The 72,089-nt window shown below is 40.4% G+C and overlaps 2 pseudogenes; both read right to left on the bottom strand.

Moving 5' to 3' along the window:
• Positions 1 to 15,433: 15,433 nt before the first annotated feature.
• Positions 15,434 to 46,913, bottom strand: LOC122436379 (annotated as a pseudogene).
• A 382-nt stretch (positions 46,914 to 47,295) lies between these two features.
• LOC122436378 lies at positions 47,296 to 54,418 on the bottom strand (annotated as a pseudogene).
• Between the last annotated feature and the right edge of the window lie 17,671 nt (positions 54,419 to 72,089).

Below are 72,089 nucleotides of genomic sequence, written 5' to 3'. Positions count from 1 at the left end.
TGCTGATTTCCCATCAGAGCTTCTCCCACACTACTATGTCAATCAGTCGTCTTAATGGTCTACTTTCCCATGGTCTTCATTTCAAACACTTGTCAGAAGCTTGGCTTCCCTGTGTTTTTGTAATTTGTAAAATTAATTAAATTATTTCTTTTAATTGGAGGCTAAAATCTTTACAATATTGTGGTGGATTTTGACATACTTTGACATGAATCAAAGCTTTGACATGTGTAACAGCATCCTGAAACCCCCTCCAACCTCCCTCCCCACCACTTACTCCTGGGTTGCCCCAGAACACCAGCTCTGAGTGTCCTGCTTCACTCATCAAAGTTGCATTGGTCATCTACTTTATATGGCAATATACATGTTTCAATGCTATTCTCTCATATGTCCCACCCTTGCCTTCTCCTGCATAGTCCCAAATTCTGTTTTTTACATCTGTGTCTCCTTTGTTTTCTTGCATGCAGGGTTATCATACCATCTTTCTAAATGCCATGTATATGCATTAATAAACTGCATCAGTGCTTCCTTGTTGCCTTACACCACTCTGTATAATAGACTCCATTGGAATGCATGTGTCTCTTTCAATTCTGCTTTCCTCAGTGTGTGTGCCTAACTGTGGGACTGCTGTGTTATATGGCAATCCTATTTCCAGTTCTTTAAGATATCTCTATACTCTTCCTCATAGTGGCCATACTAGTTTGGATTCCCATCAGCAGTGTAGGAGCCTTCCACTTTCCCCACACTCTTTCCAACATTTATTGTCTGTAGACTTTTTGATGGCAGCCATTCTGACCAGCATGAGATGGCACCTCATTGTGGTTTTGATTTGTATTCATCTGATAATGTGTAGGGTTGAGAATCTTTTCATGTGTTCGTTAGCCCTCTGTGTGTCTTGTCTGGAGAAATGGCTGTTGAGCTTTTTGGCCCATTTCTTTATTCAGTTGTTTATTTTCTAGGTATTGGGCTTCTGAGCTGCTTTTATAGTCTAGGGATTAATTATTTGTCAATGGCTTCATTTGCTATTATTTTCTCCCATTCAAAGGGTACATTTTCATGTTAATTATAGTTTCCTTCAGTGTGCAAAAGTTTTTAAGTTTAATTAGGTCCCAAATTTTTATTTTTATTTCCATTTCTCTGGGAGGTGGGTCATAGAACATCTTGCTGTAACTTATGTCAGAGTGTTTTCCTCTAAGAGTTTTATAGTTTGTAGTGTTATATTTAGATATTTAATCCATTTTTAGTCTAGTTTTGCATATGGTGTTAGGAAGGGTTGTGGTTTCATGCTTTTACAGCTGGTTGGCCATTTTTTCCCAGCACCACTTGTTAACGAGATTGTCTTTTCCACATTCTTGCCTCCTTTGTAAAAATTAAGATGTCCATAGGTGTGTGGGTTTATCTCTAGGCCTTCTATTTTGTTCCATTGATCTAGATTTCTCTCTTTGTGCTACTGTCTTGATGACTGTAGTTTTATAGTATAGTCTGAAGTCAGGCAGGTTGATTCCTCCAGTTCAATTCTTCTTTCTCAAGACTGCTTTTTCTTTTAGAGGTATCCTGTGTTTCTATACATATTGTGAATGTATTTGTTCTAGTTCTTTCAAGAAATCACATTGGTAACTTGATAAGCATTGCACTGAACCTATAGATTGCTTTCATTTTTATATTAATTTTCACTATATTGTTTCTTCAAGTCCAAAAACCTGGTGTAATTCTCCATCTGTGTCATCTTTCATTCCCATCATCATTGTTTTATAGTTTTCTATGTATACATATAAGCCTTTCTTTATGTAAATTTCTTTATATAAATTTATCTCTAAGTGTGCTATTCTTTTCTTTGCAATGGTGAATAGGATTGTTTCCTTAATTTCTCTGTCTGGTTTTCTCATTGTTCATGTATAGCAATGTAAGGGACTTCTGTGTAATAACTTATATCCCACAATATTATAGTATTCATTGATTAGCTCTAGCAATATTCTCATGGTATCTCTAGGGCTTTCTATGTAGATGATCATATCATCTGTAAACAGTGAGAGTTTCCATTCTTTTTTTACCAACCTGGATTCCTTCTCATTTATTTTTCTTCTCTGACTGTTGTGGCTAGGACTTCCAAAGAAATGTTGAATAGTTGTGGGGAGAGTGACCACACTTGTCTTGTTCCTGATTTTAGAGGAAAAGCTTTCAATTTTTCACCATTGAATACACTGCCTGCTGTGGGTTTTTCATATATGGCTTTTATTATGTTGAGATATGTTCCTCTTATGTTTGCTTTCTGGAGAGGTATCATAAGTAGGTGTTGAATTTTTTCAAAGATTTTCCCTGCATCTATTGAGATAATCATATGGTTTTTAATCTTTCAGTTTAATATGGTGTGTTATATTGATTGATTTGCAAATATTGAAGAATCCTTGCATCCCTGGGATGAAGTCCACATGCTCATAAGGTAATGATGTATGATCTTTTCAATATGTTGTAGGATTCCGTTTGCTAGAAGCTGCAGGAGGGTTTCAGCATCTATGTTTACCAATATGTTTAGTGATATTGGCCTGTAGTTTTCTTTCTTTGTTGCATCTTTGTCTGGTTTCATTATTAGGGTGATGGTGACCTCATAAAATGAGTTTGGGAGCTTACCATCCCCTGCAATTTTCTGGAAGAGTTTGAGTTGGTTAGGTGTTAGCTCTTCCAATAAGGCTTTTTTTTTTTTTTTTTTTTAATTTAAAAAAATAACGTAGGATTCACCTGTGAAACCATCTGAACCTAGGCTCTTTATTATTGAAAGACTTTAATTAGAGCTTTAATTTCCATGATTGTGATGGGTCTGTTAAGATTTCCTATTTCTTGCTTGTTCAGTTATGGACAGCTATGCTTTTCTAAGAATTTTTCCCATTTCTTCAATATTGTCCATTTTAGTGACATATAATTGCTCACTATGGTCTCTTATGACCTTTTGCATTTTTGTGTCATCTCTTGTGATTTCTCCATTTTTATTTCTTATTTTATTATTTTGATTCTTCTCCACACCAACTTTTTTTTTTTCTTGATCACTCTGGCTAATGCTTTGCCTTTTATTTACCTTCTGAAAGAACCAGATTTTCATTTTATTAAGTTTTGCCATAGCCACCTTTGTTTCTTTTTCACTTATTTCTGCTCTGACTTTTATGATTTCTTTCATTCTACTAACTTTAGGGTTCTTCTTTCTTCCTTTTGTGTTTGCTTTAGATATAAAGGTAGGTTGTTTCTTTGATGTTCCTCTTCTTCTTTGAGGCAGACTTGTATGCCATTGCAGCCATGAGTAAAAAAGACATTTACTGCTTAGAAGGAAATTTATGATGAAACTAGACAGTGTATTAAAAAGCAGAGACATTACTTTGCCAAGAAATGTCCATCTAGTCAAGGCTGTTGTTTTCCAGTTGTCATGTATGGATGTGAGAGTTGGACTATAGAGAAAGCTGAGTACAGAATAATTGATGCTTTTGATGCTTTTGAACTGTGGTTTTGGAGAAGACTCTTGAGAGTCCCTTGAGCTGCAAAGAAATCTAAGCAGTCCATCCTAAAGGAGATCAGTCCTGGGTGTTCATTGGAAAGACTGATGTTGAAGATGAAACTCCAATACTTTTGCCACCTGATGCGAAGAGCTGACACATTTGAAAAGACCCTGATGCTGGGAAAGATTGAGGGCAGGAGGAGAAGGGGACGACAGAGAATGAGATGGCTGGATGACATCACCAACTCAATGGAGATGGGTTTCTGTGGAAGCTGGGAGTTGGTGATGGACAGGTAGGCCTGGCATGCTGCAGTTCATGGGGTTGCAAAGAGTTGGACACGACTGAGTGACTGAAATGAACTGAACTGAACTGAACTGTATGCTGTACAGGTTTTGGGCTGTAATGTTTTTATTTTCAGTTGTTTGTATGTAAATTGTATATCCATTTTGATTTCTTCTGTGATCTGTTGGTTACTCAGATTTGTGTGGCTTAGCCTCCATATGGTTGTTGTTGTTGTTTTCTTTCTTTCTTTTTTCTGTAGTTGACATCTAATCTTACATCACTGTGATTGGAAAAGGCTTGAAATTCTCTTTCTTTCTTTTCCTTTATTTTTTTAAAATTTACCAAGGCTAGGTTTATGGGCCAGAAAGTGATCTATCCTGGAGGATGTTCCCTGTGCACTTGAGAAAAGGTGATTCCATTCCTAATGAGTATAATATATATCTATATACTCATTATATATATCTTTCAATTAGGTGTAACTGGTCCGTTGTATCATTTAGGAGCACCTCAATATGTAAGGCAAATTCAAGGAAGTAGGAAAGAGAAAATTAACAGTAACACAATTATAATGGGGGGCTTTAATACCCCACTCACACCTATGGATACATCTACTGAAAAAAAATTAGCAAAGAATCATAAGCTGTAAATGTGCTTTTTCATGTTATCTGCCTTTACACTTACTGTAGTGCTCTGGTATAGCAGGAAGTGATGCTAAAAAGTTGGCCATATTTAGTGGCAGCAAGTTTTCTAGCACAATTGGTAGAATTGGAAAATTGATAGAAAAGTCCTAGTACAAAGATGTGATTTAAAAGCTAGTACTATCTTCCTTTTTTATAAGTGGAGAAGTATTCACCAAGAAAGTGAAATCCCAGATATGAAGCTATATAGTCTTTTTTTTTTTTTTTAGCTATATAGTCTTGTAATTGGAATATGCCTAACAGAATAGTCTGCATGCATATAAGTGAGTCCTAGCTCAAGCTCTATTAATTATGCGGTGTTAGAACATGTCTGGTGTAGCACATCTCCTGCAAGTCTCACACACCCTCCCCTAAATTAATATCTCCTGAATTTCTTAGCTATGACACTGTACCTGGCATAGTATTATAGGCTGAGGCTTTAAGCTTGTAAAAGCTCATTGAGGAGAGAGACCACATGAATTTATTTCATTTGGAAATATCTCCCCAAGGCCTGCAGCCAGATCTGGAGCAGCTGCTAGCTCTGAAAGGCCAGATGCTAGCTCTGAAATCTGCCCTTCATTCTTCTCTCCAATTTCCTCCATCCTATCACCAACCTGTAGCTTTTTCTGTCCCTTGCCCTGGAAAGATTCTTTGTTCTTGCAGTCTTCATCCCCTTTCACTGGTGCCTAACCATTGCTTATATTTCAAACTGTGTGCTGATTGAATGAACACAATTTAGGAATTGAAATCAGAGGCTGCAGATAGGTCTGCACAAAGCTTGTGAAGTGACACAGAGTGAATCTTCACTGACTTGTGGCTACATTGACTGTTATTAGTGACTTGAATCCTATCAACTGGGTTATCTGGAAGATGAATATTTTCTCTCTGAAACTGGCACTAAAGGCTTTTTTTTATGACTTCACTTTAGGGGTACATCTTCTCTATAGTGTCCTATACTGGGTACTGTTACCTCTAAATATGCCCAGTTGAACATGCCTTGGGCCTGATGTGCACAGAGTCTGTGTTTTAGGCTTGCAAAGATGGGAGGTTCTGAGGTCTTGGCACAATTTCTCAAGTTTGTAGAGGACTTACAATCTACACTCTTTATTAATAACTGGGGCATGTCCCTTGTAGGGCTGCAGGTGTTAACAATGAACTTGCCTGGAGCTGTGATTTTGCTGCTCTAATGGCCCTTCTTGGGGTTGAGGACCATGCAATTCTCCATAGGTTGGAGCCCTTCAGTTTGGAATTGCTTCTCGTCTTCTTCTCCTTTTCCAGATGTATACTTCGCAAGCTAGAAACGTGATCTTTTGGTGTTCTCACAGATCCAGAGGACTGGCAATAAGAGTGGTAGCCATAGATGAGAAATTTTGTCATGGAAAAGGTTACATCATCACACCTGGCAAACTCTGTGGGAAAGGCCCAGGTGGCTCCAACCATTTGTGGGAGACCTTGTGATCCCCTAAGGTCCCCAGTGGCTACTTCAGGCTAGTGTCTTGGTTAGGGGAGGTTTATGGGGGCATGATTACCATGTTGTGCTTGCTTTGCGTCATCACTAAAGCAACAGGCAGCAATGCCTTGGTCACTGCCCTTTGCAATGACCAATTGATCAGGTCTAATCCTCAGGATTTAGAAGGAAATCAGTAGGACAGATTAAAGGAGAGTCCTGTATGTTTTCGACAAGGTCATGCTGCCTTCCTTATGTGCTTACTTTTTTCTACCACTTTCTATAACATCATTTCCTAGGGAATCTTTACCCATATAATAGGAAGAATGTTCATCCCAGCTGAATCTCCAAGGAAACAGTGAAAACTCTTAGGGAGCATTAGGGATCAGTGAGGATTATCAGTTGATAGATAAGAGAGTTCTTTACCACTTTCCTTTCACTGAGAAACTAGGTAAGTATGGTGAGTTTCCTTCAGTCACTCAGTCTGTCCAGCTCTTTCTGACCCCATGGATTGCAGCATGCCAGGCTTCTCTGTGCATCACCAACTCATGGAGCCAGCTCAGACCTAAGCTTATCGAGTCAGTGATGCCATTGAAACATTTCATCCTCTGTCTTTGCCCTCTCCTCTAGCCTTCACTCTTTCTCAGCATCTTTTCCAATGAGTCTCACGGTCTTTTCCAGTGAGTCAGTTATTCACATCAAATGGCCAAAATATTCAAGTTCCAGTTTCAGCATCAGCCCTTCCAATCAACATTCAGGATTGATTTCCTTTAGAATTGACCCTTTTGATCTCCTTGCAGTCCAAGGAACTCTCAAGTGTTTTCTCTAACATGGCATTTCAATACCATCAATTCTTTGGAGGTTAGCTTTCTTTATAGTCCAACTCTCACCTCTGTACATGGCTTTCTTTATAGTCCAACTCTCACCTCTGTACTTTGACTAGATAGACCTTTGTTGGAAAAATAATGCCTCTGCTTTATAATATGCTGTCTAGCCTGGTCATAACTTTTCGTTCTTCCTTTTTTTTTTTTTTTTAAGTTTTATTGAAGTGTAAAAAGATAAGGAAAGCTTATGACATAGACATCAGAAGGGAGCAGAAAGAACACCCCCATAAGTTTTCTTCTAGGGAGAATGCACATTTTAATTTCATGGCCAGAGTCACCATCTGCAGTGATTTCGGAGCCCCCCAAAATAAAGTTTCTCACTGTTTCCATTGTTTTCCCATCTATTTACCCTGAAAGATTGGGACTGAATGCCATGATCTTCATTTGGAATGTTGAGTTTTAAGTCACCTTTTTCACTCTCCTCTTTCACTTTCATCAAGAGGCTCATTTGTTCTTTTCATGTTCTGCCACTTGGATCGCATCATCTGCATACTTGAGGTTACTGATATTTCTCCCAGCAACCTTAATTCCAGGTCCTGTTTCATCTAGCCTGGCATTTTGTATGCTGAATTCTACATATAAGTTAAATAAACAAGGTGACCATACACAACCGTGACGTACTCCTTTCCCAACTCGGATCCAGTCTGTTGCTCCATGTCCTGTTCTAACTGTTACTTCTTGAATTGCACACAGATTTCTCAGGAGGCATGTAAAATGGTCTGGTAGCCCCATCTCTTGAATAATTTTCCACGTTTTGTTGTGATCCACACAATCATAGTCCTTGGCATGGTCAAATAGGAGTAGATGCTTCTCTGGTGTCCCCTTTCTTTTTTGATGATCCAACGGGTGTTGACAATCTGATCTTGGGTGCCTCTGCCCTTTCTATATTCAGCTTCAACATCTGGAAACTCATGTTTCACATCCTATTGAAACCTGGCTTGGGGAATTTTGAGCTGTACTTTGCTAGCGTGTGAGATGTGTGTCATTAAGTCGTAGTTTGAACATTCTTTGGATTGCCTTTCTTTAGGATTGGAATGAAAACTCAGGTTTCCCAGTCCTCAGGCACAGCTGAGTCTTCCAAATTTGCTGGCATATGGGGGGTAGCACATTCACGGCATCATCTTTTAGAATTTGAAATGGCTCAACTGAATTCCATCACCTTCAAGAGCTTTGTTTCTAGTTATGCTTCCTAAGTCCCACTTGAGTTCATATTCAGGATGTCTGGCTCTGGGTGAGCGATCATACTTAACTGGGTCGTGAAGATCTTTTGTTTACAGTTCATCTGTGTATTCTTTTAATATATTTTAATAACTTTTAATATCTTCTGCTTCTGTTACATCCGTTCCATTTCTGTCCTTTATTGTGCCCTTCCTTGCATGAAATATTCCCTTGGTAGCTCTGATTTTCATGAGGAGATCTCAAGTCTTTCCTATTCTATTTACTTCCTCTATTTCTTGGCATTGATAATTGAGAAAAACTTTATCCCTCCTTGCTATTTTTTTTGACTCTGCATTCAAATGTGTATCGATTTCCTTTTTTTTTTTCTTTTTGTTTAGCTTCTCTCCTTTTCTCAGCTCTTTGTAAGGCCTAGTCAGACAGCCATTTTCCTTTTTGCATTTCTTTTGCATGGGGATGGTCTTGATCACTACCTCCTGTACAAAGTCATGGACCTACAATGATAGGTCTTCAGGCACTCTATCAGATATAATCCCCTGAATCTATTTATCACTTCCACCATATGATCATAAGGGTTTTGATTTTACACGTGTGAAATATATTAATACCCTTTGTCATGTAGGGAAATCTTCACCCAGACTTTCATGAAAAGTACAGAGAACTCTATATGTTATTAGGGAAATACACAAAATATAGCTGATTTGATGTTTGACAGTTTAGCTCAGATCTTCATTTCTGAATCATTGGAAATTCTCATTTTATGTGTGCAAATCTGGAAAAAGTTTTCATATGTGAATAATTGAGATTTCATATTTCATATCAGAACATTTCCTCCCATATTTTCAAATGTGAAATACACAGAATTCCATATCTCATATCAGAAGACCTTCGTTCTAACTTTCTTGATGGAAATATAGAGAATTTCATAGCTCAAGCATGGAAATCTGTGGGCAAATGCTACATTTCTTGTAGGAATATTAATGAAAGTTTTTCAAATGTTAACTAGACAGTATTCAGTATTTCATGAAGGAAAGACAACACAAAGTTTTTCATATGAGAAATATGAAAAAAAATCATATCTCATGTTAGAAAACCTGTGACCATGTTTTGATATATGAAATAGAGTTTTCATATTTTCTGTAAAAGAATCTGCATCCAGATCTCCATAACTCTAATGTGAAAAATTCCATAGTTCATGCATAAAATTATGTGTCCATACTTTCATGTATGATGTACAGAGAATTCCATATTTCAAGTTTGAAAATGTGCCTCAGATTTGTATAGGTAAATAATAGAAAATTTTATATTTTACATCCTGAAATATGCACCTAGATTTTCATATGTGAAACTGAGAATTTCATCTTTTATGTAGGACTATCTCATTTCAGATGTCTATACTTGAAACAGATAATACAACATAGTCATATGGGAAATATATGAGAAGATCTATCATGAGATTTTTATACTTGAAATGTACAATATTCCCTGTTTCAAGTCAAAATAAGTTTTTCAGATTTTGATGTCCAAAATATTGAAATTCTCATAGTTTAGGATGTAAAATATTCAACCAGGCTTCTGTAAATTACATACAGAGAATTCAAGCAGGAACATCTAATTTTCCCATGGAGATGTAGAATCTTCTCTTGTGCACCATAGTATATAGAATGGTCATCTGAAGGGTTAGGATCTTCATGTCTTATTCAGGTTGATGCTTGACAGAAAACAGCAAGATTTTGTAAAGAAAATATCCTTAAATAAAAAGTAATTTTAAAAAAATCACGCATTCCAGTCTGTTTTAGTCCACTCATCCCTAAAATGTAGAAGTTCACTCTTCCCATCTCCTGTTTGACCACTTCAGATTTACCCTGAGTCATAGACCTACCACTTGAGATTGCTATGAAATATTGTCCTTCACAGTATCAGATTTTATTTCCATCACCTGTCACAACCATAGCTGTTCCTTGTTTTCACTTTGACTCCATCTCTTCATTCCTTCTGGAGCTGTTTCTCCACTCTTCTCCAGTAGCATATTGGGCAACTACCAACCTGGAGATTTCATTTTTCATTGCTGTATCTTTTTTTTTTTTTTTTGCCTTTTGCTGCTGTTCATGGGGTTCTCATGACAAGAACACTGAAGTGGTTTGCCGTTTCCTTCTCCAGTGGACCACGTTTTGTCAGAACTATCCACCATCATGGCTGGCCCTACACAGCATGGCTCATAATTTCATTGAATGAGACAAGGCTGTGATCCACTTGATCAATTTGTTCAGTTTACTGTGGTTATGATTTTTATTCTTTCAGCCCTCTGATGGGTAAGGATATGAAGCTTATGGAATCTTCATGATGGGAGAAACTGACTAGGTGGGCAACTGGATCTTGTTCTGGTAAGTGGAGTCATGCTCCTTAAATCTTGAATCAAATTTTCTGTTGATAGGTGGGGCTGTGTTCCTTCCCTGTTGCTTGCCCTGAGGCCACACTATGGTTGGGGTAATGAAGGTAATGGGGCCCTCTTTCAAAATGAATTCTGCATGCATTGTTTTTATTCAGTGCCCCTGTCAATTGCCTACTGTTAATCCACACCTCCACTGCAGACACTGGACACTCATAGGCAAGCCTGGCCCAGTCTTTTCTGGGGACCCTGCTCACCACTTCTTGCTACTGATGTGCAAAAGGTTTTGTCTGTGCCCCCCACCCCGCAACAGTCTGTTTCCCAGTCCTGTGGAAGTTCTGTAATCAAATTCCACTGGACTCCAAAGTCAAATTCCCTGGGGGTTCTCATGTCCTTGGCTCGATCCTCAGGTTGGGAAATCTCTTTTGGTCCTAGAACTTTCTTAACAATACAATAACATAATTGGCATAATTTTTTCCTGCAATTTATGGGCTGTATGCTAGATGGCTCTATGTTGGGGCTTATGGGAACGACCACCACGAGGGCTTTTGCCAGAGGCTGCTTGACCCAGGTATGCTGTGGCCAGTCCACTGTTCCCTGGCAGGCCCTGATGACCCGTGCCTCCACAGGAGATGCTCAATCAATCAAGTGCAGATCTGGCTCAGTCTATTTGGGGGTTTCTAGTTCCTGGTGCACAAAAGATTTTGCTTGAGCCATCTGACCATCTCTCCTGGCTGTTGGGTTTGATTCTAAACGTGATCTTGCCCTTCCTACCATCTTGCTGGAGCTTCTCCTTTGCCTTATACATGAATTATCTTTTTTTTTTTTTTTGGTGGGGTCCAGCGTTCTCCTGTCTCTGGTCTTCCAGTAGCAGTCTGAATTTTTGGAGTTCTTGCAGGAGAAAATGAGTAAATGTCCTTCTGCCTTGCCATCTTCTCTCCCTCACAGGCCCACATTGGTAGAGGGGAACACACATACATACCACACCTGCACTTTCCTCACCTTTCTGCGCTTCCAGGTAGGCTGGAAGTGACTGGGTGAATTTCTTGTTCACACCCTATCTCCTAGGGTGCCTGTGGTTTCACACTGAGCTCCAACCTTAGCATGGCATTTGTCTCACAGGGTGCTAATGTTCGCCACACTAACAGAAGGAGTGTGTTTCCTGATGAGCTAATCCTAGGCAGCACTCACCCAGGATCTTCCCCTCTCTCCTTACACGTGTGGATCATGTCTCCAGTGTCTTTCCATTCCTCCTCCTTCCAATCTTTGCTCTTCTGAAGGACCTTGACCTCTTCACAATCTCAGACCCTGCTTTACACAAGTGCAACAATTCCACAGACCAGCTCACATCCTACAGAATAAGGGGACCACAAGCAGTGACTTAGAAATTCCACCCCACTTGATTGACTTAGGGTGACTCTTCAAATCTCCATCCCTGCTTTCTGGTACAAACACACACAACAACACAGCAGAAATCGTGAGCTTGCTTATGTCTCTTGCTATATTTCCAGATTAGTGGCCCCAGTGTCCTGAGTTGTCATTGGCTGTTATTTCTTCATTCCTGTCCTAGACAGGGGCCTTGCTGAAATAAATGTACTACCAGTCTCCCCCAGCCTATGGGTGTCTCATTCCTCCTCTTTAGGTTGCTCCACGTTTCATGACCTGTCACCTTTATCTCTTTATTTGGTGTGTTCTGGACACACACCCACACACAGAAACACACACAAACACTGGTGACAAAAGCACACATATGCACACACACATTCAAGGCACAGAGACACAAATGCAAACAGAGAACCCAGGTGTTTCAGTAGCTGAAGATCCATATGAAATGTAGAGATATCCATATTTCTTATAGGAACATCTCCAGTCTGTTCAAATGTGAAATGGAGAGAAGTCTAACTTTCATGTAGGAGAATTAACCCCTAGATCTTGCTATAAGAAATACAGAGAATTCCATATTTCAGGGCAGAAATTTGTTGTCTTGAAATGTATAAGAGAAATACAAAGAATTCCATATTTCCTGAAGAAATAGTGGTGCCCAGATTTTTATTTGTGAAATAGAGATAATTCCAATTCCACATTGTTTCTCCATATCTTAAGAAAACCAATGCCAAGATTGTCATATGTGAATTATAAAGGTTACATGTTTAATGTTAGAAAATCACCATCCTGATTTTCATATATGAGACATAGAGAATTCCACATCTCATATCAGTTAATCAGCATCCAGATTTTCATAAGTGAGAAAAAATAATTCAGTGTATCACAGAATAAAATCAGCATCAATATTTTCATATGTAAAATATAAATAGTTCAATATTTAATTGAGTAAAATTGTCATCCTGATTTTCATATGTGAAATTTACAGAATTTCACATTGTAGGTAGTTACATTGGTGCACAGATATTTGTTATCTGAAATACAGAATTCTAGATTTCATGTGAGATGTTGGCATCTAGGTTTTTGTATGTGATATACATGCTTTTCAGTAATATATTTAGGAAAGCTTGAGCAGAGACTGCTATATGTAATATGTAGAGCATTTCATATTTCACACAGAAACTGGGGGGCCAAATTTCAAATGTTATATATAGAGGGTTTCAAATTTCATGTTGGAAAATTGGAACTTCCATTTTCATATGGCAAATATAGAATCCCATATTTTATAGGAATATCTGGGCTGAGTTTTCCATATATGAAAATGAAAAATTTCATTTATCTTGTATGAAAATCTGTTCACAGTTTTCAATATGTGCAAGGTAAGCATTTCACATTTCATGTAGGAAAATCTCACCCTTGTACATATTTTATGTTAGAACATCTTAATTAAAATTTTGGTATCAAGAGAGTAGAGAAATCTATGCTCAAATTATAACTGGTAAAATATACATAATATAGAATTCATTTAGGAAATCTGCAAACATGAAATGTAACAGAATTCCAGATTTTACATTTGGCTATCTAGGCATATTAACGCCATGCTTATATTTAATATGTGAAAGTACAGAGAATTTACAGACAATTCCATATATCGTTTAGGAAAATGGGCACACAAGTAGTCATATATATAATATAAATACTTGAATGTTTCATGCAGGAATTTTTTCCAGATTTTCAGATAGTGAACTCCATATTTCAAGGAGGAAAATCTGTACCTAGATTTTCAAATGTGAAATATAAAAAATTACATATTTAAAGCGGAAATAAAAATATCCCTTTTCTTCTTATAAGAAATTTAAAGTATTTCATATTTAAATCAAGGATATCTGTGACCAAATTTTTATGCAAAATATAAAATATGCCAAATTTCATGTAGGATCAACTGTCCCTCAAGGTTCATTTGTGAAATTTACAGATGTTGTACTTCATTCATATAAATTTGCCCCCAGATTTTCATATTAGAGCAATATATGACTACATACTTCATGTCAGAATTTTTCTTACTAATTATTCATTTTTTAAATTGAAGGATAATGATTTTACAGAATGTTGCTGTTTTCTCTCAAAGAGCAACATGAATAAGACGTAAGCATACATATGTAATGTTCCCTTGAACCTCCTATCTCCTTCCTGATTCCACCCCTCTGCTGCTGCTCAGTCACTTCAGTCGTGTCCGACTCAGTGCGACCGCATAGACGGCATCCCACCAGGCTCCGCCATCCCTGGGATTCTCCAGGCAAGAACACTGGAGTGGGTTGCCATGTCCTTCTCCAATGCATGAAAGTGAAGTTGCTCAGTCGTGTCTGACTCTTCATGACCCCAAGGACTGCAGCCTACCAGGCTCCTCCGTCCATGGGATTTTCCAGGCAAGAGTACTGGAGTGGGATGCCATTGCCTTCTCCTCCCACCCCTCTGGGTTGATACAAAGTACCCGTTTGAGTTCCCTGAGGCATACAGGAGGATCCCATTGACTATCTATTTTACATATGGTCATGAGAGTTTCCATGTCACTCTCTCCGTACATCTCAACCTCTCATCCCCTCTCCCACTTAGATTTTCGAATAGGAAAGGTATAAAATTTCATGGTTGAAATAGGAAAATGTAAGCTCAAATTTTCATATGTGAAAAGTGCATCATGGAGTAGGTGGAGGTGGTGGTGGAGGAGGAGGAGGAGCAGGAGCTGGTATCCTCACAAGAGCAGGAGGAGAACCCAGAGGAGCAAGACCAGGGACACCCAAGGCCCAGAGGTCCGAGCGATTGGCCCCCACTGCCCCCACTTCGGGCGCCGGAGGCATTGGCTGTCCTCCAGGAAGGGCTGAGCTTTGGGAATGAAAAATACTGTGGGACCTACCTTCGGCTTAGGTGGAAGAACGATCAGAGGAAAAGGCTTCACTTGTCTCAGAAAATCACCATCATCCAGAGCATTTCTGGCTTCTGGGGCAAAGTTGTATCCTGACTACCGCTTTTTAGGGTCGATTGTTCAGGAGGAGTGAAGGAGCAGGAGCAGGAGGAGGGCTGTGGGTGAGGTCACAGGCAAGCCGAGGCGGGGTCCAAGGGAAGTGGGGGCTGGGGGGAATGGCGAGCTTCAAAGGCACAGTGCCAGCAGCGCCTGATCATGGCTCCACTTGTGTGTGTCTGAGTCATGACTCTGGGTGATTCCTTTTGGCCTGCATCTGAACAGAAACCGTACCCTGAGGCCGGAACTTTATGTGACCAGAGACAGTATGCTAGAACAGCATTGTCGAAGACTTATTATTGTAGTTGTGGATCATCTGTGAAAGCGGCAGAGACATTGGAAGTCCCATAACCCATCCCGGTCAGTCAGAGCCCCTGTGGTTGTTCCCAGTAGTGCAGTGTAAAAGCAGGATGTTGTCCACTCAGGTAAGCTGGAACTGGAAGGGGCCGCTCCTTTTGTCTCTAGTTAGGGCCAGACCACTCCAGAAGCATCCGTGCACCCTTTGGTGAAGACAGGGAGCAGGTCAGAGTCTCAGGAATGTCTTGCTAAACACATACACACATAGAGACACACACACATACCAACACACAGCACACACTTGCATGCAGACAAGACACACCACAGGGACTGCAGATCCTGACGTTTTAAGCAGAGACATGCCAATACCCCCCACACACAGATGAGGCAGAGATCAGAAACCTTAAGAAACGGACCCTCCCTTGGTGGATGCAGAGAGGTGACCTAAAGGAACACGGGAGAACTTAGAGCCATGAGCATGTTTGAGAATATAGCAGGGTCTAGGGATGTCAGTGGGGTGGGCCAGGAAGCAGGAATGCCCACATCCCTTGAAGATGCCTGTTCCAGTGTACTTGTTCTTGTACTGGTTCCTTGACTTAAAGCAAATTATGAACCTCCCCGAAAGGTGTCTCATGATCAGTGGCCAAGATAAAGCCTTGCTTATGTACATGATTAATTTGGAGGTGAGTGAGGGAGGCTGAGGACAAGCTGATGGGGGAGCTGGGCAGGGAAATTGGGGGGGAGTGGCACATATCATATTATCTGTGCATGTGCAGTGTGAGTGTTTGGAGGAGAGAAGCAGATGGTGTTGATGCCTGCCTGGCATGCAAGCTGATGACCCTAGAAGCTTGCATCTTTTCCCTTCTCCTGGTCCTGGCTGGTGCAAGAACTAGACCATCATCTGTCCACTGCAAGCTACTATTTTCCTTTTGTGACAACCCCTACTTCTGGAATACAGTCATTGTGAAGGAGTACTACCATGACACATCACCAAGTGTGATGTGGCTCCCAGTCAGTGTGGGTGCGTGGGTGGAGGGAGTGGATGCTCCTCCTGTGTGATCCTTCCCTATCCCCCTTGTCTTCCTCCAGGGTATAGGGCACATTGTCCCACTCCAATCCATAGTCCCACTGGTTCTGGGACTATGGATGGGGAGCTCCCAGCCTCAGTCTGGACACCAGCAGCCTTAACTTCTTCAACTGGTTGTCAAACCACAACTTCCCAAGATCGATTAGAACTGCAGAGGTGGTGTCAACTCTGGGTGTACACCAGAACTGGAGATGGACATTAGAGTTCTTGGCTACACATGGGAGGGTTTAGGGCCTTATCAGGCATATTCTGACCATACCCATGTTGCAGTCAGATCATCACCGAAGACCTGTTGGTTGATCCCCTGCAGTACTACCCCTGGGAGGAAGGTCTCGCTATGAGAGTACCTGCAGGAACACAGGTTTTGAAAGGGAAGAGGAGCTGGGCCCTGAAGTCACAGCTGTGTAGAGTCTGGGACACTCTTCTTTCCCACATGGGGAAGCTAGGATCCTGCAGGATGGCTGCAGAACCTGGATTCAGATCATGAAATTAGATAGTGACAGGCTGAGTTGGGGAGCCTGGGGACTTCATGTGTCCAAATCTCAATCAAAGCAGCTATAATTATAGTATGAAAGTCCTAGGTGATTCTGATGCAGGCAGAGTAAATTAAGCACCTTTGTCAGAATCAGGATTCCCCAGGTTCTGCCAACCTATGACCTCTTGCTGCTCATGGTGTTTGAGATTACCTCGGCCTTTCTCTCCCTTCCCTCCTCCCGGGAAAGCCTACCAGTCAGAAGGGTGTGCCATTAACTTTTTTTGTAAATTACTTAATTTATTTTAATTGGAGGCTAATTACTTTACAATATTGTAGTGGTTTTTTCCATGCATTCACATGAATCAGCCATGGGTGTACATGTGTCCCCATCCTGAACTCCCCTCCCTCCTCCCACCCCAACCCATCCTGCAGGGTTGTCCCAAAGCACCAGCCCTGAGTGCCCTGTCTCAGGTTCCTCCTGGACTGGCAATCTGTTTCACATATGGTGATATCCATGTTTCAATGAGCTGCTCTCAAATCATCCCATATTTGCCCTCTCCCAAAGAGTCCAAAGTCTGAATTTTATTTTGGGGGCCTCCAAAATCATTGCAGATGACGATCACAGCCATGAAATTCAAAGACACTTACTCCTTGGGAAAGAGAGTGATGACCAAACTAGACAGCATATTAAAAAGCAGAGACATTACTTTGTCAGCAAATGTCCATCTAGTCAATCTGTGGTTTTTCCACTAGTCATGTATGGATGTGAGAGTTGGACTGTAAAGAAAACTGAGCACCAAAGAATTGATGCTTTTGAACTGCGGTGTTGGAGAAGACTCTTGAGAATCCCTTGCATTGTAAGAGGATCCAGCCAGTCCATGCTAAAGGAGATCAGTCCTGGGTAATCAATGGAAGGACTGATGTTGAAGCTGAAACTCCAATACTTTAGCCACCTGGTGTGAAGAGGTGACTCATTTGAAAAGACCCTGATACTGGGAAAGATTGAGGGTGGGAGGAGAAGGGGACAGCAGAGGATGAGCTGGTTGGATAGCATCACCGCCTCAATGGATATGGGTTTGGGTGAACTCCAGGAGTTGGTGATGGACAGAGAGGCCTGGTGTGCTGTGGTTTATGCAGTCTCAGAGTCGGACATGATTAAGCAACTGATCTGAACTGAACTAACTATTATATTCAGGGAGAACAGCCAGTGTGGAGGTATCTCTATCTATAAAGACTCACTGTTTTTCAGGGTTTCTTAAGTATGATCTTTCACTAACTTGGTAGGCTATTGGCCATGTATTCTCTAGGTTGTCTGGCCAAGTGGATATTGAAGGAATCATACTGGACTGCCATTCCTTGATCAGGTCAGCAAGTGGAAGCAGAGAGTGAATTGATTCTAAAATTATAGCAGACTTGGCAGAAAGGGTCATAGGAGAAAATAGAAAGAACATTGTCTTCGAGTGTAAAAGCTTGAAAACTGCCAAAGAGACCCAACATGGACTTTGGGTAAAGAATAATAATTTCTATGTGAGGATGAAGACTCAGTGTGTGAGAGTTCAGCCAAGTGAGGGCCTGGAGCTAGTTTCCCATACATTCTGAGGACTCCAGGCATTTAAACACTTTAAGGAGTGTCTCTTTAAGAACATCGTTATGACCTTCAATAAGCAAGGTGCTTTTTCTTGAAAGAAACAAGGTATATTTTGTTGAAGTGAGCCTGCTCAGTTTTCATAGAGTTAAAAGTGGCTAAAAGTTCACTGACCAGAGTCAATAGTCACTGCACCCAAGAAAGCAAGACAAAATTAAGGAAAAAGATTCCATGTCTTGAAGTGGAACTTAGTGTAAATGTCAGTGATTATGACAGGGGAGCTGGAAGGCCTAGCAGAAGAGTGGAGTGGGCAGGTGAAATCATTCTACAAAGCGGGTCATAAACTGCAGCCTAGGAATCTATCAATGCACAGATAATTGGAATACCCATTTCTGTGCTCTCCTTAAGGACTAGGTGAACAGCTAAAAGTTTAGCCAGCTGGGTTGAGCCTGGAGTATGGTCCTTAAACAGGTGATGCCTGAGGCCAGGCATAAAGCTGCAAACCTCAAGTAAGTTTGCATTGTTTATAATGATGGTGCTGCTACTCATAATTGACTCTGGTACTTGTCATTCTGAATATATTGGCCCCAAATGACTACACAAATTGAAAGAAGAGGGGAAAATAGATGTACTGGCATCAATACCTGTAGGTTCTACTACAAGGGTCTGAGCAAGGGGGGAACACATCCTGCTGAAATTGGGAAAGTCTTAAACAATGAGGTGTTTGCTGTGGTCCAGCTGCCAAATCATGTCCTTGTCATGACTTTTTGCAAGCCCATTGACTGCAGAATGCTACACTTCCCTGTCCTTCAGTATCTCCTGGTGTTTGCCCAAAATATCAGATTAGGCCTCTCCTAAAGCTACTGTGACATGAAATGAGGATTCGATAGTTGAATGGCATTACCAACGAGATGGACATGAGTTTGAGTAGCCTCTGGGAGTAGGTGATGGACAGGGAAGCCTGGCATGCTGCAGTCCATGGGGTCTCAAAACTTGGGCATGACTGGACGACTGAACAGAAAGCTACCATTTCCATTTTATAAAGAAGGCATTCTTGAACTGAACTTTTTCTGGCACTCATCTCTAACACTAGACATCGTGGGAACTGTGCAAGGAGACCAGTACGCAGTGTGGGCAGGTTAGAGACTTAATGTCTGAATGAAAAAGGGAATCAAACAGAATAGTCTTTGCACTATACATTGACTTTGTGGTTACCAGTAGAGGTCTCTGCTTTCCTTACCATTAGAATATAGTTTCCTTATATGTTTTGCCTATAGCCTCTCCTTAGGCAGTGATGATTGCTTAAAAACTTGACCCACCCTCCATAAATCTCTTTGACCTTGAAGTGTGGCGGGACATCACACACTCATACTTATAGTCGATTCAGGCCTTTTTAATTAGATGCTCATTCATGTCATTAGACTATAGGGCTTTGATCCTGCTACTCTTGGGGAAAAAAAAAAGAAAGAAAGAAAGAAAGAAAAATAATAGTTATTACTCTAATGCCACCCATAGCAGTGGCACCAGACCTGTATCAGCCATTCTTGCTTCCTATACATTGTTATCCACCTGGGCCACCTAACTACTAAACCAATTGCACTTAAATCATATCCCCTTGAGTTAATTGCAAGGGCAACCATGCAGTCTTCCTGACTGTCAATTGTTTTAGATGACTCTTAGCCCTTCCAAAGCAGTACCATTGGCTCAAATTCGGAGGCATTTACCTGGACCTGTACTCCTTGTCCTAAGTTCCCCCAGGCATTTTCCCACCAATGATGGTGGGCTAGCCTTCATAATCCTTGTTATGAACTCAGGATATAATTTGCTAACAAATAACCTAGAACTCTGGAAAATTATGCTTTCTTACACTCAGGTCCTGGAGAGGACCAAGCACATCTAGGACCACAAGCAAGGGTGATGGAAAAGAAAGAAAATGGACCTGGAATTCTGCCTTGACTATATCCTGAGGTGGGGTACCTCATGTTATGATGGATCCCATTCTGTTACTGAATTAAAAATAAAGATGAAAGCAGGAATTAGAAGTGAGGGGAAATAAGAGCAGAATCATTCAAAATGTTCCTTATCTAGGTCAGCCAGGAGTTTCTAAAACAGGTACTTTAAGGGTGGGATGAAATGGCTTATTTACCAAATTGTATAGTTGATATGAGCAGGATATGTTTGAAATGTATGCCTGAATAAAAATCAGCATTTCAAATACCTACATCCATCATGGGAGTATAATTCACATATAGATTAAACTGGTTAAAGATTTTGGAAAGCTAAATTATTGTGAATGAATAGTTAATATTTTGAAAATAAGTAAAGGAGGTTTAAAAGAGCACATAGATTAGCATTCATCAATAACATGTGAATAAAATATGTTGTTGACAAATAAAATAGACATATTAAAGAAGCTATTGAATATAATCAAATGTATAAAAATATAAAACACTAGAATATATACAATACATAGTAGACACATAACATGTGTCCAATATATATATATAAAGAATCCCATATTTCATGAAGAGAATGTGGTGCCCAGATTTTCATTTCTGAAATAGAGATAATTCTCATTCCATATTGGCTCTCTGTGTCTCTTTTTCAATTAATTAATCTATTTTATTTTTAATTGAAGGATAATTGCTTTACAGAATTTTGCTGTTTTCTGTCAAACCTCAACAAGAATTGGCCATAGGTGCACAGTATATCCCCTCCATTTTGAACCTCCCAGCCTTTACCCAACCCTTCCCACACCTCTAGGTTGATGCAGAGACCATGTTTGAGTTTCCTGATCCATTGAGTAAATCCTCATTGGCTATCTATCTTACATATGATAAGGGAGGCTTCCATGTTACTCTATTCATACATCTCTCCCTCTCCTCCCCTCCCCCCATGCCCTTAAGTCTATGGTCTATGTCTGTTTTTCCATTGTTGACCTGTAAATAAGTGTTCCAGTGCCATTTCTCAAGATAACATATATATGTGTTAGAATACAGTATTTAACTTTCACTTTCTGACTCACTTCAGTCTGTATAATAGGTTCATAGTTCATGCACATCATTACAACTAACTAAAATGTGCTCCTTTTTAGGGCTGAGGAATATTCCTTCTTGTGTATATACAACACAATTTCTTTATTCATTCATCTGTCAATGGACATCCAGGTTGTGTACATGTTCTAGCTATTGTAAATAGTACTGCAGAGAACAATGGGATACATGTGTCTGCTTTAGATTGGGTTTCTTCAGGGTAGATGTCTAGGAGTGGGATTGCTGTGTCATGTGGTGTCTTTATTCCTAGTTTTTTAAGGAATCAACATACTGTCTTCCATAGTGGCTGTATCAATTTACACTCCCACCAATAGTGCAAGAGCATTCCCTTTTCTCCACACCCTCTCCAGCTTTTGTGTTTATAGACATTTTGATAATGGCCATTCTGACCAGTGTGAGGCGATATCTCATTGTAGTTTTCATTTGCATTTCTCAATAAAAATGAGCAATGTTGAACATCTTTTCCTGTGTTTGTTAGCCATCTGTATGTTTTCTTTGGTGAAGTGGCTGTTTTGGTCTTTTTCACACTTTTTGATGGGGTTGTTTATTTCTTTCTGGTACTGGATTGTACGAGTTGCTTGTATATTTTGGAAGTTAATCTTTTGTCAGTGGTTTAATTTGCTATTATTGTCTCCCATTCTGAGGTTTCTATTTCCACCTTGCTTATAGTTTCCTTTACCATGCAATAGCTTTTAGGTTTAATCAGGTTACACTTGTTTACTTTAGCTTCCATTTCCATTACTCTAGGAAGAGGGTCATAGAGGATCTTGCTCAAATATATGTCATTGAGTGTTTGGCCTGTTTTCCTCTAAGAGCTTTACATCTTCTGGTCTTACATTTAGGTCTTCAATTCATTTGGAGCTTATCTTGGAGTATGGTGTTAGGAGGTGTTCTGATTTCATTCTTTTACATGTAGCTGCCAGGTTTTCTCTGCACCATTTATTGGAGAGTCTCTCTTCACCCCATTGCATATTCTTGCCTCCTGTGTCAAAATTAAGGTACCATAGATGCATGGTCTTACTTCTGGGCTTTATATCTTGCTCCATTGGGCTATATTTCTGTTGTCATGCCATTAGCATATTGTCTTTAACTGAAGCTTTGTACTATAATCTGAAGTCAGGAAGGTTGATTCCTCAAGCTGTATTCTTTCTCAAGACTGCTTTGGCTATTTGGGATCCTTTGTGTTTCCATATGAACTGTGAAATGCTTTTGCTCTAATTATGTGAAAAATGTCATTGTTAATTTTAAAGGGAGCATATTGAATATGTAAACCACATTTCATAATATAGTCATTTTCACAATATTGATTTGTCCTACACAGGAGATGAAATATCTCCCTATCTGTTCATGTGTCCTTTGATTTCTTTTATTAAAGCCACTAGTCATGTCTGATTCTTTGTGACCCCATGGATTGTAGCCCACCAGGCTCTTCAATCCAGGTATTCTCCAGGCAAGAATACTGGAGTGGGTTGCCATTCCCTTCTCCAGGGGATCTTCCCAATCTAGGAATCCAACACAGATCTCCCGCCTTGCAGGCAGACTCTTTACCAACTGAGCCACCAGGGAAGCCATTTCTTTCATGCATGTCATATGGTTTCCTGTGTAGCATTCTTTTGTCTCCTTGGGTGAGTTTATTCCTATATATTTAATTCTTTTTACTGCAATGATAATGGGATTGATGCCTTAATTTCTCTTTCTGAATTGACATTGCTAGTATATATAAATGCAAGGGATTTTGCTGTACTGATTTTGTATCCTGCAACTTTTTCAAATTGACTGACTAGCTCTAGGAATTTCCTGATACTGTCTTTAGGGTTTTCTATGTATCGTATCCTAGAAACAGTGAGAGGAAACAGTGAGAGATTTATTTCTCCTTTAACCATCTGGATTTTGTTCATTTCTTTTCTATCTCAGATTGCTGTAGCTAGGACTTCCAGAACTACACTGAATAATATTGGTAAAAGTGGACACCCTTGCCTTCTTCCTGATCTTAGGGGAAAAGCTTTCAATTTTTCACCACTGAAAATAACACTTGTGGTAGGCTTATCATATTTGTACTTTACCAAGTTGAGGTAGGTTCATTCTATACCCATTTTTGGAAGAGTTTAAATCATAAATAGGTGCTGAATTTTGTCAAAGGCTTTTTCTGAATCTATTGAGGTGATTGTGTGGCTTTCAGCTTCTTAATGAAGGGTATCACATTGATTGATTTTCTTGTAGTGAAGAATCCTTGCATTTCTTGTATAAATCCAACTTGGTCATGGTGTATGTGCTTTTTGATGTGTTGTTGATTTCTGTTTGCCAAAATTTTGTTGAGGATTGTTGCAGCTATGTTTATCAGTGGTTTGGCCTGTAGTTTACTTCTTTTGTGTTGTCCTTCTCTGGTTGGTATCAGGGTGATGTTGGCCTTGTAGAATGAGTTTGGAAGTGGTCCTTCCCCTGCAATATTTTGAAATAGTTTTACAAGGATAGGCATTAACTCATCTCTAAATGTTTGATAGAATTCTCATGAAGCCATCTGGTCCTGGAATTTTTTTGGGGGGGGGGTGGGGGGGAGATTCTTGATCACACCTTCAACTTGAGTGCTTTAAATTGGTTTCATCACAATTTCTATTTCTTCCTGGTTCAGCCTTGGATGTTTGAACTTCTTTAAGAATATATTCATTTCTTCCAGGTTATCCAATTTACAGCCATAGAGATATTTATAATAGTCTCTTATAATCCTTTGTATTTCTGCATTCTCTGTTGTAATCTCCCCTTTTTCATTTCTAGTTTTGTTTATTTGATTTTTCTTTCTTTCTTTTTTTGATGAGTCCACTGAAGTCTTGTTAACAATTTTTATCTTCACAAAGAACCAACTTTCAGTTTTATTAATCTTTACTGTTGTTTCTTTCATTTATTTTTTTCATTTATTTGTTAAGATCTTAATAATATCTTTCTTTCTATTATTTTTTTCCATTCCCCCCCACCCCCATTGGTTGTAGGTGTAGTTAGATTGTCTAATCAATGTTTTTTCTTGTTAATGGAAGTAGGATTATTTTGGTACAAACTACAATCTTAGAACTGCTTTTCTGAATCCCATAGGTTTTGACTTGTGTTTTCATTGTCGGTTGTTTCTATAATTTTTTTTTAATTTCCCTTTAGATTTTTTCAGTAACCTGTTGATTATTTGGAAACATTTTGTTTGTTTGGTCTCCATGGGTTGGTGCTTCTTTCTTCTTTTGTTTTTTCTTGTAATTCTTATCTAGTCTCATAGCATAGTGTTAGGAGAAGATGCTTCATATGATTTAAATTTTTTAAACTTACTGTCGTTTGATTTGTGACCCAAGATATGACCTACCCTTGAGGATATTCCTTGTAAAGAAGGTATAATTTTCTTTATTTGGATGCAATGTCCTGAAGATAGCAAAAAGATCTATGCCATCTTCTTTATCTTTTAATACTTGTGTTTATGAATCAATTTCCTTTCTTCCTTTCTTTCTTTCTTGATAATCTGTTCATTGCTGTGAGTGGGGTATTAAAGTCTCCTAGTATTATTGTGTTACTGTCAATTTCTCCTTTTTCATCTGTTGTGGTTTGTCTTATGCATTGAGGTGCTCCTATGTGGGGTGCATACATTTTTATATTTCTTGTGTCTTCCTCCTAGGTAGATGCCTTGACCATCATGCCATGTCCTTCCTTCTCTCCTGTAATCTCCTTTATTTTAAGTTCTACTGTGTCTAATATGAGGATTGCTATTCCAGTGTTCTTTGGCTACCCATTTATAAGGAATACATTTTTACATCCTCTCACTTTCAGTCCATTTGTGTCTTTAGGTCAGAAGTGGGTTTCTTGCAGAGAGCATATTTATGGGTCTAGTTTTTGTGTCCATTCAGCCAGTCTGGGTCTTTTGGTTGGAGTATCTAATCTATTTACATTTAAAACAATTATTGATATATATGTTGTTATTGATATTGTCTTAATTGTTTGGGGCTGATTTTGTAGATCTTTTCCCCTTCTCTTGTATTTCTTGACTATATAAGTCCCTTTAACGTTTTTGTAAAGCTGCTTTAGTGGTACTGAATTATCTTAAATTTTGCTTGTCTGAAAAGCTTTTATTTCTCCATAAGATTTGAATGAGACCCTTGTGGTGTACAATATCTTGGTTGTGGATTCAATACTTTAAATATGTCCTGCCATTCCCTTCTGTCCTGAAGAGTTTCTGCTTAAAGTGCATCTGTTAATTGTATGGGGTTTGCTGGTATGTAACTCGTTGCTTCTCCTTCGCTGCTTTTAATTTGCTTTCTATATGTTTAGTTTTGGTAATTTGATTAGTATCTGTCTTGCCATGTTTCTCCTTGGGTCTACCCTGTGTGGGGCTCTTTGTGCTTCTTGGTTGGAATTGGCTATTTCCTTTTCTGCGTTGGGGAAATTTCCAACTATACTCTGTTCAAAAATATCCTCATACACTTTCTTTCCCTTTTGTTCTTCTGGGAACTGTATAAGTCCAATGTTGGCAGATTTGTTATTGTCATAGAAGCCATTGAGATTAACCTTACTTGTTTTTATTTTTTTTCCTTTATTCTGCTCATCAGAGGATAATTCCACTATTTTACATTCCAGTGCACTGATTACTTCTTTTCCTTCAGATACTCTGCTGTTGGTTCCTTCTAGAGTATTATTAATTTCAGTAATTGTGCTTTTATTTCTGTATGTTTATTCTCTGATTCTTTTTTGTTTTTGTTAATTGATCCTTGCATGTTCTCCATTTTGTTTTCAAGGTTTTTGATTATTTTTACTCTCATTTTTCTTAATTTTTTTCTGGATAGTTTGACTATTTTCTCATCATTTATGTGAACTCCTGTGCTTCTAGTTATTTTTTTCCCCTTCATTTGTGTACTATTTATCTGTCTTTCCATTATTTCTCTTATTAATTTTGAGCTCTCCTTTTCCCAAACTTTAAGTCTTAATTCTTTCTTCCATTTGGTTTCCACCCTCCTAAGGTTGATTTAGTGCATTCTGTGAGCTTCACATAGGGTGAAGATTGGGCTGAGTTTTTGTTTGTCTGTTTATTTTTCCTCTTAAGGGCTAGGCTGAGTGAGTTAGTAATCCTGTCTGCTGATGATTGGCTTTCTATTTTTGTTTCGATTGATGTTTACATTAGGCATACTACACAGGGTGCTCCTGGGTAATGCTGGGTTTTGTATTCAAATGGTTTAGTTTGTGAGAGTTCTCTCTATTTGAGACTCCCTAAGGTTAATTATCTGGCAGTCTAAGATCTTGGAATTAGTGCTCCCATTACAGTGGCTCAGGTCTTGATCTCTGGTAAGAAATAAAGATTCCACAATTGGTTTGTTATGCCATTAAGTGAGATAAAAAATGTGTCCAAAAATGACAAACCAAAGATGAATCCCAGACAAATGTCAGTTACAAGATCAGACATACAAATTAAAATTATGGGATATACACATTTACTTATATACCTATAAGGAAAATCAAAGCAGTTCAACAAAAATAAAATGGAGTAGATTGACCTGGCAAACAGAGTGAATTGCAAATTATATTAAACAGTTAAAAAGAAAACTAATCAAAGCACAAGCTGGGCAACAAAAATAAAGCAAGATGCTAAGTGTGGAAAAGAATAATGAAATAAAGTATCCGACAAGTTAAGAGGAAAGAAAAGGAAGCAAAGAAATTACACACATATATATATAATTTCTTTGCTTCCTTTTCTATATCTATCTATATCTATATCTATCTATCTATCTATCTGTCTATCTATATATCTATATATCTATATATATATACATATATATATGGAAAAACTAAATAGAGTTAGGCAAAGAAATTTTGTATACATTAAAGATTAATTGGAAGTGGAAAGGTGGTAGGAGAGCCCAAGGAATGAATATATGTAAAGCATATAACAGGTTTTAAAAATTACAAGAGAAAAAAGAAATAAAACAATAAGAGAAGGATGAGAGAAAAGAGGAAAACACCACAGAACTGCAAAGAGGAAGAGGTTTATAGTAACCATAAAAGTTGTGACTGAATATACACATATACATATACACCCTTAAGCAAAATCAAAACTGTCCAACCAATAATAAAGTACAATAGATTGACCCAGGTAACCAAAGAAATAAAAAAAATATAGGTACAGGAACAAAAACAGAAAAAAACAGCACAGACTGGAAACAAATCTAAAGCGTGGAGCCAGTTCAGGAATAAAGCAATGAAAGTGAAACTAACAAATATGTTGAGAAGAAAGGAAGGAAAGAAAGAATAGTTTTGTAAAGTTAAATAGAGGCAGATAAGGAAGATTTATACATTTGAAGGGCTAACTGCAAGGGGAAAAGAACAGTAGGAAAAAGAAGCAAAAGAATAAATGCAGAAAAAATAATAGGCTAAAAAATTAAAAACAGAGAGAGACAGGCAAAAAGCAAACTCCACAGTACTGCAAAAGCTCAACATTGAGGAAGAAATATATAACAACAACAAAGACAACAAAAGAAAACTCAAAACTTAATTAGATTTCATATTGACAAAGAAAACAGCAACTAAAACAGAGGTAAAGAAGAAAGAAAGGGAAAAAAATCCAAAAGAATGTATAGAACAAGTCATAATATGAGAAAGATATATATTTATCTTGAGTGAATGCTGTCAAGAGTCCTTTCCCTCACTGGGAATCGCAGTCCACCTACCCTCCCTAGGATGTTCTCCAATACACTGCTGATCACTGCACCTGCTATGGAGATAGCTCAGATTCTAATCTGGACCTACTCCTATGTGTTCTTGACTTAATTGTCCACAGCTATCAGAACCAGTATATTTTCCTTTGTGGGAGGTATCAATTACTTTTTATATATTCCATAGACACGGTCTGACTAGTTGATCACGTGGATTTAAACTGCAGCTTGTACAGATTGTGGGAAGTTTGTATTTGCTTCCCCTTAGCTGCTTCCCCTGGCTTTCAAGTGTGGTTTTATTTCTACCTTTCCATGTAGGTTGGCCACTAGGGTTTGCCTCTGAGACTGAACTTGAGGACTTGCGTCTGCCCAAATTAGGTTCAGCTGTGGAGGGTGAGTAGCTGAATGTTGTGCACTTTGTGTTCTATATTCGACTATCACCTTGGGCAGGTTCACAGTATTAATCATTTTGGCATAACTCCATTCCCTGGGTTTTCCTTCCAAGAGGTGCACACACATGTCAAGGGGTTTTGGGCTCAGCTGACTTGGAGCATCTCCTTCTCTGCCCGCACCTCTTATGATCCTTCTATATCAATCTCCTTCCCTCATCACAGGTCCAGCACTGCCTTGGGACCTAAAACCTCCAGAGTGAGGTGTCCCTGCTCTTCATAACTGGATACTTTTCCCTTTGCAACTCTTAGCCTTTCCTCCAAAGTTTTATCTCCCTGTAGAAGGAAAACACCAAGTAGACTAGAAATGTACTTTGATTTGTTCTATTTAGTTCCTTCATCCGCACTCTAACCTATGGTCTTTTCTCTCTTTGTGGATCTCTTGACACTGACCTAGTGACCCACATTTGCTCTCCTAAGCTACTAACTTAACTTTGAAATTGCAAAGCTGCCAGGGAAGTTGGAGAGGCAGGAACTTGGGAATGTGTTCTATGGCTCAGGAAACTCAAACAGGGGCTCTGTATCAACCTAGAGGGGTGGGTTGAGAAAGGAGAAGGGAGGGAGGTTCAAAAGGGAAGGGCTATATGAATATATATGTCTGATTGATGTTTATATTTGATTGAAAACAGCAAAACTGTGTAAAGCAATAATCCTTCAATAAAAAATAAATTACTTAAAATTAAAATAAATAAACTGCACCATGTGGACTGAATGCACAAAGAGACATTTCAAAGGAAGGTATGAGCCCACAGAGTAATCAGAAAATGTAAAGTTAGGTTAGGTGAATTCAGGTGGCTGTTTACCTCCCTTGATTAATAATGCCAAGGTCACAGATTTGATCATACAGTATTGATTGTGAAGCCTGAATTACTCTACTCACCAGGAAGAGGGGGTACAAAATCTCTCTACAGGAGAGCTGTCCTTTCTGATTGCCCAGGTTAAATCATTTTCCCTCTCCTCTGTGGTCACCTCTGCTGCACAATATCAGTCCCAAGCCTGCCGTTCAAGTTGGACATGTAGCTAAGCATGTCTTCATCTTGGTCACTTGGCTGACATCTGAGCGTGATTCAGAAACCGCGTTAGGTCAAGGAGTCTCTAGATGCTAGAAGTAAAAGGGTTGGGAGAAGAAAGGTAGCCTAAAGGGTAGCCTAGCAGTGTCAGAGTTCAATTTGCTACTAGTAACTAGTCACCTTCCTTCAACACAGACAGGTTGAAGGCCCAAAAAGCCCCAAGGCTGTGCACTAACACGAGGAGATTTTGTGCCTAACACGACGGCCCTAAACTCAATCTCAGCCTCCTAAAGCATAGCTAATTGCCTGAAAACAAACACTCCTAGCTACAACTAGCATGGGCGTATACAAATCCCAATTCAACCCAAATTTCATTCAGCTTTTTGGAGAAGACCAGTGTGGCAGAAAATCCTTTCCTCTGATGAGTCTCTGGTGCTAATGATAATTATGAGTAGATCTGCTGCACCTAAACACCAAATGTAAATTTGTGCCAATTAGAACAGCAAGAATCACACATAGTCTCAGGAAAAGATTTGCAGGAGGCTACCGAATAGCTGTAATCCAATACACACATTTTCTACACAAGCTGCCAGATCTGTAAGCTGCTTTCATAATAGCCCAGATAACGTGAATTCCACAAGCACCACCCAAGGGATACAACTTTGACCCAGAAGCTACGGATTCCCTAGATGACGGAGCTTCCTTATCCAGATGGAGCTTCCGCTTCTGAAAGATCTTGTGTTCAGCTCACAGTAGGCCCTTTAGGGTGTCCACAGGTTGTGGCTTAAAAGCCCCACAACACTTGATTTGGTCTGGGCAACTCCTCAAGTCCTCCACACATTCTTCCCAGTACAAAAACACACAACAACACAGCAGTTATTTTTGAGCTTGTTTATGTGTTTTAAAGTCATTCCAGGTTTGTGGAACCACTATCCTGAGTTATCATCAGCCATTCTGTCCAATTTCCAGTCGTGGACAAGGGCACTGTTGAAATATATTGACCAGTCTCCTGCTGTCTGTGGATGTGTTGCACCTCCGCTTCTGGTTGTTCCAAATCTCAGGTCCCACTGCCTTTGTGTCAGCACCTATAATAGGTCAGAAGTAGACAAACACACACACACGGGCAACACAAGCACATGCATGGAAACAAACACAATCAGGACACAGGGACACAACACAAACAGGGAACAGATGTTTCAGTAGTTGAAAATGCCTGTGCTCAGCTATGTGGGAGATGGAATCACTAGGTACTACATTCTGCCTTTTTGGTACCCCTTTCCATTTCTTTCTCCAGACATTCTGTATTATCTTGAGCCAGCCTGAAGCTTCTCCCAGCTTTGGCTGTGCAGTGGTGGTGAAAGGCTTCGTGGTGAATGTGGACATTCAGAGAAGACCCCAACATCAGCACAAAAATTCAATGGTATACCCTAATACCCAAACCAGACAAAGATGCCACAAAAAGAAACTACTGTCCAATAACACTAATGAACACAGATGCAAAAATCCTCAATAAAATTCTAGCAAACCAAATGCAACAAAACAGTAAAAAGATCATACATCTTAACAAAGTGGGTTTTGTTCCAATAATGCAAGGATTCTTCAACAGTCACAAATCAGTCAATGGGATACACCACATTAACACATTGAAGAAAAAAAATGATTTTCTCAATAAATGCAGAGGGAGCCTATGACAAAAATTCAACATGTGTTTATGATACAAAACTTCCAGAAAGCAGGCACAGAAGACACACACTTGAACATAGTAAAAGCCATATATGATCAACTCACAGCAAACATTATCCTCAATGGTGGAAAATTGAAAGCATTTCCTCTACAGCCAGGAAAAAGACAAAAGTGCCCACTCTCACCACTGCTATTAAATATAGTTTTGGAAGTTTTAGCCACAACAATCAGAGAAAAGAAAATGAAAATATATAAATGTAATCCAGATTGGATAAGAAGAAGAAAAATTCATTGTTTGTAGAAGAGACGAAAGTCTACACAGAAAACCCTAAAGACATCACCAGAAAATTACTAGAGACACTCAATGAACATACTAAACTTGAAGGATATAAAATTGACACACAGAAATCCGTTGCATTCCTGTACACTCACAATGAGAATACAGACAATTTAATGAAACAATTACATTCACCATTGGAAAAAAAAAAGAATAAAATAGTTTAGAGTATTTCTACCTAAAGAAACAACAACAAAATTATATGTAGAAAACTATAAAACACTGATGAAAGAAATGAAAGAGGACACAAGTAGATGGAGAGATATACCATGGTCATGGATCAGAAGTGTCAGTATAGTGAAAAGTATACTACCCAAAGCAATCTATGAATTCTTTGCAATCCCTGTCAGGCCACCACCAGTGTTTTTCAGAGAACTGGAACAAATAAGTTCACAATTTGCATGCACATACAAAAGCCCTCAAATAGCCAAAGCAATGTTGAGAAAGAGGAATGGAACTAGAGGAATCAACCTGCCTGATTTCAGACTATACCACAAAGTTACAGTCATCAAGATAGTATGGTAATGGCACAAAGACAGAAATATAGACGAGTGGAACAAAGTAGAAAACCTGGAGATAAATTCACACTCCTTTGGAAACCTTATCTTTGACAAAATAGGCAAGAGTATACAATGCAGAAAAGACAATCTCTTTAACAAGTGGTGATGGGAAAACTGGTCAACCACTTGCAGAAGAAAGAAACTTGAACGATATCTAACACCATACACAAAAATGGAATGAAGATACAAATGTAAGACAAGAAACTAAAAATCTCCTAGAGGAAAACATAGACAGAACACTCTCTGACATAAAGCACAGCAGGATCATCTATGACCCACTCCACAAAGTACTGGAAATAAAAGCAAAAATAAAAAAATGGGACCTAATTGAACTTAAAAGCTTTGGCACAATGAAAGAAACTCTAAGCAACATGCAAAGAGAGCCCTCAGAGTGGGATAAAATAATAGCAAATGAAGAAGCTGACAAAGAATCTCAAAATTATAGAAGCAGCTCATGCAGTTCAATTCTAGAAAAATAAATGACCCAATCAAAAAATGGACCAAAGAACTAAATATACATTTCTCCAAAGAAGACATACAGATGGCTAACAAATACATGATAAGATGCTCAACATCACTCATTGTCAGAGAAATGCAAATCAAAATCACAATGAGGTACCATCTCATGGCAGTCAGAATGGCTGCTCTCAAAAAGTCTACAAACAATAAATGCAGAGAAAAGGAAACCCCCTTGCACTATGAGGGGAAACACCAACTAGCACAACCACTATGGAGTATGGTGTGGAGATTCCTTAAATATCAGGAAACAGAATCACCACATAAACCAGCATTCCCACTGCTGGGAATAAACAGCGAGGAAACCAGAATTGAAAGACACATGAGTAACAGTTCAACACAGCACTGTTTACAATAGCTAGGACATGGTAGAAACCTAGTTGCTCATCGATAGAGGAATTGATAAGAAAGCTGTGGTATATGTACACAAAGGAACATTACCCAGCTATTAAAAATAATGCATTTGAATCAGGGCAAATGAGGTGAACGAAACTGGAGCCTATTAAAATCAGTGACATAAGTGAGAAAGAAAAAACACCAATACTTTATAAAAACACACACACACACATATATATATGGGATTTAGGAAGATGGTAATAATGAATCTACATGCGAGGCTACAAAAGAGACACAGATGTAAAAAACAGACTTTTGGACTCTGTTGAAGAAGGTGAGGGCAGGACGATTTGAGAGGATAGCACTGAAGCATGTATATCAGCGTATGTGAAACTGGTCACAAGTCCAGGTTTGATGCATGAGACAGGGCGCTCAGGGCTGGTGCACTGTGACAACCCTGAGGGATGGGTTGGGGAGGGAGGTGTGAAGGGTTTCAGGATGGGAACACATATACACCCATGGCTGATTCACGTGAATGCATGGCAGAAATCACTATAATTATTGTAAAGTAGTTAGCCTCCAATTAAAATAATCTACAAAAAATAATAATAATGCCACACCAGTGATGAACCCCTTCTGACTAGTAGGCTTTCCCCAGAGAAGGGGCAGAAGAGAAGGACCAAGGTAATCTCAAACACAATGAGCAGCAAGAGGCCATAGGTTGGCAGAACCCAGGGAATCCTGATTCTGACAAAGATGCTTATTAATTCACTCTGTCTGCATCAGTATTACCTTAAGACTCTCATGCTATAACTACAGCTGCTTTGAGTGAGATTTGGACACATGAAGTCTCCAAGATCCCCAACTCAGCATGCTATCATCTAACTTGGTGATATGAATCCAGGCTCTGCAGCCATCCTGCATGAGCTTAGCTTCCCCATTTGGGAAAGGAGAGTGCCCCAGATCTTACACAGCTGTGACTTCAGGGCCCAGCTCCTGTTCCCCTCAAAACCTGTGTTCCTGTAGTACCTAACGTGGCAGAACCTTCCTCCAAGGTAGTACTGCAGGGGATCGACCCACGGGTCTTCGGAGATGATCTGCTGGCAACATAAGCAAGGTCAGAACATGCCTGATGAGGCCCCAAACCCACCCACGTGTAGCCAAGAACTCCAACATCCATCTCCAATTCTGGGTTAGGCCCAGAGTGACAACACCTCTGCAATCCTGATCAATCCTGGGCAGTTGTGGTTTGACAACCAGTTGACGAAGCTAAGGCTTCTGGTGTACAGACTGAGGGTTGGAGCTCCCAATCCATAATTCCAGAACCAGTGGACTGCAGTGGAAAGATATGCCCTTTACTCTGGAGCAAGGTAAAGGTGATAGGGAAGGATCACACAGGAGGAGCATCCACTCCCTCCACCACCCAGCCACAGTGGCTAGGAGCCACGTCATAGCAGTGATGTCATGATAGTACTCCTTCACAATGACTGTATTCCAGAAGTAAGGGTTGTCAGGAAAGGAAAATGTCAGCTTTCAGTTGGACCGAGGATGGCCTAGTTTCTGCACCTGCCAGGGCCAGGAGGAAGGAAAAGGAAAGTTTCTAGGGTCCTCAGCTTGCCTGCCAGGCAGGCATCAACACCTTCCACTTCCCTTCTCCAAACACTCACACTGCACATGCACAGATAATATGATATGTGACACTCACAACCCCACACCCCAACCTTCCCTGCCCATTTCTCCCATCTGATTGTCCTCAGCCTCCTTCACTTACCTCCAAATCAATCATATACATAAGCAAGTCTTTATCTTGGTCACTGATCATGAGACACATTTGGGGGTGGTTCATAATATTCTTTAGTCAATGAGCCAGTTCAAGGACAAGAACAAGTACACTGTAACAGGCATCTTCAAGGGATGTGGGCATTCCTGCTTCCCTGGCTATCCCACTGACATCCCAGCCCCTGCTATATCATCTAATTGCTCATGGCTCTGGGTCCCCCGAGGTCCACTGGATCCGCTCTCTGCATCCACCAAGGGAAGGTTGGTTTCTTATGACTTCTGATCTCTGCCTCATCTGTGTGTGCAGGGTAGTGTCATGTCACTGCTTAAAATATCAGGATCTGCAGTCACTGTGGCATGTCTACTGTAGGCAAGTGTCTTCTGTGTGTTGCTATGTGTGTTTATGTGTGTGCTTGTGTGTTTAGAAAGAGATCCCTGGGACTCTGACCTGCTCCCTGTCTTCACTAAGGGCATATGGATATGTCTAGAGTGGTTTGGGCCTAACTAGGGATGAAAGCAGCTGCCCCTTCCAGATCCACCTAGGTGAGTGAACAACATCCTGCTTTTACACTGAACTAGTGGGGACAACTACAGGGATTCTGACTGACCAAGATGGGTTATGGGACTCCCAAAGTCTCTGCTGCTTTCCCAGATAATCCAGAATTACAATAATAAATCTTTGAGAATGCTGTTCTGGCATACCGTCTCTGGTCACATAGAGTTCCAGCCTGAGGGCGGGCTTTTGTTCAGATGAAGGCCAAAAGGAGTCACCCAGAGTCATTGCTCAGACGCACACAAATGGAGCCATGCCCAGGAGCTGCTGGTGCTGTTCCTTTGGAACTCGCCCCTCCTTCCATCCCCTACTTACCTCGGCCCCCTCGCCTTGCCTGTGCCCTCATCCACAAACATCAACCTGCTCCCGTTCTTTATTTTTTCCTAAACAACCGACCTAAGAAGCAGTAGTACGGATAAGACTTTGTCCCAGAAGCTAGGAATGCCCTGGATGATGGCACTTCTCCGAGACAAGTGACACTTTCTCCTCTGATGTTCTTTTCACCTGAGGCGAAAGTAGGCCTGGCGGTATTTTTCATTTGCACAGCTCAGTTCTACCTGCAGGACAGCCAATGCCTCCGGAGTCCAATGTGGGGGCAGTGGGGGCCAATCATTGGGGACTACCAGCCTTGGGTGTCCCTGGTCCTGCTCCTCTGGGTTCTCCTCCTGCTCTTATGAGGACAGCAGCTCCTGCTCCTCCTCCACCACCAGCACCTCCACCTCCTCCATGATGTCTTCCACCGGGGAGTGGAGGTCTTGCCCGATCCCCTCCACATCTCCTTCCTGCAGAACTGTGCATTCTTCCACTGCCTCCATCCTGAAGAAGGTGCCCTCCTCGCCTGCTGCACCCCTCACCCCTCAGAACACAACAGGAACCAATCAAATGGAGTCTAAAGGCATTTCCTCAGGGGCATGCCCCTTGGAATTTGGGACACTCTGGCAGCAGTGAATCAGCTCCCAATTTCTGCTCAACACAAAACTTGCCCTGTGCGGAAACTATTTTCATGAACAGCAGTGCCAAAGTGCAGGTAGGGGAGGCAGGTGTTCCAGTAACTGCAGAACCAATGGTTCTTATGAAATATAATAGATTTCCATATTTCTTACAGGAAAATACCCATTCTGATCTTCAAATGGGAAATACAGAGAATCTCTACTTCCATGCAGCGAAGACAATGGCAGCCCACTCCAGTAGTCTTGCTTGGAAAATCCCATAGATGGAGGCCTGGACAGTTGCAGTCCATGGGGTCAGGAAGAGTCAGACATGACTGAGTGACTTCACTTTCATCTTTCACGTTCATGTATTGGAGAAGGAAATGGCAACCGAATCCAGTGTTCTGGCCTGGAGAAACCCAGGGACGGTGAAGCCTGGTGGGCTGCCCTCTATTCGGTCGCACAAGGTTGGGCACAACTGAAGCGACGCAGCAGCAGCAGCAGCAGTAGCAGCAGCAACTTCCATGAAAGAGGATTAGGACCGAGATTTTGATACAGGAAATACAGAAAATTCTGAATTTCATGGTGGAAATTTGTTCCCTTGATATATGTTTGAGAAATACAAGGAATTCCATATTTCTTGAAGAAAGAGTGGTGACCAGATTTTCATTTGTAGAGTAGAAATGATTCCAATTCCATAATGATTCTCTGTACCTTAAGAAAACCAATGCCAAGGTTTTCATATGTGAAATATAGGTAATTCCATATTTCATCTAAGAAAATCACCACCCAGATATTCATATATGATGTATAGAGAATTCCACATTTTGGATAGGATAATAGCATCCAGATTCTTGTAAAGTGAAATACCAAAAAATTCAATGTATCATGGACTAAAATCAGCATCGGGATTTTCATATGTAACATATACAGAGTTTGATATTTAATTGAGTAAAATTGTCACCATGATTTTTCAGATGTGAAATATTGCAGAATTAAATATTTTATGTAGTAATATTGCTGCACAGATTCTGGTGTCTGAAGTATACAGAATCCCAGATTTCATGTGCAGACAGATTTTCATATGTGAGGTACATAAATTTCAGTCCTTCATGTAGGAAAACTTCAGGAGAGATTTATTGTTGTTATACAGAGAACATGTTATATTTCATGTGGTGATGTGTGGCCAGATTTCAAATGTGAAATGTAGAGAATTCCATATTTCATATGGGAATTTTCGTATATGAAATATAAGGAAATTTTCCATATTTTTGCAGTAATATCTGGGCCATGACTTCCATATATGATACATGAAAATTTTCATATTTCATCTGAAAATCAGTTTACAGATTTCTATAAGACATGGAGACTTTTTATATTTTATTAGCAAAATATGTTTCCAGAAAATTATGTATTTATGTCAGAAAATCTTAATAGTGATTTTTGATTATGAAATACTCAGAATTTCAAATAACGACCAAACATTATATACATATGTATATATACACACATATACATATACATACATATATATATAGGGACATGGGTTTGGGTGGGAAGTGGGAGTTGGTGATGTACAGGGAGGCCTGGTGTGCTGTGGTTCTTGGGGTCACAAATAGTCAAACACGACTGAGAGACTGAACTGAATTGAACTATACAGAAGGAAGTTAGCACTAAATTAGAACTGTCATCTTTGTACTAGGACATTTCTCTCATTTTTCCAACTCTAGCAATTATGCTGAATAAGTTCCTGCCTCTAAATATGTCTTACTTCATTGTGACTCTTCCTGCCATACTCTAGGGCAAGGAAATCATAAAGGAAGTAAACATGTGCATATGAATAAAGGAAAATGAAAACACTACAACCCAAAATCTATGGGATTCAGTAAAGCCATGCTAAGAGGGAGGATCATAGCAGTGCAAAGCTACACCTAGGGACAAGGGAAGCATCAAACAAACAAAACAAAACAAAACAAAAAAAACTACCTTTACATCTAAATACAGTTGGAAAAAAAAAGAGAAAAAAAATACTGGATAGGAAGAAAGTCAAAAATTAGAGCAGAAATAAGTGAAAAAGAAACTAAGGAGACTATAGCAAATTTCAATACAACTAAAAGCTTGTTCTCTCAGAAGATAAGTAAAATATATCAGTCATTAGGCAGATTCATCAAGAAGGAATGGGAGAAAAATTAAATCAATAAAATTAGAAATGAAAATGAAGAAAGCACAACAGACAGCACAGAAATATGAAAGATTATAAGGAGCAGCTATGTGAAAGTATATGCCAATAAAATGCAAAAGGTGAAAGGAATGGATGCATTTTTACAAAAGCATCACCTTCAAAAACTGAACCAGAAAGAAATAGAAAATACTAACAAATGCTGCAGTTCAGTTCAGTTCTGTCGCTCAGTTGTGTCTGACTCTTTGTGAACACATGAACCACAGCACGCCAGGCCTCCCTATCCATCACCAACTCCCAGAGTTCACCCAAACCGATATCCATCGAGTAGGTGATGCCATCCCACCACCTCATCCTCTATCGTCCCCTACTGCTCCTGCCCTCAAACTTACCCAGCATCAGGGTCTTTTCCAATGAGTCGGCTCTTCACATCGGGTGGGCACAATATTGGACTTTCAGCTTCAAATCAGTCCCTCCAATGAACACCCAGGATTGATCTCCTTTTAGATGGACTGGTTGGATCTCTTTGCAGTCCAAGGGAAATGCTTCAGAGGAATAGAAATAAAAAACACATAAAAAAATCCTCCAGGAAATGAAAGTCCAAGACCAGATGGCTTCACAAGTGAATTCTACCACAGACTTAGAGGAGAGCAAAAGCGTATCCTACTCAAATGCTTTCAGAAAATTACAGAAGAAGACAAATGACCAAACTCATTCTGTAAGACCAACATCACTCTAATACCAAAACCAGGCTATAATGTCACAGGAAAAGAAAACCATAGGCAAAGTCATTGATGAACATAGATGCAAAACCCCTCAAACAAATTCTACCAAACATATTCATCAACATATTGAAAAGATCACACATCATGACCAAGTGGGCTTTATCCCAGGTATCCAAGGGTTCTTCAGTATTTGCAGACAAATCAATGTGATACACCATATTAACAAATTGAAAGATAAGCATAAGATTTTCTCAATAGACTCAGACAAAGCCTTTGATGTGTTCAATACCCATTTATAATAAATGTTTGTCAGAAAGCAGGCTTAGAAGGAATATATCTGGATAAAATAAATCTACATATGAAAAACCCACAGAAGCATTTTCCTCAAAGGTGAAAAATTGAAAGTGTTTTCTCTAAGTTCAGCAACAAGACAAGGATGCCCAATGTCACCACTACTATTCAGCACTATAGCTTTGGAATTCCTGGTAACAGCAATCAGAAGAAAAATACATATGTGTTACCTACGCTGGAAAAAAAGGTGGAGAACCCTCACTGTTTGCAGATGGCATGACTTCAACATAGAAAACTCTAAAGACACAACCATCAGAAAAGTACTAGACAGAATCAATTGTAAAGTTGCAAGATATGAAATGAATACACAAAATGCCTTGCATCACTATACACGAGCAATGATTAAACAGAAAATAAATAAATTAATTAATTAAAAGGGGGTAAAACAATTGTTTTCACTATTACTATGAAAAGAACAAAGTACTTAGGAATAAACGTACCTAAAGAAACAAAACACCTATATGTATATATAGAAATCTAAAAGACTGCTGAACGAATCAAAGATGATACAAAGAGACAGAAAAATATGCCAAATTCTCTCATCAGAAGTATCAATATGGTGAAAATGAGTATACTACCCAGAAAAATAGGTTCAAAACTTACTTCCAGTGCTATTTTTCACAGAACTAGAAGATAAAATGTCAAGTGTGTACGGAAACACACACACACACACAACTCTAATAGCCAAAGCAATCTTGAGAAAGAAGAATGGAACTGGAGGAATCAACCTGCCTGACTTTAGACCATATTTACAAAGCTACAGACATCAATAAAATCATGATACTGGCAAAAAGACAGAAATACAGATCAATGGAACAAACTAGAAAACCCAGGGAGAAATCCACACTCCATGGACCCTTTATCTTTGACAAAGGAGGCAGAAATATACAATGGACAAACAACCAGTTTAAAAATTTATGCTGGGGAAAATGGTCAACCACTGTAAAAGAAAGATGCTAGAACACTTTCTACCACCCTATACAACAACAAACTTCAAAATGATTAAAGATCTAAATGTAAGTCTATAAACTATAAAATTCTCAGAGGACAAAATAGGCAGAAAGTACTCTGACAAAAATGGCAGAAAACTTCTCTATGACCCAGCTCCCTGACTAATGAAATAAAAACAAAAACAAATATGGAACCTAAACTAAAAAACTAAATTAAACTAAAAACTTTTGCACAACGAAGGGAACTATAAGCAAGGTGAAAAGACAGCTTTCAGATTGAGAGAAAATACTAGTAAAAAAAGTAACTGACAACGAATTAATCTCCAAAATACGCAAACAGCTCATGAAGTTCAATACCAGAAAAATAAGCAATCCAATAAAAAACTGGGCCAAAGGACTAAACAGAGATTTTTTTTTTTTCCCCCAAAGGAGATATACAGATATTGAGCAAACACATGAAAAGCTGCTTAACGTCACTCATTATCAAAGATATGCAAATCAATACTAAAATGATCTCATACCGGTCAGAGTGACTACCATCAAAATTTCTACAAACCTTCAATGCAGCAGAAGGTGTGGAGAAAAGGGAACCTTCTTACACTGCTGATCAGAATGCAAACTAGCACAGCCACGTTGGAGAACCGTGTGGATATTCCTTACAAAACTAAAAATAGAAATGCCACACGACCCAGCAATCCCACTGCTGGGCATGCACACCAAGAAAACGAGAACTTAAATGGACATATGTACTCCAATGTTCATTGCAGAAATATTTATAATAGCTCAGACGAGGAAGTAACTTTTATGTCCATCAGAAGATGAACGGAGAACGATGCTGTTGTACATAGTCACAGTGGAATACTCAGCTATTTAAACAAACAAATGAAAGAAAACATTTGAGTCTGCTCTATGAGGTGGATGAAATTGAGGCATATTATGTAGAGGGAGGTAAGCCAGAAAGAGAAACACCAACAGAGTATATACAAATGTATACATGAAATTTAAAAAGAGGTAACAAGGACCCTGTAAGCCAGAAAGTGACACATATGTAAAGAACAGAATTTGGGTCTATGTGGGAAAGGCAAGACTGGGGTGATAAGAGAGGATACCATTGATATGTTTATAATATCATATGTAAAACAGATTCTCAGTGGGGATTTGCTGTATGGTTCTGAAAACTCAACCAGGGGGGTCTGTATCAATCTAGTGGGGTGGGATATGATGGAGCAGGAGATGGGAGGGAGGTTCAAAAGGGCATCAATATATGTACATCTATGGTTGATTCATGTTGAGGTTTGACAGAAAATAATACAATTCTGTAAAGCAATTATACTTCATTTAAAAAAAAGAAATTCAGAAAATGCTTTTAAGTCAAATTAGGTTCCAATTGTTTTGATTTTTGCTTCTATCCAGATTACAATTTCTGAATCACAGAAAAAAATTATTTCATGTGTGAAAAATAAAGAAAGAGAGTGAATGCTAAGGCATGTGTGATTCTCATGATCTCATGAATTCTAGCCTGCCAGTCTCCTCTCTCCGTGAGATTTTCTAGGCAAGAATACTGGAGCCGGTTGCATTTCCTTCACCAGGAGAACGTCCCTAACCTAGAATTTAACCCAGATCTCCAGAGTTGCAGGCAGATGTTTTACCAACTGAGCTTTGCAGAAAGTCCTTATGTGTGAAAATCTGTCCACAAGTTTTCATATGTGAAATATTGAGATTGTATATTTCACTGAAAAAAATCTATCCTCAAATCTGAAAGATACAGGATTCTATATTTCATGTTGGAAAACATTCATTCAAATTTTCGTGGGTGAAATAGAAAGAATTTCATACCACATCGGGGCATATTTTCATATATGAGATAGAAAATTTCATTCGTTCTTATAGGACAATTGATAGAAATTTTCTCAAATGTTACATAGAGAGGATTCCATATTTAATGAAGGAAAATCAACACAGATTCTCAAGTGAGAATCATGAAAAACTTGACATTCCCTTCAGAATATATATAAACATATTTTGAAAAGTGAAATATACAAATATTTACATCTCATGCTAGAATACCTGAATCCAGATGTTAAAAAGTGATATATAATATTTCATGTTTCATGCAGAAATACCTGTGTCCATATTTTCATATGAATTACAGAGTATTATATACTTCATGATATAAAATCGGCACTTATGTTTTCCTACATAAAATTGATAAATTCACCTTTCATGCAGGAATATCTGACATCAGATTTCAATACATGAAACAAAGAAAATTCTCTATTGCACCCAAATTCATACTGAAATATCGAGGGTTAATATTTTCTATAAGAAAATCTATCCCCTGATTTCCAATGTGAACCAATAAGAACACTATTCCATACTTCATCTCAAAATATTTTTCTTCAGAGTCTTATGTATGAATATTGAAGTTCTCATAAAATATTCCGGAAAATTTGCATCCATAGTTTCATACAAGACATTAAGGAGATATCATGTTGCAGGAGGAAAATACAATTTTCATTTGAAGGTACAGACATTTCTATAATTTGCTTAAGGAAACCAAGGTCCAGATGTTTCTACTTGAAATCTAGAGACTTCCATATTTCCTTAGTAGTATCAGAACTGGGATTTTCATTTGTGAATTACAGAGAAATACAAAATTCGCGTAGGAAAATCTGTGTCAGGGATTTTATATGTAATATATGTGAATTCTGTAATTAATAAAGGAAAATATAAGCCCATGTATTCCTACATAAAATGTAGAATTACATATTTATTTCAGAATATGTAGGCCCAGAATTCAAAATATGACACATACAAAAATCTATAACGCATGTAGCTAAATCAGCAACCAAATTTTCATAAGTGAAATATGGAGATTTCATACTTACTGGATGAATATCAATATTCAGATTATCTTATGGAAAGGAAAAGTATTCCACATTTCATGTCAGAGAACAGCATTTCAGATTTTAATACATGAGTACAGTGGAAATAATATTTCAAGAGATAAATATGCACTCAGATTTTCATGGTGAAATACAGCGAGATCCATATTTTTTGGGGGAAAATCTAGGCCCAGAGTTTCAAATGTTAAATATTGAGAATTCCATATTACATGTGGGAAAATCATTTTCCAGCTTTTCAAATGTAATATCGAGAGAATGCCATAGTCAAGTAAGAAAATCTGTGTCCACATTTTCATGCATGAAATACACAGCAATTATATTTTCTGTAGGAATCATTGCATCCAGATTTCCATATGGCCAGAATTTAGAGCAGATTCAGCCTCACTCCACTGCCTTGTTTCAGAACTAAACAAAGCTATACATGCTCTTCACTAGTAAAGTTTGTGTCTTGTACAGCCTTCCAGTTTGTTACACTGACTTTCATTTCAGCAGAGTGGACTCATTTTCCTGGTATGTGATCCAAAGGATAGAGCCCCGTTATACAGTCTGAATCTGCTCACACTGAAGGACCTCTGAATGCCTGGTATTTTTCTCCTCCTCTGTATCCTTTTCTTGGGGCTCAGGTCCCAACCTGATTGCTTCTCCTCCCTTCTTAACAGACTTTGGGCACATATTTGTTACAGCATTGGTTATACAGGGTCTTTCTGCCAGCTTCCTCTTAGTTTTCAGTGAGTTGCTCCACATGAACACATAGTTTTAATGCACTGACTGTGCATTCTCCTCCTCCACCAGCCTCTACTTTTTCAAGAAATTGGCTGCATTAGCCTGCATTACTAACTATTATATTCACGGAGAAAAAGCAGTGTGTTTTTTAGTGTGTCAGCATTTTTCAGGGTTTCCAAAGAATGCTCTTACACTAACTTGGTGGGCTATTAATCATTCTCTAGGTTGCCTGGCCAAATGGTTCTTGATGGAATCATATTGGACCATCATTCTTTGATCAGGTCAACAGGTAGAAGCAGGTAGTGAATTGATTCTAAAATTATAGCAGACTTGGGAGAAATGTCATAGGAGAAATTAGAAAGAATATCGTCTTCCAGGGTAAAAGCTTGAGAATGGCCAAAGAGAATCAGTATGAAATTTGGACAGAGGATAATAATTTCTGTGAGGATGAACACTCAGTGTGAGATTTCAGCCAAGTGAGGGCATGGAACTAGTCTGCCACCCATTCTGAGGACTCCATGAATGGAAACACTTTAAGTAGTGTCTCTTTATGAATGTCATTATGACATTCAATAAGCTGGGTGCTTTGTGTTTAAAGAACCAAAGGATATTTTGTTGAAGAGTCTCCTACTGAATTTCTGAGAGTTAAATCACTTTCTCTGATGAGAGTCATTGATATCTACTGCTTCCAAGAAAGCAAGAAAAAATAAGGAAAGAGATTTCTTGTCTTGAAGAGGAACCTAGTGTGAATGCCAGTGATTATGGCAAGCAGAGCTGGAAGGCCCAGCAGAAGGGTGCAGGAGACAGGTTACATTATTCTACAAGGGGGACCATAAGCTCCAACCTAGGAATCTGTCAATGGACAGATAATTGGAATATCCCTTTCTTTGACATCATTAAATATTGCGTGAAGAGCTAAAACTTTAGCCAACTGGGTTGAGCCTGGAGTATGCTCCTTAAGCAGAAGAGATGTTTGAGGCCAGGGAGAACATTGAAAATCTAAGGTAAGTTTTCATTGCTTATAATCATGGTTCTCCTACATGGAGTAGATACTGGTACTTGTCATTACAAATCGGTTGTCCCAAATGACTTGACAAATTGAAAGAAGAGGGGAGATAGAGGTACTGGCATAAAGCCTATAGGTTATTGTACAAGGGTCTGAGCATGGAAAAAACACATCCTGCTGAAATTCGGAAAGGCTTATAACATCAGGTGGTGGTTGTGGTCCAGTCACTAAGTCATGTCCTTGTCATGACTCTTTGAAACCCCGTGGACTGCAGCACACTACACTTCCATGTCCTTCACGATCTCCTAGAGTTTGTCCAAAATTTCATATTAGGCCTCTCCTAAAGCTACCATGACAGGAGATGAGGATGAGATGCCTGGATGACATTACTGACATGATGGACATGAGTTGGGTAGGCTCTGAGAGTAGGTGATGGACAGGGAAGCCTGAAGGACTGCAGTTCACTGGGTCACAAAAGTCGGGAATGACTGAGTGAACAGAAAGCTACCATTTCCATTTTATCAACAAGACATTTTTGTACTGAACTTTTTCTGGCAGGCACCTCCAACAACTAGACATTGTGGGAACTGCGCGTGGAGACCAGTCCTGGGTGTGCGCAGTGTTTTGCCCAATGTCCAAATCCCCGAACGGGAAGAAAGACAGCTTCCCAGACAATGCAACTTGCAAAAAAAGGGAAGTTTATTACTGACTTGAGCCAGGGCTCCTGCCGCAACCAACGCAGTGGTGCAGGGTCAGAGAGCGCTGAGCCCAAGCTGTTACCCAAATTTATAGGGTGTGCATGAGCAGTTGGTAGCTGGCTTAAGCAGATTGGTTACATGTTTGCAAAGCAATCTTATTGACCCAAACCTTCTCGGGCTTTTTTTCAAACTTGGGCGTTTGTGGGCTTTTCAGCTTTCCCCTGATAGGTTCTCTTTTTCTTACTAGGCGCATGTTGATTGGCTGGCTCCAGATGGCTTGATAATCATGTTACCCTGGAAAACCAGGCCTACTTCTCATTTAGGCTGCCTGTCATGGCGTTATCCCTGGCAGCCTCAAATTCCCCCCTGTCTTGTTGTTGCTGTAGAGGAATCTTGCTCTTCATCCTGGGCTACTATCTGATATTGTTGCCTTAATACCATAATCTGAATGGTATTTAGATGTTCTTTAATAAAACACATTAGCCGGCTTAAAATACAAGGGCCAAACGTTAGTGTCAATAACAGTACTATAAGTGGACCCAGGAGGGTGGAAACTAAGGTGGTCAGCCAGGGGGAGCGTTGAAACCAAGACTCAAACCATGATTGTTCATTTTCCCTTTCTTGTTTTCGCCTGTTTAGGCCTTCTCTAACTTTTTGAAGAGATTTCTGTACTACTCCTGAATGGTCAATATAAAAACAGCATTCTTCTCCTAGGGCTGCACATAGTCTCCCCTGTAAGAACAGCAGATCTACACCCCTTCTATTTTGTAACACTACCTCAGCCAGAGAACTTAAGGATTCTTGGAGGTGGGAAATGGATTTTTCGAGCTGTTCAATATCTTCATCTATTGCAGCTCTTAGCTGGTTATACTGTTTATCTTGGAGTGTTAAGGCTGCAATTCCACTTCAGTTCTTATAGCCCCCAATCCCAACAGGACAGTTAAATTTAGGGCAGTGATGGGTTCTCTTTTTACCCTATACTGACCTGGTGTCTCTAATTTTGGCTGCAGGCCTTCTTCTGAGTAATAGTTCAGGCGGGGGATTAAATGGACTAGGACACAGAAATCTTGGGAGGTTTTCAGTGCTGCCTGATGGGCACATGGAGTTAGTCCAGTGGAGCAAGCCCACCACCCATTTTCTGGTGGGATGATCCACTGGTGAGTGGAATTAGTGAGGTTAGTCATAGAGACTGTGTGATTACATAGGTGTTGATAAGTCTCAGGGATAGCTCCTATGCAGGTGCCTATACCCGTAATGGAGCTTACTGTCAGGCGGCCCATACCAGGTTGTTGCTGCCATCTACAGGCTGAGACATCGGCTGTCATATTGAATCTTGAAGAGAAAGCAACTGCCTCATAATAAGGAGGCCTAATATTATAGCAGAGCCAGCAACCATTTGTTAAGTCCGAACGAGAGGAATTAAGGGTAAGGTAAGCTGAGGAGATCATTTTTATAAGGGGGTCTGTAGGGGGGGACATGTCAACTATGGGGGGAGCTATGGGGTGTGGAGTAGATCCAGTATCCCGACTTTGGTTCTGGGAGGAAGGTTTTGGGTTTTCCTCTGGGAAGAAGGTTTTGGGGCTGTCACCTGGTTTGGTCCCAAAGCTACCTTGGGGGCCAAATAGAGTGGTCCCAGCTGTAATTTGAGCTCAAACTGGAATCCATTATTGAATCCAGTCTGATAAAGACGTAGGCCCCAGGCTCTGCCTACGTCCCACCTGGTAAACTTTTTTCCCTCATCAGTGAACTTAATCTGTAATGGAAAACATTGTCCAGGTTTAGAAGACAACATCTTACATGGTGGGAAATCTTGGGGTAATTTTACCTGAATGAGGTCTTTGACGGGATTGGTGAGCCAATGGACCGTTCCTGTAGTTTCACATCCCCAAGTGGCGCAATAAGAAGAATCAACTCCCCCACATTTTGCAATTTGGTTTTGATCCCTTCCTCCCCCTGGACAGACATATATGGGTGTTGGTTTTCTGCATGGTGTGTCTCCCTGGAAGGCCCAGTCAAAAAGGCCGAGGGCTCCAAACTGAGGGCTCCCGATGAAGTCAGTCAGTTGACTGGGACTGTGGAAGCTGTTAATGTTGGCTGCCAGGACACATAAATCAAAGGTTTATTCAGTCCACCATGTCCCTTTGGGGGCTACATTGGAACTCGAATTAAGTAGTTCTCAGGTCTCAGGGTTGTAGACCACCCAAGTCATGTTAACTGGATGATGGGGGTTGTGACTGGTCGCTCCTGGGTCGATGAGAGCTGCCATCAGCAGGAGAATTAGGAGGCCTCCAGTCGGACGAGTTTCAGTTTCAAAGGATTTGACGGGTGAGGACTCGCCTTCCATTCTGCTCGCGCTTTTTCCTGTTCTTCCGGGGTGGCTTGCAGCACGTGATTGCAGTGAACCCAGGGTCCAATCCTGTCGACCTTGACAGTGGTAGGAGCAGTAAGGAGAACAACATAAGGGCCTTTTCATCTAGGTTTTAATACTTCAGATTGGTGACATTTCACCCAAACCCAATCACCTGGGCCAATATTATGTGCGGGGGTGGCCCCTTACTTTGACCCTTGTGTATCTCTAGAATCAATTTCCAAACATGGTTATGCACCTTACCTAATGTCATCAGAGTTTGCTGGAATTGTCCCAAAGTAGGGGGTGGCAGGCATTTTCCCTCGAAAATAGGACACACACAGAATCTCAAAAGGGGTAAGATTCAGCTTATAAGTGGTGTTACACGCCTGAAAGAGTGTGAAGGGAAGGAGGGTCACCCAGTCCCCGCCAGTCTCTATTGCTAACTTTGTCAAAGTTTCTTTTAGGGTCCGATTCATTCTTTCAACCTGTCCTCAGCTCTGGGGATTATAGTCACAATGTAACTTCCATTTTGTCCCCAGAGCTTGGGCCAGCCCTTGTACAATCTGGCTCACAAAGGCAGGTCCGTTATCAGAGCCCATAGTCACTGGCAGCCCATACCGAGGCACTATCTCCTCTAAGATCTTTTTAGCAACCACTATTGCTGTCTCTCCCTTAGTGGGGAAGGCTTCTACCCACCTCAAGAAGGTATCTACCAGAACCAACAGATAGCGATACCCGTACTTCCCTGGCCTTACCTCAGTGAAATCTATCTCCCAGTGTTGCCCTGGCTCTTCCCCTCAGTACCTCGTTCCAGTGTGCTTTTTCCCTGTCCTCATCAGCTGGCATGCTTTGCAAGCCTGGATTATCTCTCGTACAGTTGCATTTTGTCGAGGGAACCTCAGGCAGGCCGTCTGGAGAAGTGTTAAGGTCATTTTCTCTCCCAAGTGTATAGTTGTGTGCAGGTGTTCACATAGGTGACGACCCAGGATGGCAGGCAATATCAAGTTGTTGTTTTGATCTCGGTACCATCCATCTTTGTCATCCTTCTGAAGGGTGGTATCCTCGTTGATCCAGGCGAGATCAGGGAGGGAATATTCGGGAACTAGTGGCAAAGTCCCCATACCAGGAGGTGGAAGTCCCACGGTTAATATGGGGGCAGTGTAGTCCCGGCTAGCCGCTTCTAGAGCGGCCACATCAGCGGCACGATTGCCCCATGCTTTAGGGTCTTCTCCTTTCTGGTGACCGGGGACATGTACTATTGCTACTGCCCGGGGCAGTTGGACAGCTTCCAGGAGCCTGCAAATCTCAGGCAAATTTTTGACCTCCTTTTCCTCGGCTGTCCAAAATCCCCTTTCTTGGTATATTGGACCTTGAATGTGGGCAGTGCTGAAGGCATATCGGCTGTCAGTAAAAATGGTGACTCTCTTCCCTTTGGCTTGCTCCAGAGCCTGTATTAGGGCAATCAATTCTGCTTTTTGCGCAGAAGTGTTTGGGGGAAGTGTCTCAGCCCATATCGTCTGTCCTGAATCATCAACTATGGCGGCTCCCGCCTTCCTTTGCCCGTCTTTTACATAGCTGCTCCATCGGTGAACCATATTAGCTCACTGTTGTTTAGGGTTACATCAGCTAAGTCTTTTCGTGCCGCCAGGGCCTCAGCCAGTATCTCACTGCACTCATGGAGAAGGCGGTCTTTCTCTGGGTTAGGTAGGAGCGTGGCTGGATTCAGGAAGCAAGGGGTCTGAAAACGCACCCGTGGGGCATCAAGCAGAAAGGCCTGGTAATGTGCCAAGTGGGCATTGGAGATCCACTTACCTGGCAGCTGCTTTAAAAGACCTTTGATGGTGTGGGGGGTGTAAACCAAGAGTTGCTGTCCATACGTCAACTTGTCAGCATCGCAGATGAGGAGGGCAGTGGCTGCAATGATGCGAAGGCAAGGGGGCCACCCAGCAGCCACCGGGTCTAATCCCTTTGAAAGGTATGCCACCGGCCGCTTCCATGGTCCCCGTTGTTGTGTCAAGACCCTCTTTTTTAATCTACAAACCCCCTTGCTTTTTCATCTACAAACAGCTGGAATGGCTTATTTGGGTTAGGCAGGTCAAGGGCTGGGGCTTCTAGTAGGGCCTGTCTGAGTGTCTGGAAAGCCTGTTTCATTGGCTCAGTCCAAGTCCAATTTGGGGTCTCTTTGCTTCCTTCATACAAGGGCCGTGCCTTCTCAGAAAACCCCATGATCTACAGTCTGCAATATCCAACAGTCCCCAGAAACTCTCTCACCTGGCGGGGGTTCTTGGGCTCTGGTATCTGCGATATTGTTTCTTTCATTGCCTGGGTTAACCGCCTTTGCCCCTGCCTGATCTTATACCCCAAATAGGTGACCTCTTGCCGGGCTATTTGTGCCTTCTTTGCACTAGCGCAATACCCCAAAGTGCCTAGAGTCTGTAAGAGGTCCCCGGTGGCACGGCTGCATGCCTCCTCTGTGGTTCCAGCCAACATAAGGTCATCTACACATTTCAGCAGGATAACCTCTGGGTGGGGAGTCCGATATTCATAGAGGTCCTCACTCAAAGCCTCATTAAACAAGGTAGGAGAGTTTTTGAACCCCTGTGGGAGGCGGGTCCAAGTTAATTGTACTACCGGTTGGCCTTCCCCCTCAGTCCACTCAAAGGCAAATATCTCCTAGCTCTGGGCCACCAGGGGTAGGCTGAAAAAAGCTTGTTTTGAGTCTAACACAGTGTACCAAGTGTAGTCAGGCAGTAAACTGCTCAGGAGGGTATACGGGTTAGGGACAGTAGGGTGCATGTCACTCACCCGTTTGTTGACTTCTCGCAGGTCTTGGACAGGTCTGTAATCTGTCCCCCCTGGCTTCTTCACCAGCAGTAAGGGGGAGTTCCAAGGGGATTGACACCGCTTGAGAATTCCAGCCTCCATGAGCCGTCAAATGTGGGAAGTGATACCCCGCCGAGCTTCCTGGCTCATAGGATACTGTCTCACCCTCACAGGAATTGCCTCAGCCTTTAGCTTGATGACGACCGGATGTCTCTGTTTGGCCAGTCCCATTCCTGCTGTTTCTGCCCAGGCCAATGGGTAATTATGGACCCACGGTTGTACATCTGGTGCTATGGTCTCTGAGGGCTTAGGTGCAAAAAGCCTGTATTCATCTCTTAAGGCTAGGGATAAGACATGTATCGGCTGTCCAAATCCATCCGTGACTGGCATTCCCCAGGGTCAAAATGGATCTGAGCATTAACTTTAGTCAACAAGTCTCTTCTAAGTAGAGGGGCTGGGCCTTCTGGTGTCACCAAAAACGAATGGGACACCTGGTAGGTCCCCAGATTTACTTTCCATTCTGTGGTCCAACAATATCTTTTTGTCCCCATGGCTCCCTGCACCAAGCTGGTTTTCTTAGACATTGGTCCCAGTTTTTTATTTCAAACAGAGTTTTGGGCTCCAGTATCTACCATGAAGCCAACGGGTTTCCCCTCCACCCAGGACTCGGGGAGGGGTACTGAGTCTTGATTCCCCTAGTCACTGTCTTCCCCCGCATATAGAACTCAAGTTCCAGGGGAGATTCTCTCTCTCTGGGTTGTTCCTCTCTTCGGGTCCCTCTTAGGGCACTCGTTTTTCCAGTGCCCCTTTTCTTTGCAGTAAGTGCACTGATCTTTCTTTAGGGCCTGCCTTTTTGGTCTCTCTTTTTCTCCAGTCTGGGGGTCTTGAGGTTTCCTCAATTCTGTTCTGGCCTTCATCCCCACAAAAAGAATCTGGACTAGCTCCCTCTGGTTCTTCTGGTTTTCCCTTGCCCTATGTTCTCTATCTTCCTTCCTGATCTTCTCAGCTAATTCCCTTTCCTCCCATCGAATTCGCTCTTTCTTTTCTTCTGGGGTCTCTCGACTATTAAATACCTTTTTAGCTGCTTTCAGTAAATCTTGTATTGTCTGTTCTCCCAATCCCTCTATCTTTTGTAATTTCCTCCTAATATCTGGAGCTGCCTGATTTACAAACGCTAACCAAACTGCAGCACGTGACTTCTCAGCCTGGGGGTCCATAGGTGTATATTGCCTGAAAGCTTCCATCAGCCTCTCTAGGAAGGCTGCCGGGCTCTCAGAGGGCTCTTGCTTTACTAGATTTACCTTTGCCAAATTTGTCGGCTTTCTAGCTGCGGCCCTCAGGCCAGCCATTAGAGTCTGGCGGTACACTCGGAGACGCTCCCTACCTTCCGCTCGCTCAAAATCTCAGTTAGGCCACAACAGGGGAATCCCCTCATCCAGGAGATGAGGCTGGGCGGTTGGTCTCCCGTCGCCCCCCCGGACCCGTTTCCATGCCTCTGCCAAAATTCGCTCCCGTTCTTCTGTGGTGAAGAGCACCTGCAACAGCTGCTGACAATCGTCCCAGGTGGGGTTGTGGGTGAACAAAATGGAATCTAAGAGGTCAATGAGGCCTTGGGGTTTCTCTGAGAAAGGAGGGTTCTGGGTTTTCCAATTATACAGGTCACTCGTGGAAAAGGGCCAGTACTGATAGGTTTGCTCTCTGTCTGGGTTAGCTGGTCCTACTCAGACGGGGAGCACCTGAATAGTGGATCAAGGTAACTCTGGGTCCCCAGGGTCTTGTCCAGCCCTGTCGCCCCTAGTTCTCCCCCGGGTACCTAATGCTGGACCCCCCTCATGGTCAGCTCCCGTTGGCCCTCTTAATCCTCTCGGTTCACTCGTGGGAGCTTCTCTCCTCAGAGGGAATTGCAAGGGGGGCACATATGGTGGAGGCCTTATCTCTGTTTTTAGATCTATCAGGTTTGGATAAGATGATTTCTGAAGGACTGGTTTTGGGTCCTGGTTTTTTTTTTTTTTTTTTTTTTTGGTTTCTTCTGAGTGGGTTTTGGTTTCTTCTCCACCACCAGGACCTGTGAATTGGAAGAACTAGGAGGTTTATGAATAAAAGGTTTTAACCATTTAGGCGGATTTTCCACTAGATCCTGCCAGACCATGACATAGCGGACCTGACCTGGAGGGCCCCAGGGATCAGGAGCTATAGTCTTCTCCTTCACAGCCTGTATGATGTACGGTTGAAAGGTGCCTTCCGGACGCCATCCAACCCGGAAGGCGGGCCACTCTGCAGAGCAAAAGGTTATTAATTTACTTTTCTTGACTAGCAAAGACAAGTTATGGGCCCTGGCCCTGACATCCAAAAAAGGGTCAGTCATGAGAGAAAGTGGGTTAGATTCCCCCTGACCCATGGTCAAAGAATAAATGGTAGGGAAGAGAGAGAGAGAATAAGTCACTGAGAACTACCACCAAAAAATCCTACCGGAAGTGGTGGCGGCCAAGAGGTTGGGCTTATGGTATGCTTTTGGAAATGTTTATGTGCCTGCGTCATTGCATGGAAGTTTTCTTGCTGGGGGCAGGCACCCTAGCGGTTTCTAGCCCGTTCCGGACCCCCTTATCCTCTCATGGGTGCCTTCAAGTGGCAGGCGCCCTAATGGCCTTTAAGTGCCTGACCCGTGCCCACAAGAAGAATTTTAGGCCACGTCCTCAGTTAGGGATGTTAAAGGAGAGTTTCACCCGATCGGGCTCCCGTTACTGAGGCTCACTTATTGTAGGGCCTTCAGAGTCCTCCAGAGTGTAGCCCTGGCCGGCACTCATCAATTGCCCCAACAACCATTTGCCTGTTCACTGAAACTCCTGAAAATAAAAGGAGTTGAGGGCAGATCAGAGAAGAAGAGGAAAGGAGAGTAAGTCAGAAGAGAGAGAAGAGAACGATGCACCAGAAGATAGTGAGACCAGAGACAATGCCAGCACACACACAAACACGGAGAGTCATAGACAAACACACAGATAGACAAATGTCGGCCGACAACACAGCACTGGGTTTTCGGGCCCCCTGAGTCCTCTTGCCTCCCGGTACAAGGTTTACCTTACCGAATGGCATCCACTGTTCACCAGACTTGGAATCAGGAGAGGAACTCTCCTTTCCACAGAGCCGGCTGCCTTTCAGTGCGCTCGCTGGCCTCGGTCTTGTGCTGGGTGGAACGTTCAATCCATTCCCCCTTTTATAGAAAGCTTTTTCTGTGCCAGATACCTTCCTGCTTCTAAGCGGGGCCTCGGATTTACACTGGACTTTCCTGTCCTGCCTGAGCACCGGTTCTATTATTTATCTTTCCCGTCTGTCCTGTAAGTGTTCTCTTCTCCAGGTCAAGGGATCCCGGATGGACCCCCAAACGTTTTGCCCGATGTCCAAATCCCCGAACGGGAAGAAAGACAGCTTCCAAGACAATGCAACTTGCAAAAAAAGGGAAGTTTATTACTGACTTGAGCCAGGGCTCCTGCTGCAACCAACACAGTGGTGCAGGGTCAGAGAGCGCTGAGCCCAAGCTGTTACCCAAATTTATAGGGTGTGCATGAGCAGTTGGTAGCTGGCTTAAGCAGATTGGTTACATGTTTGCAAAGCAATCTTATTGGCCCAAACCTTCTCGGGCTTTTTTTCAAACTTGGGCATTCGCGGGCTTTTCAGCTTTCCCCTGATAGGTTCCCTTTTTCTTACTAGGCGCATGTTGATTGGCTGGCTCCAGATGGCTTGATAATCATGTTACCCTGGAAAACCAGGCCTACTCCTAATCTAGGCTGCCTGTCATGGCGTGAACCTTGGCAGCCTCACACGCAGGTTAGAGACTTAATGTCTGGATAAAAAAGAGAAACAAACAGAACAGTCTTGTCACTACCCATTGACTCGGTGGTTACCATTAGAAGTCTCTGCTTTCCTTACAATGAGAATATATTTTCCTTATATTTTTAGCCTACAGCTTTTCTTTAGTCATTGAGGATAGCCCTGGGACTCAACCCACCCTCCACAAATCTCCCTGGCCTAGATGTGTGGAAGGACATCACACACACACACACACACACACACACACACACACACACACACAGTTATAGTCAATTTAGGCCTTTTCAATTAGTTTTCCAGTTATCTCATTAGACAACATGGCCTTGACCATGATACTCTGGGTGGGGGAGGAGGAAGAATACTTATTACCCTAGTGCCATCTATAGCAGTAACACCAGACCTACATCATCAGTGCTCACTTCCTAGACAGCATTACCCACCTGGGTTAGCTAACTACTAAGCCATTTGCATTTAGGGATATCCCCCTGGGTTAATTGCAAGTGCAGTCATGCAGTATTCCTGACTGACACTTGTTTTGGATCAGTCTTAGCTCATCCATAGTGGTACCATTGGGTCGAATTTGAGGCATTTACATTGGCCTGTACTCCCTGCCCTAAGATTCCATGGACATTTTTCCAACCATAGACAGAGGGCCAACCCTTGGAATCTTTACTATGATTTCAGGACATACCTTGATAACAAACAACCTGGAACTCTGGAAAATCAAGCTTTCTTCATCTCAGGTCCTGGAGAGCACCACAGCACATGCAGGACCACAAGTAAAGTTGACAGAAAAGAAATAACATGGACCAGGGGTTCTGCCTTTTCTGTGTCCTGAGGTGGGGGACCGTATATTATGATGGTTCCTATTCTGTTACTGAATTAAAAACAAAAATAGAAGCAGGAGTTAAAAGTGAGGGGAGAAAAGTGAATATTCATTCAAAATGTTCCTTATCTAGGTCAACCAGGTACTTTACAGGTGGGGTGAAATAGCTTCTTTACCAAGTTAAATAACTGATATGAGTGGGATATTTTTGAACTGGATGTCTTAATCAAAATCAGAATTTCAAGTACCTACAGCCATCATGGGAGTGTAATTCAATGTATAGATATAACTGGTTAAAGATTTTCAAAAGCTAAAATTATTGACAATGATAACCAATATTTTGAAACTGAATAAATCAAAGAGGTTTAAACGAGCACATTAGTTAGCATTCATCCATATCTGGTGAGTAGATGTTGTGTGCCAAATAAGGGAATATTAAAGAAGCTATTGAATAGAATCAAATATATTAAAAAAATAAATAATAGAATATATACAGTACATTGGTACATAACATGGATTCACTAAACACAGAGGATCGTCGATGGTTCTGTTGCCACCTACTTTATTTTTTGTTGTTGTTGTTTTTGGGGGATTTATTCATATGTCTGTATGAAGAAATTACAAAGAAAGGGTAAAAAAATACTTAATACAAAATACAGATTGTAAAGAGAAGGGTCACTGATATGCTTGAGGAAGAGCGCTCTAGGGGGTTTCAACATTACTTGTAACCTTCTTTCTTAGGTCAAACTATGGATAAATGGATGTTTATGCTATTGTTACTGATTTTGAACTGCCAATTTACTTGTGTATACTCTTTTGTATATCTCACTGTATTAGTTTCCTAAGGCTACTGTTACCAATTGTTACAAAGTAGGCATCTTTCTAGCAACTAACTCAAAGTGTCAGAAAGGCTCACTTCTTCTGAAGGCTCTAGGGGGGAAGTCTTGCTTCTTAGCTTCTAGAGGCTCCTAGCAATCTCTGGTTTGTATGTGCATACCTCCTATTTCTGCTTCCATGTTTATATGGACTTCTCCCCTGGGTGGGTTTCTATGTATCTCTTCTTCCTTTAAGTACACTATTCTGTAAGGCCTTCCAGTAAGGTCCACCCTAATCCTCTAAGACTTCATCTTAATTTAACTAATTATATCTAACTACATCTGCCAAGATTCTATTTCTAAAGTGACCAGTTCTAAGGTTCTGAGTGGATATGAGTTTTGGGGGAACAATATTTAACCCAATACTTAGGTATATAATTTTTTAAGAAGATGCATTTAAAAACAAAAAAACAAAACAACAACAACAACAAAAAAAGGGATGGAGGGTGGATTGAATTGGGAGATTGGGATTGACGTGTATACATATGGATACTATGAATAATTAATGAAAATCTACTGTATAGCTCAAGGAACTGTGCTCTGTGGTCACCTAAGTGGGAAGGAAATCCCCCCAAAAGAAGGGATATATGTACATGTAGAGTTGATTTCACTTTGCTGTATGGTGCCACCTACTTTAAATTAATTTATCTTCCAGGGGGGTGGGGGGGTGGGATTATGTCTTCTGACAAACCCATATACACTGATATATGCATGTTCCCATTTACTTTTATTCTTACTATTTTCTTCATAAGTGAGTTTGACCTTTACATTAAGAAACTGAGAAGACATTTATCAGTATTTCTGAGCTGATTGTTGTGACAGCACTCGGAGAAGACCACACCTTGACTTCTAGAGTTTTAGACACTCTTCTTAGGTGGGGCAAATCTAGGGTGAACACATTCAAATGCAAAAGCTGGCACTGAGCAGGGGATCTAATTGAATGCACCTTGAAGAGGACAGCCATACACCCTTGATTTTTATATTTACCCCTTCTCCTGGAAAGAGATTCTCCAAAAAGACATGGAGTGAGAACTCCACACAGGACAGAATCATGACCCTCAGACAATGTGCATTCCCTCAGGTGGAGTCTTTGTATCTGCTAAAAGAGAATACAGTGGGACAAATGAACTCCCCATACTGCATTTGTAGCATTCTATACTTTGCCATGTCCAGAAGGAGTTGGAGGTTGTTTCTGGAAAACAGTCATCTGCTTGGCAAGGGCCACCCTAAGTGCTCAGCAATAGATGGGTGAGTTTCATATGCTCCTGACAGAATATTGACAGATCCCCAGAAGAAACATCAGTGTCACTGTGATTGAAAACAGTCTGTGCTGAGCTATTCAGCAAGGAAGAATCACCATCAACAGAGGGCTCAGGAGAAAAATATCGATATTTCTGGACCTTGACCTACTAGATCGTCTTGGGAAAAGAGTATAAGACTGTAAGGCTTTCTGGAAAAAGGGCTTTAAGCCATTGAGCCATCATGGGACACGGACAACTTGTCTGAGTAGGCTGGCCCTTGTCTGTTTTACATCCCCATTCTACTCACTTCTGCTACAACACATCTTGTACCTCAACTGAGTTCATGGGAAATGAAGGAGGTTCACATGAGCACAAACATATATGATGAAATATCTTTCTGTTTACTTACATGTTCTCTGGCAATTCATCTTTGCACCTCTTCATTTTGCCAGAAACTAATGTACTTAAGCATTCCCACCCATCTGTCTCTCCCTAGGTCGTAATTCCTCCATATGCATTGTACCAAGTTTTCTGGGGTGAATTCTGTCACCATAGCTCTGGGAAATTGATTGTCTCAGCAAAAGACCATGCACTCTTATACAAAACAAGGCTATCTGATTCATACTTCATTGAATGCTAATGAATTTTCATTGTTTTATACTGTTAAACTGTCTGATGATATCGATATACACCAGAGAGGACACTTGGAATACCACCGTCTAACAGAACTGAGATCCATTATTTCAACGTATGACCCTAGTTCAACAGGCCCTTTCGGTGGACAACTGCATTTCCCTTGTAAAAGTGGTAAGTCAACAATTAATGAACACTTGTTTTATTTCTACTTCCTCCTGAAGATACACCCCACAAAAGGAACTGTATACTCTGACCCAATCCAAAAGGAGGATCTAACGCCCTCTATTACACTACATGGACTGTAATTGGCACCCGGTAGATTGAGAAGCATAGAGGGAGCTGAAAGTTTTTTCCTGAATTCCTGCACAAACAATGCACAGACACATAGAATTCTTACTGTTTATCTTTCCATATTATGCCAGATTTACTGGTGTCTCCCCTCTATACTTCCCACCTGCACACTACTCTTCATTAATTTCCTGTGCATGAGAACAATGCTGATCACTGTTCTTCATATGAAACAGCTTCTTAACTTGTCTATTTTATGTAAAGGATGATGCTCCTTCATAATTGTCTCAAAATCTGGGGGTTCCTTTGAAAATAGACACAGACAGACACAAAGATCCATCCTCTCTGCACAACACTAAAGACTTTTAATTTTCACGTCAGTTGCTGTGATCTTTTAAATACGTTTAAGCATATACTGAAAAGTATGTATGCCAATCTTCACTGTAATTCTTTTAAAAGAGCTGTGACATGGACTTAACCTAGATGTCTATTGGTAGATGAATGCATAAGGACTTTGTGGAGTATACATATGCAATGGCATATTCAGTTCAGTTGCTCAGTCGTGTCTGACTCTTTGCAACCCCATGAATCGCAGCACGCCAGGCCTCCCTGTCCATCACCAACATCGGGAGTTTGCTCAAACTCACGTCCATTGAGTAGGTGATGCCATACAGCCATTGCATCCTCTGTCATCCCCTTCTACTCCCGCCCCCATTCCCTCCCAGCATCAGGGTATTTTCCAATCAGTCAACTCTTTGCATGAGGTGGCCAAAGAATTGGAGTTTCAGCTTCAGAATCAGTCCTTCCAATGAACACTGAGGACTGATCTTCTTTAGGATGGACTGGCTGGATCCACTTGCAATCCAAGGGACTCTCAAGAGTCTACCCCAAAACGACAGTTCAAAAGCATCAATTTTTCAGTTCTCAGCTTTCTTCACAGTGCAACTCTCACATCCATGCATGACCACAGGAAAAACCATAGCCTTTGAGTCAGTTCCAATGAGATTGGATGAGCTTTGAGATTCTGCTGCTGCTGCTAAGTCACTTCAGTCGTGTTTGACTCTGTAGGACCCCATAGACAGCAACCCACCAGACTCCACCATCCCTGGGATTCTCTAGGCAAGAAGACTGGAGTGGGTTGCCACTCCAGTGGGTTGCCATTTCTCCAATGCATGAAAGTGAAAAGTGAAAGTGCAGTCACTCAGTCGTGTCCGAATCGTTGCGACCCCACGGGCTGCAGCCTTTCAGGCTCCTCCACCCATGGGATTTTCCAGGCAAGAGTACTGGAGTGAGTTGCAATTGCCTTCTCCATTTGAGATTCTAATACTAAGTCAGAAAGAGACAGCAAAAGAAAAATACTGAATATTAACATATACGAACTTTAGAAAGATGGTAATGATGATCCTACATGCAGGGCAGCAAATAAGACAGGCATAAAGAACAGACTTTTGGACTCAGTAGGAGAAGGCAACAGTGGCATATGATGAGAAAATAGCACTGAAACATACACATTAACATACGCAAGATAAATGAAAGGGGTGAGATTGATACATGAACAGGACAAGCTAAGTCATGTTTTGGGGATGACCCAGAGGGAGAGAATGGAGAAATAGGAGTGAGGTGGGTTTTAAGATAGGGGTGATACATGTATATCTAGGGCTGAGTCTTCTTGATGTATGGCCAAAACCATCACACATCTGTAAAGTAATTATCCTTCAAGTAAAATAAATACTTTGACAAAATGACTACTCACCATAATATTTCAGAATGGCTTGTAGTATCAAAATGATTGCTGGAGAAGGATGATATATAAAATAGTTTACAAGATAAGTATAATGATGAATGCAGAAACAAAACATGGATATTGGGACACAGCTTTGTATGAAAGAGATTCACTGGACATTGTGGAAAGGCAACTTCAAGAAGAAAAATAGTTGAACCCTAATTGAAAATAAACAAGAGGATGGGGTTGTTGGTCATTGAACAGCAGTTCAGAGACTCAGTGCAACTGAGTCAGATATAAATCTGAGAGGCATTGGACACATTAGGCTGTGCAAAACTTCATCTACCTCAAGCTTCCCTATTAAGGACCTGCTTTTCATTAGTTTTCCATACTTGCTTGCTCATCCTGATGCCCTCATGCCCTGGTGTTCACAGGTAGACCTGTATTCCACAAAGTCTTAATTTCTCAAAAATTGAAACAAATGACCCAGCTCCCTGGAAAAACTTGTGTCTGTGCCCAGTCCCAAGTCTCCTCACTGTTTTCCTCCAAGTTACATTTTTTTCTTCTTTAGTGAAGTTTCCTTCCTCGTGAAATACTGCAAAGGATTGGGACCCAGATCCCTAATGATGATCTGCCTGGGAAGTGAACAAGGTCAGAATAGTCCTCACTGCACCTGACAAGAATCCCCAAATCAATTGTCCATTTTGCAGAGACTCAATAGCTCCCCAACTCAGCAATCCTGCTAGATCCTCCAAAGTTGTGGTCATAGAAACAATTAAGAAGTTAATGCTGCTGTTGTGGTGCCTACAGGTGCATGCCTTATGTTGAAATCCCTGGTATCAGTGAATTGGATTGGAATGAGCTGCTCAGTCTCTTTCAAGAAAAAGAGTATGGGAGAAGGATGTAAATCACATTCCAAATTCAACGTACCCCTTTCTGCCCCTGCCCCTTCACATTCAGGGAGCTGCCTCTTACCAGTGATGCAAATGAGACACTCCTTAACAATCATTTCATCTTTGCAAATAGCTGTTCTTTGCAAAGAACAAAGTGATCTTGCAACAATCCATGGGATGCCTGAGCTCCACCATGTGCAAGCACAAAGCAGAGGTAAGGTGGGGAAGGAAATCTCTTCATCAGAGAACTCATTTTTCATATTGTCAGGGGTAAATAATTTCCCCTCCTCTTCACAGTCACCTCCCCTTCACAATATCAGTGTCCCCAGATTAACCTTCAATTTGGTCATGGAGCTAAACGACTTAATCTTGGTCACTCATCATGGCTGATACCTGGGGGTGGTTCACAAACTGCCTTAGGTCACAGAGCCTCTAGATGCTAGAAGTGAAAGGGCTGGAAGAAGACACCTGGCCTGACGTGTAGCCCATCATTGTCTGACTTCAGTTTTCTACTAGTAACCAGTCACCGTCCATCAGTGAAGAATGTATGAAGTCCCAACAAGTCCCAAGGCAGCACATATCAATGCACTAACATGAGGAGGTGTTGTTCCTAACAGAAAGGTCCTAACTTTTAACTCAGCCTCCTAAAAATTAGCTTATTTCTGGAAAAAATACTCTCTGAGCTAGAGCTCACATAAGCGCTTGGAATTCCCACCCTCAACCCCAAATTCACCCAGCATTTTGGAGAAGTACTGTGAAGAAATCAACCCTTTTTTCTGAAGAGTCCCTGGAGCTAAAGCCAATTCTGATTAGAAGCACTGCAAAGAAAGCCCAAGTATCAATACATGCTAATTAGAACAGCAAAGACATCACCCATTATATAAGGAATAGATTTGCAGGACTCTGGCCAATACCCATAATCCAATAAATACATTTTGTACTCAAACTGCCAGACATGTAAACTCATTTTGTAATGTCCCAGATGAAACAAATTCCACAAGCAGCACATGAGGGCCACAACATTGACCCAGAAAACGTGGATTCCCAAGATGATGGAGCTTTGTGTGTTCTAGATGGATGGATCTTCCACCTCTGAAAGAATATGTGTTTCAGCTGAGAATAGGCCCTGTGAGGTCCTCCAAGAGAGGTTTCAATGTCCCACACCACTTGGTTTACTCTGCGTGACTCGTAAAACCTTTCATAGCTGCTTCCTGGGATAAACATTCATGAACAGAGCAGAAATTGTGAGCTTTTATATCTCTTGATGTAAATCCAAATTTGTGGGGCAACTGTCCCGAATTATCACAGCCCATCCCTTCCTCATTTCTGTGCTGAATTCGAGCACTTTAGAGATACATTGAGTGGTCTTCGCCAGTCTGTAGATGCCTTGTAATTCCTCTTCTTGTTGCCTCATGTCTCATATCCTGTTGCCTTCATCTCTACATCTGCAGTGGACTGGAAATACACACACGCACACAGAAACACAATCACAAGTGACACACGACCACACATGTACCTACAGAGGTTCAAGACACAGGGACACAAACACAGAGAGTGAACACAAGTAATAATTCAGTAGCTGAAGATGGCTGCACCTTGTCCTGCCAGTTTGGGATACCTGTCCATTTCCGCCCCCCACTCCAACTCTGCATCATTATCCCCAGGGAGCCTTAAGTTGCTTCCGTCATTGCCTGTGTGGTGAATGTCAAAGGGTGAATGTCAAATTCAAACGCCCAAAAATTCAGCCTCAAAGGGTAATGGGACAACAGAGGAAAACTCATTCCAACAGGTAGGCCTTTCCAAGATGACTGGCAGAAGTGAAGGGCCCAGGCAATCTTAAATAACAGGATGCCTGGGGTGGCAGGACTCAGGGAAAGACGAATCCCTCAAAGTTCTTAGTTCGCCCTGCTTCCTTTAGAATCAGTGAGGATTCTCATCCTGTAACCATAGCTCTATCAGGGAGACTTGGACACATTAAGTCCCAAGCCTCCAGTCTCAGCTAACCACCTTCTACCTGAGTGACCTGAATCCATGCTCTGCAACCAGCTTACATGAGGGTGAGCTTCCCCGTTTAGGAAAGGATTTTATCCTGACTAACAATGATTGTGCTTCAGGACACACTTCCTGATCCCCTCACAAACTGTGTTTATGTCAGCCACGTCTCATGGCAGGTCCTTCATCCCAGGGGCAGTACTGCAGGGGATTTACCCACAGGACTTCTCCAATGATCTCCTGGCAACACTAGGATGTTGACATTGGACTCAGAGGACCCCAAAACCTCCCACAAGCAGCCAGGAACTCCAGCATTGATTGCCAGTTTTGAGGATGCCAAGAGAGACACCACCTCAGCAATCTTGTTTGAACCTGGGCAGTTCTGGTCCAGCAATTAGTTGAGAAATTGAAGGTCCCTGGTGTCCATGCTGATGCTGAAGCTCCCTTTTCATAATAGTAAAACTGCTGGAATGGAGAGGAAATTCATGTCATGTTCCCTGGAGGAAGACTGGGGTGGAAGGATCATACAGAAGGAGCATCCATTCTCTCTACCACCTACCCACACTGCCCTGGGAGCCTCATTGTGATGCCAAGGTGATACTACTTAACAATCACTCTGTTCCAGAAGCAGGGTTGTCCCCAAAGGGAAATGCCAGTTTACAACGGGACTCCGGATGGCCTAGTTCCTGCATCTGTCAGAACCAGGATGGAAAAGGTTAAGGTGCAAGCTTCTAGGGTCCTCAGCATGCATGCCAGGCAGGCATCCACAGCTTCTTCTTATTCTCTCCAAAGGCTCACACCAGATGAACCTGGGTAATATGATTCCCTCCTTGCCTGCACAACTCCCTGGTCCACATATCCTCAGTCTACCTTACTGAACTCCCAAAGAATCATGGAGCTAAGCAAGTCTTCATCTTGGTCATGTCAGACATATGGGGGAGGTTAATGATCTGCTTTAGGTCAAAGAACCAGTCATGCCACAATTGTGATTCCCGTCCTTCCCATTTCCACAGGTCAGCTCATATTCCACAGATGGAAGGTTCCAAAGGCAGTTGGTAAAAGCCCCACACCACGTGATTTACACTGGGTGATGCTTCAGGCCCTCACCCCTGCTTCCTGGTATAAATAAACACAACAACACAACAGAAAATGTAAGCTTATTTACGTCTCTTGATGCAAGTCCAGAATGGTAGACTCAATGTCCTGAGCTGTCATTTTCCACCTTCTCCATTCTTTTCCTGGATAGGGGTAGAGTGGAGATATATAGACCGGTCTACCCCGGTCTGTGGATGTGTCCTGCCTCCTCTTCTGGTTGCAACACATCTCATGTTCTATCCTCTTCATCTCTGCACTTGAGAAACTCACACACAAACACAGGCAATGCAGTACCCATGTGTACACTACGTTTACATATATATATAACCATATATGTATATATAGTTATATATATATAATCAAAGAATCCCATATTTCATTAAAAAACTGTGGTGCCCCGATTTTCATTTTTGAAATAGATATAATTGCTTTACAGAATGTTTCTGTTTTCTGTCAAACTTCAACATGAATTGGCCATAGGTTTATCGTATATTCACTCCCTTTTGAACCTCCCACCGTTTACCATCCCAATCCCATCCTCTAAGCTGATGCAGAGGCCCTGTTTGAGTTTTCTGATCCATACAGTAAATTCTCACTGGCTAACTATTTTACATATAGTAAGGCAAGTTTCCATGTTACTCTTTTCATATATCTCACCCTCCCTCCCCTTGTATCCTGTCTTTTAGTATATTGTCTGTCTTTTTCTCTATTGTTGCCCTGTAAATAAGTGCTTCAGTACCATTTTTTCAAGTTTCCATATATATGCATTCGAATACAGTGTTTATCTTTCTATTTCTGACTCATTTCAGTTTGTGTAATAGTTTCATGCTTCATTCACCTCATTAGGTCTGATTCAAATATGTTCCTATTTATGGCTGAGTAATATTCCTTTGTGTATATACAGCACAACTTCTCTATCCATTTATCTGTCGATAGACATCCAGGTTGTAACCATGTTCTAGCTCTTGTAAATAGTGCTGCAGGGAACAATGATATACATGTGTCTACTTCAGTTGTCGTTTCTTCATGGGAGATATCTAGGAGTGGGGCTGCTGTGTCATATAGTTGTTTACTACTAGTTTCTAAGGAATTCCCATACTATCTTCCATGGGAGTTGTATCAATTTACATTCACAGTAAAATTGGAAGTGTAAGGTGCTATCTCATTGTTAATTTTCATTTGCATTTCTCTAGTAATGACCATTGTTGAATAGCTTTTCATGTGTTTGTTAGCCATCTGTATATATTCTTGGCGAATTGTCTAGGTCTTTATCCCACTTTTTGATGGGGTTCTTTGTTTTTCTGGTACTGAGTTTTATGAGCTGCTTGTAAATTTTGGAAATTAATCCTTTGCCAGTTGTTTCATTTGCTGTTATATTCTCTATCCTCAGGGTTTCTTTTCACCATACTTATAGTTTCCTTTGCTGTGCAAAAGCTTGTAAATTTAATCAGGTCCCACTTGTTTACTTTTGTTTTTAACTTCCCTTACTCTTGGAGGTGGGTCATATATGTTCTTGCCTTGATTTATGTCATCAAGTGTTCAGCCCATGTTTTCCTGTAAGAGTTTTATAGTTTCTGGTCTTATATTTGAGGTTTTAATCCATTTTCAGTTTATTTTGTTTATGGTGTTAGGAGGTGTTCTAATGTCATTGTTTTATAAGTAGTTGTCCTCTTCTCACCACTCCGTTTATTAAATAGGCTGTCTTTGCCCCAATGTCTATTAATTTCACCTTTGTCAAAAATAATGTATGCATAGGTGTATGGGTATATTTCTGTGCTTTATATCTTGTTCCATTGATCTATATTTCTGTTTTGTACCAGTACCATTCTCTTTTGCAGACTGTAGCTTTGTAGTTTAAGCTGAAGTAAGGAAGGTTGCTTCACCTGACTTCATTGTAGTTTCTCAAGACTGCTTTGGTTATTTGGGGGTCTTTTCGATTTCCATATGAATTGTGATATTTTGTTGTTGTTCTAGTTCTGTGAAAATGCCTTTGAAAATTTAATGGGATTGCATTGAATCTATAGATTGCACTTTCTGTATATAGCCATTACTATAGATAATCATTTTCATAATATTGCTTCTTCCTACTCAGGAACATGGAATTTACGTCTGTTTCTGTCATCTTTCATTTCTTTCGTTAGAGTCTTATAATTATCTGTGTTCACTTCTTTAGTCTCCTTAGGTAAGTTTATTCCTAGATATTTAATTCTTTTTATGTAAAGGTGAATGGGATTGATTCCCCAATTTTTCTTTCTGATTTGCCATTGTTAGAATATAGAAATGAAAGAGATCTCTCTCTATTCATTTTCTATCCTACAACTTTGCTAAATTCACTGATTACCTCTAGTCATTTTCTGATACTATCTTCAGGGTTTTCTATGTACAGTATCAGATCGTCTGCACACAGTGAGACCTTTGCTTCTTCTTTTCTGATCTGGATTGCTTTAATTACTTTAACTTCTTTGATTACTGTAGGTAGAACTTTCAGAGATACACTGAGTCATCGGGGTGAGAGTGAAAATCCTTGTCTTGTTCCTGATCTTAGGAGGAAAGCTTTCAGTTTTTCACCATTGAGAATAATGTTTGCTGTAGGCTTATCATATATGGCCTTTTCATTGTTTAGTTGGATTCCTTATATTCCCATTTATGAAGAATTTTAATCATAAATGGATGCTGAATTTTGGCAAAGCATATTCCCTCTTCTATTGAGATTCTCATATGGTTTTTATCTTTCAATTTTTAAATGGTGTATCACATTGTTTGATATGCATATATTGACAAATTCTTGCATCCCTGGAATAAACCCAACTTGATCATGGGGCATGAGATTTTTGTTGTGCTGCTGAATTCTGTTTGATAAAGCTTTGTTAAAAACTTTTCCATCTATGTTCTTCAGTGTTATTGGGCTGTAGTTTTCCTTTTCTTTCTTTCTTACTTTTTTTTCCCCCTCTTCCTTTTGTGGCCTTGTCTTTTTCTGGTTTTGGTGTGAGGGTGATGGCAGCCTGTGTAATGAGTCTGAAGTGTTACTTCCTTGAAATTTTTGAAAGAAGTTTCAAATGGTAGACATTAGCTGTTCTGTAAATGTTTGATAGAATTCTCCTGTGAAGCTTTCTGTGTCTTGGGTTTTTGTTTTTCAAGATTTTTTATCACAGCTTTGATTTTATTGCTTGTAATTGGGTTGTTCATAATTTCCATTTCTTCCTGGATCAATCCAAGAGGAAGACATAACAATTGTACATATCTATATACTCTATACAGGAGCACCCCTACACATAACACAGACACTAACAGATGTAAAAGGAGAAATTGACAGTAACACAATAACAGTAGGAGATTTTAACACTCCATTCACACCAATGGGGGGATCATTAAAACAAAATTAATTAGGAAGCAGAAGGCTTCAATGATGTGTTAGATTCGATGGATCTCATTGATATATTCATGACATTCCATTCAAATGCAGAAGACTACGTCTTCTGCTCATTTGCAATAGAACATTCTCTGGGATAGACCACATCAAACATTTTCTCCAACCACAAAACTATGAGACTGGATGTCAACTACAAGAAAGAAAATTGTAAGAAGCACAAGCATGTGGAGATGAACCAACTCATTTCTAAATAACCATCAGGTTACTGAAGAATTCAAAAATGAAACCCAAAAATTTCTGGAAACAAACAACAATGAAAACATGACAACCCAAAATCTACGAGATGCTGCAAAGGCAGTTCTAAGAGGAAAGTTTGCAACACTACAGTCCTACCCCAAGAAAAAATAAAAACATTGAATAGACAGCTAATTATACACCTAAAACAGCTGGAAAAAATAATAAGAAGAAAAACAACAACAACAACACTTCTGATATTAGTATAAGAGAAAGCAAACCATAAAGATCTTAGCAGAAATTAATCAAACGTAATGAAAGAAATAATAGTAAATATTTAAAAAAAAAAAAAAAACTAAACTAAAAGCCAGTTCTTTGAGAAGACTAACACAATTGAGAAACCTTTAGCCAGACTCATCGAGGAAAAAGGAGAGAACAATAAACAAACTTAGAAATGAAAAAGGAGAGGTTACAACAGAAAATTCAGGAATATAAGGGAGTAAAAGAGACTATTGTGAACAACTAAATGGCAATAAAATAAATAATCTGGGAGAAATGGGCAGATTCTTAGAAACACTCAGTCTTACAAGACTCAACCAAGTTCTCTGCATCTTAAGAAAACCAAACCAATGCCATAATTTTACAATGTAAAAAACAGAGACTTCTGTATTTAATGTAAAAAAATCACAGCCAGATTTTCACATACAGCAAATAAAGAACTCCACATTTCATGTAAGAAAATCAGCATCCAGATTTTGTTAAGTGAAATACAGAACATTCAATATATCATGGGATAAACTCATCAATATTATTTTCATATGAAAAATGTAGAGAATTCTACATTTAATTTACTAACATCATCATCCTTAATTTGATAAGTAAAATATACAGATTTTCAGGCTTTTGTTAGTCACATTGTTGCACAGATTTTGTCATCTGAAATATAGAAGTTCTAAATCTTGGTGGAGACAACTTTTCATATGTGATATACATAATACTCAGTTTCATGTGGTAAAACTTGAAGAGAGATTTTCATATGTGATATATGGAGTATTTCTTCTTTCATGTTGAAAATGGGTGTCCAGATTTCAAATGTGAAATATAGAGAATTCATATTTCATATGGTAAAATAGGCAACAGTATATCTATATATGAAACACAGAAAAAATTCCATACATTTATGAGGAATATCTAGGCCCATTTTTCCATATATGAAACTTGAAAAATTTCATATTTTATGTGTGAAAATCTGCTCACAGGTTTCTATGTGAGAAATGTAGACTTTTCATAATTCACATGGGAAAAATCTGTTCACAAATTTCACCATGTGAATGACAGAAAGTTACATATTTATGTCATTAAATCTTAATACAGATTTTGAATATTACATATCCAGAGTTTCATATAGCAAGCAGAAAAAGATACGTGTATATTATCATCTGTAAAGTAAACATCATTCCATATTTGACCATGACAATTTGTACTTTGAATCTCACACATGAAACATACAATATTCAATATTTGACATTCAAAAACCTATGCCTAGAAAACACTTGCTATTACCTTAATATGAAGAGTATAGAGAATTTAATATGCATGTAGGAAAAATGAATGTCCACATTTTGAGAGGTTAAACACAGAGAATTCCGTATATCATGAAGGAAAATGTGCACACATATATTCATAAGTGTAATATACAGAATGAATGTTTCATTCCATTAGGCACTGAATTCCATATTTAATGCAAAAAAATCTGTGGCTAGACTTTCAAATGAGAAATGTAGAGAATTCCATCTCAATAAATGTTTAAGGTAGAAATACTAGGACTTGTATTTTCAAGTGTAAAATCCAAAGAATTCCATATTTCAGAAAAAACACCTGTGCTTGTATCTCGATAAGGGAAATACAGAGAATTCCATGTTTCATGTAGGACAGTCTACACCCAGCTCTTCGTAGGTGACATGTAGCAAATTGCATGCATGATGGCTCAAAACCAGTGTCCAGTTTTCATATATGGAATACAGGATTTTGCTAATTCATTTAATAATACCTGAGGTAATGCTCAACATTCAGAAAACTAGGAGCATGGCCTCTGGTCCCATCACCTCAACACAAGTAGATGGGGAAACAGTGGAAACAGTGGCTAACTTTATTTTTCTGGGCTCCAAAATCACTGAGGATGGCCACCATGAAATTAAAAGACACTCGCTCCTTGGAAGGAAAGTTATGACCAACCTAGACAGCATATTAAAAAGCAGAGACATTACTTTTCCAACAAAGGTCCGTCTCGTCAAAGCTATGGTTTCTCCAGTGGTCATGTATGGAAGTGACAGTTGGACTGTAAAGAAAGCTGAGTGTCAAAGAAGGTAAGCTTTTGAACTGTGGTGTTGGAGAAGACTCTTGGGAGTCCCTTGGGCTGCAAGGAGATCCGACCAATTCATCCTAAAGGAGATCAGTCCTGGGTGTTCATTGTAGGGACTGATGTTGAAGCTGAAACCCCAATAGTTTGGCCACCTGATGGGAAGAACTGACTCACTTGTAAAGACCCTGATGCTGGGAGGGATTGAGGACAGCAGGAGAAGGGGACGACAGAGGATGAGATGGTTGGATGGCATCACTGACATAGTGGACATAGGTTTGGGTGGACTCCGGGAGTTCGTGATGGACAGGGAGGAACTGGAGGTAAGATTTCTAATTTGAAACATGAGTTCAGTTCAGTTCATTCGCTCAGTCATGTCTGACTCTTTGAGACCCTGGACACTAGCCTTCCCTATCCATTCGCCACTCCCAGAGCTTACTCAAACTCATGTTTATAGAGTCAGGGATGCTATACAACCAACTCATTCTCTGTCATCACTTTCACCTCCTGCCTTCAACCTTTCACAGCATCAGGATCTTTTCCAGTGTGTCGATTCTTCACATGAGGTGGTCAAAGTATTGGAGTTTCAGCATCAGTCCTCCCAATGAATATTCAGGACTGATTGGATCTCCTCGCAGTCCAAGGGTCTCTCAAGTGTCTTCTCCAACACCACAGTTCAAAAGTATCAATTCTTCAGCACTCAGCTTTGTTTACAGTTCAACTCTCATATCCATGCATGACTGCTGGAAAAACCACATGTTTGACTGGAGGCACTTTTCAAGTAAAACTATTGCACTGAAATTTTTAATCTGAAATACATACAGTTCATATATTATAAGTCAATCTGTACCCTGGTTTTCATATGTGAAATAATAAAATCCCAATTTTCCATTGTGAATAATTCCTTAGCAGGTTATCTTATGTCAAATATAGAGAATTCACTATTGCTTGTGGGAGACTCTGCTTACAGATTTAAATATGAGCAATACAGAGAATTCCATTTTTCAGTTAGAAACATCTACACCTAGATGGTGAAATATGAAATAAATGGAATACCATATTTTTTCAGCAATTTCCTTTTTTTAATTTATTTATTTTTAACTGAAGGATATTTTTTTCTCAGAATTTTGTTTTCTGTCTAATCTTAACATTCATTTGAGAATATCATATTTCATTCAAGAAACTATTTGCCTTGATTTTTATACCTGAAATAAAGAGAATACCAAAATTCATGTAAGGTTATCTATACCCACATTTTCAAAAATGAATTCCAAAAATTCCATCTATCACACTGGGAAGTCTGAACCCAGGTTTTCAAATGGGAAATAAAAATAATTACCTATTTTATGTAACTAAAACTGTGCTCTGATTTAGATCAAGGAAATACTGAGAATTTCATATTTAATGAAGGAAAATGGATACCCAGATTTTCTAATGACATACTTGCAGAATTTCACAGTATCATGTATCAAAACCTGCACACAAATTTTCTGCACGCAGTTTTACTGAACTTCAGATTTCACGCAGGTAAAAATGACATCCAGATTTTCATATGTGAAATAAACAGATCTTCTTATATCATGTGGGAACATCACAACCTACAAATTGAAAAGTTGCTAATGATTTACCTTTTTCATGTAAAAATATTGGCACCCAGAGTTTCAAATGTAAATATAGAGTTTCTCATATAACATGTAGTGAAATCTTCACCCAGACTTTCATAAATACAATATAGAGAATACTACATTTCAATAGGGAACTCTGGGACCAAATTTTCATACATGAAACATAGGTGAATGTATATTGTCCCATTTGGCCCAGATCTTAATTTCTGAATCATGGAAAATTACATACTGTATGTATGAAATCTGACACAAATTTTCCTATGTGACTAACTGAGATTTCAAATTCAATATGAGAAAATTGTCCTCAGAGTTTCAAATGCAAAATATAGAGGATTTTACATGTTAT

The sequence above is a fragment of the Cervus canadensis genome, chromosome Y, assembly GCF_019320065.1.
Source record: "Cervus canadensis isolate Bull #8, Minnesota chromosome Y, ASM1932006v1, whole genome shotgun sequence".
NCBI classification, from domain to species: domain Eukaryota; kingdom Metazoa; phylum Chordata; class Mammalia; order Artiodactyla; family Cervidae; genus Cervus; species Cervus canadensis.
This window is presented reverse-complemented; position numbering and strand designations above follow the sequence as displayed.